Source organism: Lepisma saccharinum, chromosome 7 (genome assembly GCF_977018435.1).
Source record: "Lepisma saccharinum chromosome 7, izLepSacc3.1, whole genome shotgun sequence".
NCBI classification, from domain to species: domain Eukaryota; kingdom Metazoa; phylum Arthropoda; class Insecta; order Zygentoma; family Lepismatidae; genus Lepisma; species Lepisma saccharinum.
The window spans coordinates 8,842,680-8,914,768 of NC_139235.1; the positions used below are offsets into that span (position 1 = coordinate 8,842,680).

A 72,089-nucleotide genomic window follows, 5' to 3' on the forward strand; every position below is an offset into this window, starting at 1 on the left:
GTTTGCATAGGATGGGGCCATTCTGGTACCCATGGCTGTACCTCGGATCTGTAGGAAATTTTGGTTTTCAAAGGTGAAGTTGTTACAAGTGAGGACAAGGTGGGCTAGGTGGGTCAGGAAGTTGGTGCTGGGGTTGTGAGGTTTGGGTCTGCTATTGAGATAGAATTCTATGGAGCGGAGGCCATGGGAGTGAGGTATGTTGGTGTAGAGGGAAGTGACATCAATGGTGGCAAGGATGGTATTTGGGGGCAATGGTGGGAAGGTGCTGATTTTCTGGAGGAAGTGGTTGGTGTCACGGAGGTAGGAGGGCAGAGCTTTCACAAGAGGCTGGAGATGGGAGTCAACAAAGGCTGAGATTCGTTCTGTAGGTGAGTTGTAGCTGGACACAATGGGTCTACCAGGGTTGCCAGGTTTGTGGATTTTGGGCAATAGATAGAAGGTGGGGGTGCGGGGATTGTCGGGTATTAACATGGCGGTGGTACGAGCTGTTAGGCCTTCAGGGGGGCCGCGGGTGTGGATGAAGTCACGGATTTTGGTGAGGTGTTCGGCGGATAGGTCAACTGTGGTGGGTTTGTAGGTGGAGGGGTCAGCCAGCTGGCGGTTGGCTTCCGCCAGGTAGTCTTGAGAGTTCAAGACCACCGTGGTGGACCCCTTGTCAGCTGGGAGGATTTTGATGTTGTGGTTGTTGCGGAGGTCTCTGAGAGCTTTCTGTTGGGGAGGGTTGAGGTTAGGTTGGTTGTGAAAGTTATTTAAGAATGAGCTGTCAGAGGTGGTGGAAATGACGGCAGTGATGTATCTTTCCAAGGGGTGGTTGGTGGGCAGGGGACGTGGATCTTGGGAGGAGGGGGGGCTAAATTGAAGGAGGCTCGGATGGGTTTCACTGGTGGTAGTTTGGAGTGAGGGATTTTTGGCCCAGAAATGTTGCCATCGGAGGTTGCAAGCAAATGTGTGTATGTCAAAAAGTAGACGGAATTGGTTGGGGGGAGTTGTGGGGGAGAAGGTGAGGCCTTTGGATAAAACAGCTATTTCATCCGTGCTCAGTTTATGGCTGGATAAATTGAGTACAGTCTGGTTGTTTTTGAGTGGATTAGGGTCATTGGTGGTCATGGATCTGGTAGGGGTGGGTTTGTCCGTGGACTGGTTGTTTCCCAAGGTGCGATGTGTGGGAGTGCAGTTTTGGTTTTCAGGGGGGGTCTGTGGTGGTGTGGGAGGGGTGGGCAATGGTAGAGGGGGCTCGGGTAATAGCGGGCATGTTGGTGTGGGACTGAAATTGGGCGGCAGTGGAAGGGGAAGGGTGCAGCCAGTCTGAAAAGCTTGACGGCAGAGATTGGAGAGTTTTTGGAGGTGTTTAGTGTTAAGGTCACTGGCAATGGAATGGGCGGTGTACCAGAAGGAGTCTATTTTGTGATGGTGGTTGACGAAACAGTGTTTTTTTCGTTCTACGCACCGCTTCTTCTTCGATGGGAATCTGGCAACTCTGCAGGGCCCCAACTTCCGGTTCCGTCTATTTCTCCTCACACCGATGATGCTATGAAATTAGCGAAAATTTTGAATTTTTCTACTGTCCGGTGAGTGTTTCCTTTTACCTTCTTTGATTTTTACTATGATATGTAATTATTAATATTAATATTATACTGTGAACGTTACAGTTACCCTTTTTACTATGATCCATTGCGATCACTACACACGCACGAATATGACACTTCAGAAATCACTTAAAAAAGTAAAAATCACTGAGAGCTCACACAACTGAAAACACTTTTTCGAGAGAGGGAAAAAGTCTAAACAGACCAAAGCAGATCTCTCACTCAAGTAAGGGGAACCTGGCACATGGGTTAGATTCAAGTTGCAACCCAAACAAACAAATGAGTTATGGCCCACGTGAACTGATAAGACGTGAATGACTCAAGCAAGGTATGTCATATTTCTATCTTGAAGCCCCATATTTTGTCACGTGTTGGAAAGCCTTTCAAAGGTTAATATGGTGTCTATGAATTTATGTGTAGGTTGGAAACTGAAAGGTGATCTTCATTTCAGTATTAATGTCGACAGTAATGTAAACAAAAACAATGTGTATTTGCGACAGTACTAATGTTGCTCACAACAGCAGCATTGGAAACAATTGTCAATTATTTAAGTACAGTAGAGCGTCGATTATCCGAACGTCGGTCAACCGAACGACCGCTTAACCGAACTGTGTACTCGCTCGCACCTGTTACTCTCCCACCCTACCGTCCATCATCCCCCTCACTCCCAAACCAAGTTTCCCACAGTAGTCGCCGCACTGAGCCACCGCTGGCGGAACATTGCTTCTAATGGGGCCTTCATAAGGCACTGCTGACCGGCCAAGCCGCCAGTCGCTGTGTTTCAACAATCAGCACACTTCTGTCGGTGTATGTATTGTTCATGCAAAATGAGTATGTAATATGTACATATTTTTGTTTAATACACTGTACCACATACTATATATTCCTACTAAAGTTGCCTTTGTACGTTACTTTGTAATACTTAAAGAGATGCCTGTTTTTATGAATAAATTTACTGTACAGTACTTCTTTTTGGCAAATAAACATGTACAGTTCGATTATCCGAACAAACCAGTTTTCCGAACACCCATGTCCCCCAATTACTTCGGATAATCGACGCTCTACTGTAATTTCAATTCTATTATAACAAACTGCATGAAGTTCATATTTTTACTGAATGGAAATAAAATAACAACTCGAAAACTTGGTTGTGATAGCCGGAATGCTGCGGTGAGTCAGCTCAAGATGGCCAGACAACGTCTCCTTACTTCGCGCGCGGTTCGGGTTAAAAAGGAACTCCAAATGCATGGAAGTAATATTTCTGGGAACCTTTGAGTGGTTATAAAAAATAATTTCATTATTTTCTCCACAACTTTGTCGCTGGAAGTTTTTACTTGGAATTACAGAACAAAAAATGGCCAGCGACGACATTTTCTACTGCACGAATATAAAAAATCTCCACATACTTTATTTGAATATTTTTTAATGCAAATATGCTTTAAAGTATTGATAAATTCTGAGTACCACCGTCACCTATGACAATTAAAAAACAGTGTCAATTTTTTTAATAATGAATGCTTCAATTTTACGGCATGTTTCAATGTTAGGAATGCAAACAATGTAAAAATTGTGTTTTTACAGAAAATTTGCGTTTTTAATTTATCTAAAATTATGTAAGCAAGTTACCAGTTTTTTGTGTTCACCATCGTATTCTCTACAAAATTTCCTGCAAAATTGCAGGTACCGATTTTACGTAAGCTGAATTTGTAAATCGAGAAATTTCACAACAGCGCGCTCGTATTTCCCATAAGAAAAGCATTGCCCATAAGAGCCCATTGTGTCTTCTGAACGTGAAAACGACTTTAGTAGTAGTACCATAACAAGGGCTGATCCAATACCACTTGATGCTTTTCTGGAGTCCAGGTGTAGTGTGGTGTCAGCAAAAATGCCATGCAATGTTTTTGTGGAGTCTTAATTAGGAATTTTTTTTTTTTTTTTTTCATTTATCTTGCACCATTATAGAATGAAGAATGGATTTCGTGATTAAATGACAACCTTGATATTTCAAAGCAAAACTCTATATAATTGCAATGGAAGGCTTATACATTAGTATTAATCAACACAGTGAAAAAGTTATAATGGAAAAGCATCCCTACACATAACACTAAGACTAAGTAGCTGAAGTCCAGTTTAGGCATGTACTTGTTTTTCAGTTACTCAAGCTTTCCCCACATCATGTGGCTTTGTCAGGGGTTAAGATAAAAATAGTCAAAGTTTAAAACACGTGAAAGTTAGTGTGTTAAATAAAGGTTAAACATATAAAGTAAAAGACAATACAGAGTGTCCTGTCACTGCTTCCTACTCCTGGAGAACGCACATGATGTGGAGAACACTTGAGTAACTGAAAAGTAAGTAGTGGAACCTCGATTTTACATTTCAGGGTCCCAAGCTAAAAAAATATTGCGGGAAAATGTATAATTGAGGAAAATTTTATAGCATTTTGCTATGTTGGAACCATAAGATTGAATGTATAATGTGGAAAAATGTAAAATCGAGGTTCCACTGTACATGCCTAAACTGGACGTCAGCTACTTACTGAAATGATGGCCTGTGGACATCTATCTATAAAAACATATATAAAACATGTGAAGTTGCCAGTAAATATAAGTATTTCACTTTATCACAAGCTCTGTGCTATTAGGTAGTAGTTCTCATTTTCATTGATTGTACAAGGTACTAACCACAAAGGGGTGAAAAGTAAATGACAACTCTTTCATTTTTAATACTGTATTTGAATACATACATATTTCTGGTTCAGTTTACTGGGGAGGTAGAGGAGAGCTATATTTGCTTGTCAGAAGCATCTTATAACTACTTCCATGTACAATGCGGCACTTACACTATATGCAGAGCAGACCTACAGCTGGAATTTCTCACATTATTGCTGCTGTAAGTTAACATTATTACACTTGACCATAAGAATAACGTTAATGTGAGCAGATAATTTTTCCTATTAAATGTTTAACCAACATCGATAACATGACAAAATATTCAGTGCATTAGATTTCTGTTTTTTCCATTTCAATTCATATTGATTTCATTCGATTAGGGATGGAGCAACATTAAATTTTTTCTGTGCCAACAAAAAATTGCAAATATTTTATGAAGAACTTATCCAACGGGGGGAAAAGTGCATACTGGAAATTACCAGATTGCATGTGCCTAATATTCATTAGAATTATAACAAAATGGCAGAATTGTGCATTCAGTTTTAGAAATACTGGATGAGTAATTTATAAATTTACTGGACAACAAATGTTGACAAAAATTATACCTCTAAGATAAACATAGTCGTTCCATACAAATTCCACGGTACAGAATACAAATATGGAAATAAAAATGCCAAATTGGGTCTAGTTTCTTATAAATCTACAATAGTTTCTTCCCGACAAACGTAAGAAAAGTTATCTGCACTATCAACACAAGTAGGAGGCATATGATGATAGGGCTCGTACTTAGTATGGTTTCATGGAGGCATATAGTAGTTTGAATCCACATTAAACTGGGTTATAAACATTGTTACCGATAAACCAATAGGTAGGGACCTTAGATTTTCCAAAAATGCAATAACATTGAAAAAACTTAATTGTTGAGAAGAAGACAAAAGTGTTTCCGTATGTGCAGTGAAATATTCTGAACATATTTTTCATGCACTCGAAATTTGACATAAAATGCATAATTGTGGTCTTTCGTGACAAGAAAATATAACATTCTTGTGATTTAGGCTTACAAAAAAGTACCATACTTACATAAGTATGTGCATTTTTTCAAAATGTTATGAAAAAAAAACCATCATGGTGCCTGTTCTACCTGTAATACTTCCGACAGCTACAGTGGAACCTTCATTTTATGTTTTTTTCAGGGGACCAAGCTGAAAAAGCTTAAGATGCAGGAAAATGTAAAATGGAGGAAAATCTTATAACATATTGCTATGTTGGAATGGAAGTTTGTAAAAAAATTTCACCTTCTATCAGAACATTTTACATGACTGAGCAATGTGGCACATCACATCCGTATTTGTCATGTGAGAAATAATGGAAAAAAATACTTCCTCAAAAATAGTTTCCAACATATGAAACTATTACGAACAGGTGTCGACAACTTAAAAGCAGAATGAAGACATAATTGTAGGTGTATATGGCAGAAGAGTGTGCTAAAATAAAAATGCAAATTTTGGGGAACAAACGATCAAAATAAAAATATGACACCAATTTTTTTTTTAAAAATAAATAAATCAAAGTACCTACCAATAGGCTTCCCCCCAGCCTCCCTGCTCAGTATCACGACTGTCTAAATTAATCTGTTCCATCCCTAATTTCTATTAAAATGCAATCCAATTAACACAATTAACGTCTCGGTATGATTTTTCTATTAAAAATGCTTTTTGCATTACATATTTTCCGTGAAAGGCTAGGTAATAGTGAAGCCTTACCACAACGCGACAAAGAGAACATCTTACAAAAAAGGGGATACAAAAGCACAACCAAAGTCCTCTTCCCTGGACAGGGGTTCTAAACACCGTGCTCTGCCATACAGTACTTTGTTCCACAACATTGACCATTACAGAAACCGATGCTCCTCGGAGCTTGATCAGCTGACATCGTACACGGAGGCAGCCACCAGCTGGCGGGAGAGCCAGTCCAGTCCGTCGTGAAGGCCCATCCCACTCTGAGCATCACATGCTTGGATGTGCCAGCTTCTTCCGCAACAGAGCTTGTACAGCGCAAACTGCTCTGTTAGGTTCTCAATGGTCATACAACCTGGAATATCCTAAGTGAAAAAAACATCATTTAAGTTCCATGAAAAATTTCCATTTCTATTAGCACTACTTACCAGACCTAAATCAAATGTCTAATTTAAAACTTGCTCTGAATTCAAGGCCAATGCTGATTCCTGGCTACACAACATACAATAACAGCAATGCAAATTTTCAGCAGTTAGGAAGTAGATCAAAATTCATGGTCATAAATCTGACTCACCTTGTCGCCAGAAGATTAGAAAACACAGCACGAAACAAATTAAAAATTTGGTTCCAAGCTTTTGACCCTTTCACAGGGTTTTGGAACTTGGAACTGAGTTTTTAATTTGTTTCCTGCAAAGTCTTTTAAACTATTTTAATCTGGCTACAAGGTAAGTCAGAGTTTACCATTATTGTGCCAGCAAGTGACATACGAAGTTTTTTTTTTTTTTCTTACAATGTAAATTCATGTCCGAGCAAAAAAACAAGGTTAGATATAAAGTTCTATATTTCCTTTGGGAAAAATATTTTCACACTTTCATTTCAATGTTAAGAGATCACTGTCATTAAAATAAATACAAAAGGTTTTTCTTTCAGGATAAGACAGATTAATTAGTGCTCTATTGGTATCGGCCAGTATCTGTTTATCATTAAATTACTGATAACTTTACCAATGTGATATAACTATCAATAGCCTCTAACTTTCTGCAAAACTCTTGCCATTTTGTTATTATTTTTATTAATATAAATGTATAATTTGTATTCCTGGTTTTGTAGAGTAAAAGTCTTTCTCATGGGCAAAAAACAGTCCACTCATCTAATTATAACCATTAATCAAGAAGGTTAAAACTTGCAACTTTGTATACAATTGGTAGAACACTGTTTGCTGGTATCAGTAAATTTTGTATCGGTGCTTTATTGATATCAGCAAAAATTTCACAGGGATGACAAAGATGCCAATGAAAGATCATGTAGTGGAGAGGGTGAGAAGAGAGGATTGGAACACAGGGGTGGTGAGCAACCATAAGAAGATGGGGAGGCTAGAGTTCTATGCCATGAAGGATTAAGTATTTTTTCTTTATGCGTAACTAAATACCATTAATATGATCTTTTGATGAGACACCAAACTTTTAACTTATTAATCTGGCATATTTGTTTATCACTGAAAAGTCAATAATTTTACCACTTTGATATACAATGCTTCCCTTTTTAAAATGAATACAGTACAAATGTGTAATCTCTTTACATGTGTAGAAGATAAGCTTTACTTGCAGCAAATATCAGTTCTGTGGCTTGAAAAAATAACACGTTTGATTATAATGTTGCCAAGATTTAAGAAATGTAGTATTTCTTTGCATAACATATGCATACACACACAACGAGAACAGAAATTGCAATTAGACTACAAGCTATCTATGGCACATGCTTGGAAACGTTGGATCAAATGTTTGGACCAACTTAAACAAGGAAGGAATGAATAATTATTGCTACCTTATGACAGTGGGAAAGGGAGAAGAAAATGTGCTCCCTATTTTTCCAGCATGGACTTTCCCCCAGAGAAACAAGAAAAGACAATAGTCACCCACACTGAACACAGGTTAGTACTCATTATCCAATATAAATGCAATTGTTTGCATACTAAAGATATGTGCGTAAAAATAAGCAGGACGTTACGTTCAAAAATTCCGGCATCTGCACCATGCTTTGCCGTCTGCAGCCACAAGCTATCTCGGCCCCAAGCCAAACTGAATGCCATGTACATGACATAGGGATGCATGTTCCCATTAATGGCAGGATGCAGGGTGGAATTATTTAAAATCTGTTTAAATAACAGATTTTGTTCCCATCCTGATCTTGAGAGAGGGCCACGGGTGACTCCAAAAGATGAAGCAACACACAAAAAACTATATTGTGACTGTCGAAATTTCAAAAAATAGTGTAACAATGCAGACATGAAGCATGTGCATGGGCATGGGCATGGGCAAGTGCATTAAGTGGTCGACTTTCGATCTTGATGCCAAAGTGACCACGGTTCGAATCCCTGCCTGGGCATAGGTGTTCTTTGCAAAATGCAAAAATAAATACGACACTAAATAAAGCATGTTATACTTTTATTATTATTCCTTACCTGCTTATTAGCAAAAATCAGTAATGAAGCATCCTTGAGCTCCTTCTCAGAAATTAGCTTTGTCAACTCACTATGGGCCTCGGGGAGTCTTTCTCTATTGCTTGAGTCTATCACAAATATTACAGCCTGTTGAAGAGAACACATGCTATAATATGGGAAAACTTAAGACTTAAGATACTATTTTTAACTTAACACTTAAGTTACTATTTTTACATCAAATAAGTAGGGATGGGGCAGATTAATATATTGGTATTGGCCAACATAAACATATTGATGTATCAGTTTATCAGTACAATTACCGAAAGTTTCACTAATCTGTATATCTAGTTTGTTAGTACCTTCATTACATATAAAAGTATAATTCATACAACCTACTTGTCTTAAATACACAGCTCCAGTTTCTAAGCCTAAATCCATTGCAGTCACATAGTCAACTAAGAAGGTGAATGAATCATTCGGGTTCTGCACTGAAATTCTGTAATTTCATTTTAGACTGGTAGAATATCAGCTCAAAATATCACTACAAAGAACTATCAGCTGAACAAATGTTCACAATTACATCAAACAAATAACTTTACGTAAAGTTTCAAAGAATAAAAATTATAGTGAGATTAATTTTGGTGGCCACTATCTACCTCAGAACCTGCTGCTTCAGTGCTCTGGATCACATTGTTTAGCCAAAGTTGGCACGTGTGCTGCTGAAGGTAGTTCATCTGGCAAACTGTCCTTAACTGTAGAAACACATATTTAACATACGAACCAGCTACCACAAGAAATGGATCCCAATTCCTTACCACCCCCACCATATCCAAACATCTTGCCGAAGCTCTTTGAGAAGTCAATATTAACATAACCAGCAAGCCTACAACTGAAATGGCCTATACACTCAAGCAAACACAGTGATACTTCCTCTTTCCTGGATATCCTAGACCTATGGTGTTAAATGGGAGTAAGGTAAAAGGTAAAGTTCCCCATGCATATAGCAGCACTGTGCCATAAAGACACATTTAGATGATGTGGGGGTAGGGCTCCAGTCATTTTCGATCTCTGTCATTTTGGAGGTGATGTGATCAGCACCATGCCCAGGCTGGCTTTACCAAGACTACTAGAAGGAAAGGCTGGGGTCAGACACGCCTCTTTTCGCGACTGCTGCGGGTGTGACGTCATGGGCGGACAAAACCCAGCTGAGTCTTTACCCCATACGGAAAGAAACGTGGAAAGGCTGATCTGTTTTGTTCTTTTCGCTCCATTTTTCTTGTATTTCTCGATTGTTGGGTTCAGGGTGCAAAATCCTGGAGGGGACGAGGGGGATTTCCCCCCACCAACAATCTTGGCCACAAAAAAAAAAAAACACCAAAAATTTCCCGGGGGAAAGAGTTTTTGTTATAACAATGAAAAGATAAGCAATTACTTTAAATTTCAAATATACTTTACTAAGAATAATATTGAAAACACACACAAATTAGTGTAGTTGTGAGTGTTGAATGCTTTCTGTCTCAAGAGATCATTAACAAATCTACATCAATATGTATGAAAGTAACAAATTAATTTCTAATTAATAATCACAATAATTATTTTAACCCTTAGTTCGCCGCCGTAACACATATGTTACAAAAAAAGTATGTCCCTTGTAGCCGCTGTAACACATATGTTACAAACAGCTTTAGATACAATTATCGAGGGTTTGCCACACTTATATTTGTATATTGAGGTTGAAACACTGACAGTTCGTTCGGGAACTTGTTTTGCAATCTTGTTTCGAAAATTTCAAATTCTCCCCCCTCCTTTCTCGGAATATGTCACGTGTTTGGGCTCACCCAAACACGTGTTCGCTCTTCAGTTGACAGACACAAAGAGCCGAGTCAACAGGGAAGAAAGATTCACAGTAGCTACACAAGATGCAAGTACGAACGAAAAAAAGCAAAAGTTCGGGTTTTCTCCCCAAAGTAGCTGGAGAAGAGGGGGCAAAGTCCACATTTTTATGATTTTTTCATTGAAATTCGGGGGATGCAGCCCCCGCCCGTAACCCCCCCCCCCCCCCCCATGGTTGGGGCATCCAAATTTTACATGGTTGCATGCACTGATCTTCTGCCTGCAAAACAAAAGTTATCCGACGTAGATTGGTCCCATGGTGTCAGTTATAACAATTTTATGAATAATATGCAAATTGGCTAAAATTCGATCGAGTTTTAAGTTTTGCCTTTATTATTCAAATTGTATTGCACCCACGAACATGAATCAAGTTTCATTCTGTTGCGGAAGGTCTATTCTTTGAAAAAAAAAAAGCAAAAGTTCCGGTTTTCTCCCCAAAGTAGCTGGAGAAGAGGGGGCAAACTCCACATTTTTATGTTTTTTCATTGAAATTCGGGGGATGCAGCCCCCGCCCGTAACCCCCCTATGGTTGGGGCATCCAAATTTTACATGGTTGCATGCACCGATGTATTGCCTGCAAAACAAAAGTTATCCGAAGTAGATTGGTCCCATAGTGCCAGAGTTATTACGATTTTTCTCCATTATGTATACGAATTCAAATTTCCCGCTCAAAGCCTCGGCGACACTGGGCTTACTTTCGTCAGACCGCGCGGCGTACTAAGGGTTAATTGAGTAATTTATTTTTACTTTTAATAACATTACAAATAAGCACATCGTATAATTCACACATATGTTTCTGGGGAGGGGGGTTGAAGGTTACGAACTTTCTCCCCCTCACCAGTTTTCAATGATTTCGCACCCTGGTGGCTTGTGAGGTGTTGCAGTTCACAATGCCTTCAGTGAGGTGTTGCGACGTGTCGTGATCTCCGATGAAAAAAATAAAAACAGCGGGCGACAATATATAACTGAACACATCGCATCTAACGAGACTTGTTAGTGGATTGCAATACCAGTAGTCTCATTACACAACATCAGGCTACCATACACTTCAAAATACACAACTTGCTATTTATATACGAGTGATGCTTAAATGACAACGTAGTTCAACTTCCGTCCTCCATTGTTCTATTATTTATTCAGTCAAATTTTCATCACAATCCCCCCCAAAGTTAAGTGGACTCAACCAGCTTTCACATACCCGCCTGTAGGCACACCTGTTCGACATTCCACTGATTATATATACGTATAAGTATATAAAGTGACCCTCGACTTTCTTCAGTTCTATGTCTCAAGTTTTCGTTCAGTGAAAAGTTTTTTAAAGTGTGTGTTACATAATACACACGGAACTTCCTCACATTCCTCCCTGTGTAGTTCAAAGATTCATAAGACTCAGAATTGTAATCTGAATAAGGAAATTTAATTAAGAAATAAATACCAATAGTCGAAGCAAAGTTACCAAATTTGAAGAAGTTAAGTGAAAACAGCTCCTCTCTCACTCCTAAAAGAGAGCAATAGACGAGATTGTTTTCTTTTACATATTCAACTTATCCATAATTTTGGCTTTCTGCCTTTCTTTATTTAACAAAATTATTTTACGCATTCAACATATATATTTTTCTTTCTGTCCTAACAAAATGCATTACTAGGTGTATTAACCGCAATTTTACATGAAACTAATGTTTCACAGAGGAATGTGACGACTTATAAACTACCGATAAAATGTGTGCGTAAATGGCTGTGTAATCCAACTGTAATGACATACGTTATGTCGGATCCTAAGTAAGTCTGTGTATTCACTCCCAATTAGCTTCTGGGCATAATTACGGCTCTTTTTTGTTCATAATTACTGCTTTGATTCGGCTGCGAAACCGGAGCGTAGAGCGATCTGTCCGCGCGTGACGTCACGCCTGACGTCAAGGACCACGTGATCAGGTATGGCCCCAGCCTTCTACTCTAGTAGTCTTGTGGCTTTACCCCCCAGATACCAATTGATTGTAGGCTAGGTGAGCGTCATAGCCAGCAGTGACAAGGATGGAAAAAATTCACCTTAGATCACCCACCCCGCGAATCAAACCCAGGTCTCCTTCATGGCAGTCAGATGCCCCACTGACTAGACCCCCGCAGCTCTGAATCAGAGTGCAAACTGTATTACTTTAGCTGATTCATACCCAGTAGAATCAAACTTCAACAAGGTAATATTAAGAAAACCCATTCCACCATCTGTATGGATAATTCCAAACATGACAAAATTTAAAACTTGTAGCATGTAACCAACACCCTGAATAATATTAAAAGTAAAAAAATTAAGGTAAAATACACTCTGTTATTGTGTAGGGAAAGTTCAATGTTTCCATGTTGCTTCTCTTCACAATACTTTCACCAAGTTTACCACATCACACCACGAATGCTCAAATAAGTTTAGCTAAGTTTGTTATGAGCCCACTTGCCTGCATGTGCAAAAGCACATTAATATACATATTACTAAAACTTACATTACAAATTTAAAAATTAGCCAGTCTGATTCAAAGTAATTATATAAACAATTATGTCCTGCACCGTGACTGTGCAGTCTAAGGGATCATCCTTTGGGCTCAGACTATGGGACGCAAATAAGTTCCAGTCTCCTGGAGGGTAGTGTAAAACCTCTTTTCCCGAGATTTCAGCCTGCGTATGGGACCGGGGGCCACGCACCATCGTGAGGAAAATGGGGAGATACTAATGAGTAGCATAACCTGGTCACGGAAACCTACGACGACGACTGTGGGTTTGTTGTGCTGACCTGTAACTGGTTGAATATCTCCCACGTCGGCAAGTGGGAGTGAGGCCGGTAGTCGGTATGTGTGCCCTGGTTCTCACAGGTTATTATCACGTAAATAATTACATTAAAATACATAAAAAGAATCAAGTAATAATCTTATATCATTACAAAGGGCAGTTGCAGCATGAACATTAGTTTAGCTTAAAATAAATGCTGAGTTAAGACTTCTATCAAAATAAATACAATAAAAACCTTGTTGTGACTTTCCCACCTGTGTATTTAAATAGTAGTGCTTCCACAAAGGACGCAGCTTGCTCTGGCCACCGACATCCCAGATGGTGAACTTCAGATTCTTGTACTCCACACTCTCCACGTTGAACCCTATGGTGGGGATCATCTGCATGAACTCGTTCTGCTTCAGCTTAAACAGGATGCTGGTCTTTCCTGCTCCGTCTAAGCCCAGAGTCACAACTCTCATCTCAATTTTTGGTCCAATGTGCACTCTGTTGTCCTGTTCGGCAAGAGAAAATAATGCAGATAGTTTACAACATGAAAAATGTGCTGCTACTACTACAATGGGAGTGAATCTATAAACTTTGAACTGACATCTTTGTTACAATATGCCTGGAGAGATCCTACACATGAGTCACGAGAGCCACCGTAAATATTTTAAAGACAATTACAAATTAACAAGAAAAGAACAAGTGACATCCATTGAACCAGCACAAAATCAGGAGCAAGAATTTTGGGCAAAATTGTTCATATACAGGATGGTCACAAAGTGGGTGTACTCCCTTTATTTTCGACACTACAATAGTTATGGTTGAATGATTGATATGGACACATACCTGATACTTTAAGAGTCTGGAACGTCAGTATGGAGACTGTCATTTTAGTAGCACAGTTGAATTCTGAAACATGTTCTCGTACACTTCACATTGCAAGTGTGTCATCACCTAAATAAGACCTTTCCTGGGCAAGAGGTTCTGAAGATTACCCAGCTCCCATAATCGAACTTCCAAGAAGTCCTGACCTCGTCTCTGGAGGTTCATCAACGATAGAGACTGAAATAACTGGTATCACACACCACAAGAGTTACGAGCAGCTGTGAAAGATGCCTTCACGTACATGAACCTGCATTAACCTCCACAAAACATCTGCCAGAACATGGCACAGAATTTATCTGTGCTACGAAAATGACTGTCTTCATACCGATGTTCCAGACTCTTAAACCACCAGGTATGTGTCCATATCAAGCATTCAACCAAAATCATTATAGTGTCAAAAATTAAGGGTGAAAGGGGCATGCCCACTTTGTGGCCACTCTGTACATTGTTATATTTGATCGATTATAAGAGACATAATGTCATTCAACAGCCTTTTGTGAATGGTGACAGTGTAATTGAAATAGAAAAGTTACACAGAATTATTATTTATTTGTGTTAGAAGTAAATTTTAACCACATTTATGTTATAAATTTAAATACTAATTAGTTTAGCACAGTGGAACAGTGCAGAAAAATGTACAACTCTGAGAACATTTTCATAACATTTTGTATGTAATCATAAAATCTTGGAATAGAAAAGTGATATTCCACGTTATCTTCTTGAACTACTACGAACCACTGAAAAGTGTCAATACACGTACTGCTCAGAAAGAAAACAACATCCTCACATATTCTCAAAATAGAATACCTTACCAAACAAAATTAAACCAAAACCTACAATTCGCTATTTGTAGGTATTTTTATCCAAATAGTATTAATGAGCATGTATGGATCAACACCAGCAAAACTCTAGCACCATGAGTGAAATAAAAATCAGTCATTAAGAAATCAATCATTCCTTGTTAAATAAGTGTAAGAGCAGTACATAAAAATTCATTGTTTTAAATTTAAAATGTTCAGCATGGCATTATTAGACTGCAGAGAAAAGAACCAGTACTACATAACCTAAAACAAACCAATCTAAAACACTTGTTAACACCTTAACACTTCACAAATACATGCAAACTGGACACCGGCTATCTGGATGCTGAAGCACTGTTGCATCCAGTGCCAAGGCCGGCGTACAGCTGTGGGTTTAAATTCCAGCAGATGCGCTCACATTTCCCGAAGCACTAGCGGCCGCTCCTCAAACAACTCGACCGAGAAAAACACTGTATAGAGTGAAAAAGAAATTCTAGACTTTATCTGCAAGTGAACTGTTCACAAAAACTTACAGCCAGTGACAATATATAACAGGAATATAAATAAAAGATGCAGTAAGTGGTTCCTCCTCTTTCTCCCCTACACACAAATGAAAAAGAAGGAAAATGCCACGAGAGTAGATAATATCAATATATTACAAGCAAATTAGTACTTGTTTTGAAAAATACCTTTGTGAAAGTGATTGGGATACTAGGGTCTGGTTGTAGTTGTTCGGGGCTCATTTCAGAAAACTGCTGCTGTTGTTTCTCCACAGAGCTAAGAGTTTCCTTTATCTCCTGAGCAGCCATCAGAACTCTCACATCGTCTTGTTGAACCATCTGTTCACACTGCACACACACTGCTGCCATCTGTGGGAAAAACAAGGGAAATATTGTTGAAGGTCATATACATGGTACTCCTGCACAACAAATGAAGGTGAGGTAGATGTGAATCATTGGCCTCTGTTTGCAATGATGACATCAAGGATTCATTTCCTTTTTATCCAGGTACACATATCACCATTAATATACAAGGTTATTAGAAATGATTGATGTGGTTTCGATATTTTCTTCTGGGCAATTCATGAAACATACAGTATTTAGAACCATGCCAATTGATGAAGACACTCTTGAAGATTTATTTTGTTACAGACAGTACCCAGTATACATATATTTGGCCGCTACGAGGCAAGACTTTACAAGATGGCAAGCCATGGCTCTGAGAAACTTTTCTTGTGCCCAAATGTCATCAAAGTCGGTCATTTACCAATGTCCAATATACTTCTTAGAAAGTATTTCTTCAATTGCTATCATCGAGTGTTTAAGGATCAAAGCAGCATAAGGCTTCATTACAGTACGGACGCGATAAGAAGCGGCGTGCAATTAGAACGCGGAACGGCAGAACGTGACCAAATTCTGTCTCCTCATTGGCTGCCATGTGGCGGGGGGGGGGGGGGGGGTTCTACGTTGCCACGTTCGCACAAACACACGGACAGGCTAGTCAGCTGTTGGCAAGCTTGGGAAAAAAGTCACGCGAAATTAAGCACGTACATATCAGTATGCTAATATATGTTATTTCTGTAAAGTGATAAATTAACGAATCTAGAAGTTTGAATCTGAAGTTTCTTGTAGGTTGACGTTAACTTCACGTGTGAATTTTACATTCTGGCAAGCATGAAACATTTTATCTTCCTGCTCTACACAGCAACCGAAAACCTTCACTGAAAGAACCTTTGTTGTGTTTTTATTATGGTACATTGAAAGTATCAGCTACCGGCATCTTTTTACTTATGTCGTATCGTTTGGTTTGATTTGGTGTTTTAAGTCCACTTTATGCGCAGTAAGGCTAATCGGGACTGGACCTACAGTTTAAAGTGGAATCCGAACCACTTGTGCCTCCACCGGGTATCGAACCCGGGACCCCTTGATTACAAGGCAATGACGCTACCACTGCGCCATGGGGGAGGTCCTTATGTCGTATCGAATCACAATTACCAACAAAAGAAAATGTGTCTTGTGTTATGAACAACACAGTGGCAAATCGTTCTACTTTGATTTCATGCCGCCTCTCTTTGCCTTCTTTGTCACGCCGCGATTGTTGAAGCTTCAGAACGTACAAATGAAATGTATTCCTTGAAAATTAGGGCAAATTACGTATAAACAAATTACGTACAACTTAGTTTCGTTAACACGTTTCTAAATTATATTTTGAGGAACCTACAAAAATTCACCTCTAAAACAGAATTTTACAGAACTGAGTTACTGTATTACGGAGAAGAATTTATCAAGAACAAATCAATTGTGTGAATTGATTGATTGAGTTGGTGTTTTAAAGTCCGCTTTATGCACACTACGGCTAATCTGGAATGGACCTACAGTTGGAAGTGGGATTCAAACCACTATGTGCCTCGACAGGGTATCAAACCCAGGACTACTTGATTACAAGGCGACAACACTTACCCTACCACTGTGCCATCGGGGAGGCACATGTGGGTGTGTGAAGTGAGATAATTTGGGAGCTATATGAGAATACAGACTCTGTCAATACAGAGTTTAATAAATTACAACGAAACGCTTGGCAATTGCTCGATTTCCTTAACATTAATGATACATTGGGTACATGAGTTATTAATGCTTTGAGCTACCTGTATGTAAAAACATAAAAAATGAATGAAAGAACAGAAGTAGTAGTTAAAGAATCAGTTCTTTTTGCTTACCGCCTACCATTGCAGTGGCACTATCCCAAGATCATCTTCATTGTTGGTTGGTAAAGGAACATCTTCATCTGAGCTACTACTGTCACTGTTGTCTTCCCGCCCAAGTGAAATTACAAAATCCTCCATTTGCTGCTCTTGAACTCCCTCCTTTTCCCATGCTTCGGAAATAATCTTCCTTGTGTGTTCTATAGCCAAACGCCACCTATCTGCTGTCACATCCCCGATAGCCTGTTCTGTCAATTGCAAAATTTTAGACGGGGTAAAAGGTGGCAAAGTGTTCCTCTGTGCTACCAGCCCTTTGACCTGTGCCCAAATAAGTTCGATTGCATTGTACATACAATGAAAAGGAGGGAGAAGGTCCACCGTATGTCCCGCTTCTTCTGCAAGCTTGTCTATTCGATATATGGGGAACTGGGGTTTGTGTAACATAAGGAGCTGCAGTAGTTCAGCCTTCCTCATGTTTCTGTGGGCTCGCGAAAATCCTGAAGTCCATGCCGCTTGCTAGCGCGTCCCGACTTTAGTCACTTCCACAAAATATGCCACACTGTAGGTTACGGCATGCAGAATTCCTCTGATTTTGTAGGACTCCATTGTAAAGCGTCTCTAACCTTGTCCCCTTGTGCTTCTGGTTTTTCCTTTTATGCAGGCACCCTGTTTTCTAAAGCTGTGCATGCCACCAATGAAGGGAATTTGTCAATGAACAATGGTAACTGAGTATGATGAAATTCGAGCAGAAAAACACGTTCTCACTGCCATGACCTGTCATCTTTCAAAACCTACCTGCTGGTGGCCAAATACAGGAACCTGGCTATTGTGAAAGGCAACTTTGAGAGTGTCTTTATCAACTGATCTGGTTATAAATGCCAAATGTTTCATGATCTGCCCAGAAGAAAAAAACATTGAAACCCAGAAAATCATTTTGAATAACCCTGTAGAATGAATATGACAGCACAAAAACTGACCTGGGAGAGAGAAGTGGTCATGTCTTCTTGGAGTTGCCTGAGAGAGCACAGCCTCTCCCGGATGTGGGTGTCGACTGCAGTGAGGGCTGCAGCCTCCTGCAGCTGCAGGGTCTCCCGCAGCTGTTGGAAGTAGTTCTGAACCCTTAGTCGTGCTACTTCCGCTGTTCCCTCAGAATTTGCACTTCCATCCATGTGCTGTATAACATTTTCTATAAAAAGAAAATACCAGTATTTAGTTTCTGGATTTAAAAAAAAACACCATGAAAGTTCAATACTCTCAGTGTTGAATCAATGCCATTAGTGTTGCATAAGTACACACATGTATGTATGGAAACCCAAAATGTGAAATAATACATTGTAGTGTTCATTTTTCATGTTTCTGAAAGGTGTGAAGCAAGTTTTCCTACCATGTTTTGTCACAAAATCATGCAAAATGAATTAGAAAACATGAAATAAACTCAAACACAAATGTTATAGAGATTATTTACTGACACGTCACTTTCTGAAATCTGAATATTCTGAGAATTATGTAAATTCACCCAAAATACACGGTGTCCGGCTTAAACATCCAACAAAAGAAAAATTCATAACTTGAGATGTATTTGAGATATTTCTACAGATTTAAGTTCTACAAATAGAGTAACTCAAAGTGCTTTTTTACATACAAAAATGCTTTTTTACATACCTAGTATGTTTCAACATGTGCACCATTTGTGGCACGAAAGACGTCTAATCTGTATTCCATCTCTCTCTCCACGTGTTGTTCAGCATTGCAGGCGTAACATTGTTCATAGATGCACAAATGTGCTGGCGCAGATCACGAACTGGTGTTTGATACACTTCATTTTTTACAAATCCCCCCAAAAAATTAAGATGCGTAATGTCTTGGCTTCTACGGGGTCACGAAATTGGATGGCAACCCCTACTAATCCAACGCCCAGGAAATTCATGGTCCAAAAAATCTCTGACAATTCCTGCATAATGACACGGCATGCCATCTTGCTGGAATATCACGTCGTGAGGAAGTTGTGGTACAACGTACAACTCCGACATATCCAGGTAATTTGCTCCATTAACAGTATGCTCCACGAAGAAGTATGATCCTATAACTCTGTTCTTCAACGATGCACACTAGACATTCACACCCGGAAGTGTGAAACGTACATTCATCTGAAAAACAAACTGGCTCGTTTCTTCCGCGAATGCTTTCCACAGTGGCTTGTCCTGAGGTTCGAGTTTCTGACAAAGCTGCAATTTGTATGCCCGTAGGCGTAACCGTTAGGTATGTGTAATTCCCTACTTGCTCGTCGGACGGACTTCCTAGGGCTTCGATGAAAGGATGTGTGGATTTCTTCAACACTAGCCTCTGAAACTGCACACTTTGTGTGGTGGCCCAACATTGACTGCACACTGCTGGTTTCCCGAAGGCATTTGTCCCATTTCTTGATGGCTTTAAACTTGTAACATTGTCAGTTGGTCGTAATTGATACTAACGCCGAAAACAATGTTGTACAAGTGTTACAGACTTCAGTTCGGCGAAAGCAAGCACACAGAAAACATTCTGTTATGGAATCCACATTGCTACTGGCATGTTTGTTGCCAGCTGCAAACAATGCATTGGCATGATTTCGTAAACAATGCAGTTATGCACATGCATATGTGCGGAGCAACCACACAGAGTTTGGTTTGAGTTCGTGTTTTACGTCCACTTTATGCACAGTAAGGCTAATCAGGACTGGACCTACAGTTTAAAGTGGAATCCGAACCACTTGTGCCTCCACCGGGTATCGAACCCGGGACCCCTTGATTGCAAGGCAATGACGCTACCACTGCACCATAGGGGAGGCCCAGCAACCACACAGAAAAAAACATTTTCAGTTACTCTTTTTGTAGAACTAAATTCTATAGAAATACATAAAAAAATTGTATTGGAAAGGAAATGTTTATTTTTGTGCAATAAGAATAGTTTCAAATCAAATTTAGAATTGTATTTACCATTTTAACACTGAAATGCCATTTTATATGCCACTGTCCATCCTGGAATGTGTCCAGGTTTATATACTGAAATCTTGATATTATATTCACCATAATGTTTCCCCCTTCCTTTGTCTTTTAATTATTTTATTACCGGGATGTAAGTAGGAAAAGGTACTAGTGAGAGGTTTTGTAACAAGGCTCAGACTATTCTATGTTCGGAGTGATGCCTCCGTTGTGACGTTTTTCTACGCAGATCAGTAATAAAAGTATTACGTTAATTTATCGCGTAGAAAAGCCTCACATTCTTCCTCATATCTCGGTTCGCCTTGACCAAATTGCAAGTCGAAATATTAAGAGGGATTGTAAAAAGGGGGAACGCAAGCAAAAAAGGATTTTACTGATTTCCTTCGCAATTTCACGATAACGTCGGGATTTGCACCCAGATCAACGTGGTGTGACGTTCGGTTCATTTCTTGTATATGCAAGGCGGGCACTAATCGGCGTTAATTGGGCACAAGAAAAAGGGAATACATTTACGTAATTCCGGGTTGGCACTGTTGTGGATAAATAAGTACATTGCGTACCTTGGCAAAACATGTAAGAGCACCAAAAAATAGGTTTCTTTCTCAAAAATGTCATGTGTATACCATTGTCAATGATTGACGTTTCTAACTTTTAACGGTAACCTTTGTACAGAATTGCATATAATGTAATTTGTCAAATTGGGATTGGTTAAAAGGGAAAAATGCATTGGAGTTGTTTTATATTGGTCATATATGTTAACAGTTTATCTAGTTTATTGTAATACCTCCGGGGAATGTTAAACCTTTGAACAGATGCTGGTTTCGTCAAAAAGAAATGTTATATATATCGATGTATTTGTAACTCACATGAAAATATTAACCATCTCTTCGTTGCATGGGTTAATATAATAAATTTGACCATGTGTCGCAAATTACATATTGTAGTACATATTTATCTTTAAAAAAAAACAAAAAAAACTGTACCTTAAATTAAAAATTGGGCAAACGAGGTTGTAATTATTCGGACACGGAACCGTGGCAGAATTCACGTTCTAGTTTAAGGATTATCTTGTCGTGTAAAAAGGAACATCTTTTGACTTTAGCGCGAACGGTATCTCCTTGTTAAATAGATCACATTATCCCGATTAGTTGGTTCTCTCACGAGACTGAGGTGACGGTACAAAATACATGTCATTAACCTCAACAACGACTTTTGTAACTGTTAGGTTTGGGTACGTGTAACTTGATTCCACGGCCTCTTTACGCGTCTTCCCTATTTTGCTTATTAATTAAGTACCCACCTAATCAGTTACACCGTACTCCAGGTACATACCTGCGCTCTATCTTCCTCGGTGTTCACTCGCACAAACCATATCCAATACTGATCACGAAATTTCCTTCCGATCTTCTCAGATCGGTTCGGTTGCTTCGCTATACAAATTCCAATACCTGTCGATTCATATCCGTCTGTCAGGCTGGTACCTTTCCATGGACGGGGCAAGTAATGGAATTTGTAAGGTCTGCATTCCAAACCGACGAGAACATCCTGTCTCCGTAATGTTTTGTTTCAAGTACACCTTCTAATTTTTACCTACAAGTCAACAATAAATGTGTAACTCTATATATAATTCATAATTGGGAAAGGAGACGCAGTAGTATATAAATACGGAGAAACTAGTACTCACCTTATCAGCGAAACTGTTATTCTTCTTTGTTCTATCAATTTCAGTTGCTACTGCCACCATCCTCGTTGGAACTTGCAGTACAGCAAGTACTAGTTTATCCGTATTCTATCTATATCTATAAGATACTTATTTCAAACCAATACAGTGATATCCCAAACACAATCTTACAAATATAGGATTCTTCAAGTAACAGACTGATTAATACTGAGGTATCCTTTTGTAAGAATACAGCGGGAACTCAATTTAACATTTGTCAGAAGATTGAGGTGAGGTGCATTGTGTTTTAATTCAAAATCCTGTTAGTACAATATTTATTGAGTGTTATCATCACCTTGATGCAGGTACTTTACTATTAAGTTCTCTAGATAACATCTAAGTATTAGTTAGTAGTTATTTAGTACTATTAGTAGTTGCTAAGCTTAGAAAAAAAGGATATACCTAATTTATGTACAGTCTCACTCAGTTCCTCCATGAACTTTCTCATGTGTTGAACAGCACTGATTAGAGATGACCGAACACTTTCAGCTTCTGCTTCTAGTAATGCATGCTGAAAAAGAGAACAACATTCAAACCAATTCAAAACAACAGAGGCAGGAAATGGCGAATGATGATGATGACTAACAAAATCTATGAAAAATGAACTAAAAGTAGAAAAAATGTACAAACATAAAATTTATTGACATGTGTGGTGTAACTTGTTATTCCAGATAGCACAAAAGCTTGTGACAAGCTTGATATAAGCATGCAGCTTTCTGTGACAAGCTTGTCATGTCAAACTTGCTGCCAGTGGCGTATTCTGAAAATCTGATCTGGTTTACCACAACAATTCTCATTTATTGTATATATTTATTATTAATTAGATATTAATAGAAATAATGCAAGTAATACAAAAACAGAAGTCCCACATCTTCAATTTTGCGGCAATTTCTAAATAGGATGAAAAAATTTGGTTTACGGTAAACCAGATAACATGGGAGAATATACCACTGCTTGCTGCAATTTTGGCATGTGATAACTACAGTATGGCCGGAAAAGAAGTAAACCGAAAGTTGCAACATTGTACACAGTCGGTAACTTTCGGTATACAGTAAAACCTCATTAATCCTGACTAATGGGGGGATAAGTTGACCGGTTTAACGAAAGTCCGGATTAACTTAAATAAACTAAAAGAACAGTAGAAAGTGCATTAAAAACTCCATTTATAACAATAAAACTTGTTTATAATGGTGTATTTAAAGGACATAGGCCTAAATACACTATACAGTACAGTAGAAAGTCTGCGGGAAACAGAATTTAATGAGTGGTTGACTGCCTTTTCTTTGGGAAATTCTCTTGTTGACTTCTAGCTACATTTAAAACCTTGATTCTGCTTTTTGGCCTTTGCCTGTCCGGATTAAGCAAAGTCCGGCTTATAAGGGTCCGGATTAACAAGGTTTCACTGTACTTGCAGTAAGCTTACAATGCTATCTGGGATATAAAATTGTAAACATATCCATGGTGACTACTCAAGTAAGTAGCTGAAGTTCAGTTTAGGAATGTACTTACTTCTTTAGCTACTCAAACGTTTGGCAATCATGCGACTTCTTCACCAGCCTCCGTTGCAGAATGCATGCTACGACGCCAGAGTTCCTGGTTTCGAATCCCAGTCAGGACATGGGTTTTGTTTGCAAGTGTCCCTTCATCAATTTCATCATATCATCACCCATCCTCATGTTTGCGATTAGCCAAAAGTGGCAGGAAAGCAAAGTAAAATACACCAAATCAATAAATCATGTGACTTCTTCAGGAGTGAAGGCAAGAACAATCAAAGTTAAAACTTTAAAAAGGTAAGTTGGGTTAAAAGAGAAGGTTGGACAATGCAGTGTGCCTGTCACTGCTTCCTACCCTCTCAGGCTGGCAAATGGATAAGTCTCAAAAACATGCTAAAATACATTAACTACCCTCCTGAACAAGAAGGTGCTTTACCTTATGATTTTTATGATGGCCATAGTCTTTGCAAATGAAGCACATCAGTGGCGACTGCTGGCATTCTTCCTCCAAGCAGGCGAACTCCACGATGTGCGAGGGGTGGCTCAAGCATTTTGGTTTCTCCTTCGGCTTCTCTGACAGAGGGACTCTCCTGTGTTTCCTCAATGTCCGAGTGCCGTGCGTCGACTCTGAGCATTCCTCGCACAAATGCGATGCGCACACAACACAATACAAAACTGCAGTGTGGCGCTCATTCTCATCGCACGGGATGGCCAGCTGAAACAGAACAGATATTAGATACATAATTGTGATAAATAAAAAATCAAGATTTTGATACAACATACTAGAGTGAAATGTTATTTATTTTTATGGGGGTGTGGATAAAGAACTTATAATGTGGAAAAAAAATGTAATGTAATGGAAAAATTGTGTAATGTTTTGCCTCGTTGTAGCTAATGAATTGGGGAATGTATAACTAAAGGTTCACTGTATATTTCTTGCTCAAATATGATTTGGCTTCTTATCAAAATTGTAATGGGTGAATTACACGGAAACTATTTGCTCCTTTAAAAGCAAGGATGAAAGTCCACATTCAAAATCTTGGCCATCTGTGGAGATGATGTGATCAGCACTATGCTTTGGCTGCCTTAAGACTTCCAGGTACCTATTTGAGGTTTGGTGAACTGCAGAGCTGTTCCATACAAGGACATTGATGGAAAAATTACTGACACCACCTACCCTTAGAATTGAACCTGGGTCTGGCATACTGGCTGGACGACCACTGCTCTAAATGGACTACGCAAATTAAAATAGCACATTTCTTGATTAGGAGACGAACTCATCAAAAACAATATACAGGGTGGCCACAATTAAAGTTGCCTACTCAGAGACCTCCAGAGCTCGTTCAAAGCATTGGATCGTGCTGAAACTGGGTATAGAAGCTATGGAGACCATGGGAAAGCCAATGCTGATGAAAAAAAGTTCGAACCAGGTTGAAAAAGTAATTTGCTTACATGTATTTATTATACAGTGCCTTTCACAGTTGAGTCTTCCGCGGAGTGGCCGCAGCTTCACGGAAGACTCGATAGTGAAAGGCACTGTACAAATGCATCTTTTATTCACTAAACATGAAGGTTTTAAGTGTTAAACTGCACATTCCATTTAAGAGAATGAAGTCTATTCAACACTGTTTAAAATAAACAAACAAGACTACACTATAAAAACATTTGTATACAGAAAATTTTCCATCCAGAATCTTGTTCAAGAAAAAAGTGGGACAATATTTTCATTTCCAAATCCCAGCAAATTTAAATTACTTGATTCTCACTCATTTTTCGACATTTTTGGATGTATTTTTAAAATTTCCAGAATTTGTCAGGCCCAGATTGATTTCCAGGATCTTAATATCCCTGAAGAAGCCAAGTAATCTTGGTGAAATATTGAATTACAATCTTACGAGGTACCTGCTTTAACACACAATTATCTTCTATTTTTTTTATTATTATTATTATTGAAAATAATTACAATTACCTGTTTCTCTTTCTCCAAAATTTCAATGTTGAATATTGCAGGTCTTTCATGTGAATACTGCAGTTTCTCTAACAACTCTAGCAGAGCAAAATTCTTTTTTAGGCCCCAAACACCAGAATTACCTGAAAGAATGGTAATAACATGTTAACATATGACAGAATGTATGAAGGCTGGTATATTGAAGTTTACAAAATTTAATTACAATTAAAAAATCATAGGTACTTATGTTCAAGATGGACATGCTATACCGTCATGTTAATATTTGACTAATTGAAAAAAGTAGGAAAGTATGAAAAAGCTATTCTTTTTTTAAAGAAAATTTACATTGCCTTCATACAGCACAGACAATGGACTTGGACCTAGAAATATCCCTGCTGAAATTCTTCATGATTGTTCATGCTGGCACACCAAGCACTAAATTTTAATTAAAATTAATTAAAATTCTATTAATATAAAATGTTACTACAATCTTTACTGCCTTTTATTTGGATGTTAATTAATATTAGCTGCCAACATCAGGGTAACAAGTAATGACATTTCCACAATGTACATAGTAAACATTCTCTACTATTAAAATACATGAAAAACAAATCAGCAATAATCATTTAGCCTACTTTTATTACATTACATATCCCGAAGCATAGGTGTGAGCAGACCCTCTGATTAGGGGGGGCATGCCTTGATGAAAGTTCAGTCGGGAAAGAAAAAAACCCATTTCTTCTCACTAGTAACTATATACATTATATATATGGTATAATGTAGCAACTTAGAGGCACCATAATGAACAAATAAATTGTCTCTGAAATGTTTTGCGCTCCTTTTCCTCCAAACAATTGTGTTCAATTCTTCTTTGTAGCTGATCAGTGGTGATTCATTCATTCTTAGTTTTGAACTTTTAACCACTGCGTTATTTTTAAAATTACCAATGTTTCAGAGACTGATTCTGCCTCAGTCTTCAGGAGGCAGATTCAGCCTCCGAAACGTTGGTAATTTTAAAAATAACACAGTGGTTAAAAGTCTAAAACTAAGAATGAATTATGTTCATGCATTTAAGACAAAACTGTTTAGCAGCAAGAGCCTGAAGTACTTGGTAGTTATAACTTCTCTCTCTCTGGTAATTTACAATGCATTACAGAAAACAACAAAAATTGTGAGCGAAACGAGCACGAAAATTTTTACATCCACATTTTTGCAAACTGAAAACAATATAGATTTAATATGACACAAAAAATTTCATGGGCCGCCATGTCATTCTTTTACAATTTTTTCATTCGGCACCAGGACCAACTCCCGCAGCCCCTAACTACGGCTCTGAAGACTGTAAGAAAAGCAGATATTGCAAGTGAAGCGACCAAGAAAATTTTACGAAATGTATTTTTATTTGTACAAAATTTGATATCAATGGGGGGGGGGGGCAATTGTCCCTATGTGTCGCCTGCAGGTGCTCTTGGCTGTCTGAAAGAAATAATGCAAGAAAGACGTGAAAACAAATTCCATCTTGAGTATATTTTTGTCCTGCTACTCTTAGATTCTACTAGTCTTGCTTTCTTTTACTTCAATGTTTGCCCCCCATGCCCCCCTAGAATTGATTTCCATCCAAGGTTGGAGAGGGGCAATAAGTATAATATTGTTTAATGACGCCAAAAGATCCTACTAAATTTCTAGGTGCAAGTATAATAATGTAGGGACATAGATGTCTGGAAAGGGGGGAGGGGGGCAAGAATGGCCACAACTCCTCCTTAGAAATTGAATATCAACCTAAAAGTATATATTTCACATGTATAATTTGATTTCAGTCATAGTAATTTACATTAATGCGATAATTTCAAATTCAAGTGGTGTTTTTTGAGGGGGCAACACTATTATCGGGGTAATATACCCTATGGAAAAATACCTTGCATGTCCCTCTGTGGAAAAAATATGTGGACGTCCATGATTAGGGGAGGGAATTGCCCCCTTTTGCCCCCCCCCATGTGCACGCCTATGGGTTGAAGAATACTTCATAAAATTTTAGAGTATAACCAAATTTCTTTGTGAAGAGAGGAAAAGGAGGTAGGGGTCTCAAAATAGCTTTCAGATTAACTGCATGAATGGTTGGTCCACACTATCTAAACAAAACTAATTTATTCCATATGCAAAATGATATTGAATTGGTTGTTTTTTGGACTAGAAAATCCTGATAATTTTGAAAAATTCTGTTCAACTTAATCAGATGTAATGCAGTAAAGCTTCACTGTTCTGAGGACTTTAGCTGAATTCCACTATATTTTAATACTCAATGGTAAAGTAATATGAGTATTTTACTGGTTCTCAAAAACAATAGCTAATTAAATATTTTATTGTCAGTTTTATACTCCGTACCTTGATTTACTTAAAATTTTGCTTACAAATCTTACACAACTAAAACAAGGTCACAAATTATTGTCGTTGTTGGAACAGACTTACCTACTGGTGTGAGCTGCCTGTCAAAAGGACACTGAACTGTGCTGTCCCTCAACGGAAGCCGTAGCAAGCATGCGTGACACACTGTGTGGCCACAATACAGTAAACGAGGAACTTTATCACCCTGAAGACCAAATACATCTTCACAAACTCTGCATTCCAACACCTGGAATAAGATTTTAGGTATTCATTATCTTCTCTCTCCTACATAGAATTATTGCTTTCTAGATTATTTAAAACCATAAGGTATGATATTCTTTTGAATAATAATAACAACAATGTTAATATTTATATACACTACACAAACATATTTTTCAAGAGCTATAAAGGCAAGTTTATTTATTGTTCATGAGATGACTACTGAATTAACAAGTAGACCATATGACACGATTTTCTATTTACAGTTTAAACGCAAATCCTCATAGACTACTTGACAGTGTCATTGGAAGTTTGCATAATATGAAATTTATTACTAGACACAAAAAAAAACTGTGAAATAAATTCTTCATTTCATGTTTAACCTTATCATTAGTTCTTTCCTTAGCAGAAATCAGAACAACTCACAGAATTCACCCCAGTTGACAAATTGTGGTGTAGGAGATGGCCTAAAATTTTCCAACCATGGTAAGATTGATGCAGAAAGATATGAAACACACACTAAGTAATCGAACCATGTAAAAAATGCCTGTGTACTGTAATTAGTTCGGAATTAAACAATGGGCTGAAATTTGTAAGCACGTAATCAGAGGGACCAATATTTGGTAACAGTATGGTATAGTGAAAACACATTTCTTCAAATTTACAGGAGAAACTACTTATGGAAATGAGTTTCTGTAGACTTTTGGAAGCTCGTGGGAGTGTTTTCTCCCTTCGTTCAACTTATTCGGCCGGTAAATCATCTATTTTTCGACATTAATGTATCTCTGATGCACGATAGCTTTTGCCACCATTACCGTCGACTAGGTGAATCAAATGTTACGTGCGTTCGATTATGTAACCTCCTGTTAGTATATTGCAACCACGCAGTAGTTTTACAAGATGACATGTGAAGGTTGCATTGTGAAAATGTTCCCAGATATTGAAAACCCACGAGATTTTTTAATTGAACATGGAATCGTCAAGGAAGAAATGGAATGTCCTAAATGTTCTAGTATATGTAAGCTACACATTGGACCAGATGGGAAGTGGATGTATATCTGTACGAAGAGAATCCAGGGGCGTGGTAAATTACTGTACAAAAGATTTCCGCATGGATTTAGAATTTCTGCAGGAAAGGGTACATTTATAGGACAAAGTAAAGCCAGTGTACAAAAGATCGTGAAATTTTGTAAGCTTTGGTTGTTGTTGCCCTACCCAAGACAAGAATTCATAGAATTCGAACTGAACATCTGTCGAGCAACAATTGTGGACTGGTCAAACCACTGGAGACAAGTGTGCGAGGAATGGGTAATTGCGAATTCCAGACCAATAGGAGGTCAGGGAGTGGTTGTAGAAGTGGATGAAGCAAAGTTCGGAAAGACAAAGATATGTTTAAATAGAAGGGCACGTCCAGTTGGGGGGCAGTGGGTGTTCGGAGGAATTGAAAGGGAAAACAGTGAATGTTTCTTCATGGTTCCTGTAAAAAACTGCAACGAACAAACTCTGCTGCAAGTAATACGACAATTCATCCTTCCTGGAACAACTATAATATCTGATTGCTGGAAAGCATATATCAACTTGCAGGGAGAAGGCTACACACACCTCAGAGTTAACCACAGTGTGGAGTTCGACACACCTGCAAGTGGACATATCCATCAGGAAAACTTGCAAAGAATAAGAGGCGACGATTTATGAATTCATTCTCAAAACATAGAGAGAGCTTGGCGTAATGTCCGGCATTCAATTCCAATATTTGGTCGCAAGAAATATCACTTCACGGGCTACTTATCGGAGTACCTCTTCAAGAGAAATTTTCCAATGGAGAGAAGAGTGCATGAATTTTTTAAGCAAGCCGTTACCCTGCAGTACATTTAAGTGTAGTGAAAGTGAAACTGCAGGTTTTTTTTTTCAATTTAATTTTCTGTTTGCCTAACCTAACTGAACCTAACCTAACCTTCCATGAATGGTTTGTGAATCAATTTTCGCTTAAAAACTTTCTGTGAATAGTTTGTGTGGCATTTTTCAGTTCATAAGTTTGGAAACACTGCATATCAGCTGACGATAGACAACATGGGTCAAGATTTGCCCGCCGCCATATTGTGTATAACGAAAGTGAATTAGCAACGAACAATAAATACTTGTAATGTTAAAAATTACGCTTTTTCAGTGAAAAAGCATAATCCCACGTTAAAAAATGTTCCGCTATGCATAAGACGTTAAGTACAAATGTAAATAAGGAAATAAACGAGTAAAATGTGTTTTTACTATACCATACTGTTACCCAATATTTTTCTTACGGCGACAGTGGCTAATTCATATGGTGTAAAATATGTGGATGTATTACGAAGAGATTGGTATCCAGAAATCGAACGTTAAACTTCACTGGCACTGGAGTAATTTATTTTGCAAAAATGCGACATGTCAATTTCAGGACCTTAGTTATTTGGGAGCGATTTTACAATACAGGGAATTTCTCCATTTTGTTTGAAATTCGGCATACTCACTAATTTTGGCCCCCTAATCACGAATCTGCAGTCAAAATTTGGCGCTCACACGTGGAAATAGCAAAATAATCGAAATTAAGTTCTTATTTCCACACCCTCGATTTCCGAATTTCCCGCCGGTTCCGGGCTCCGCCCCTGGGGTAATCGACCTACCGCCCCCAACCGCTATCGCGGCCCCGCCTATATCTATAGACTCCCTGTTAAGGGCATGTTAGAAAGTGGCCGATTCACCTGCCCCCAAATAAGCGCCAAATTTATACGTGAGCGCCAAATTTTAAGTGCAGATTCGTGATTAGGAGACCCAAATTAGTAAGTAACCGAAAATTCAAACAAATTGGAGAAATTCCCTGTATTGTTAAATTATACCAAAAAAAAAGGAGTAAATTCGATTATAATCACCTGACGGAAGTACTAACACACCATACTGGTATTATACAAACCGCACGAACGTTCTTCTGTTTCACAGCTATAACCCAAATTAACTCCAAAATCTTCCTCAATTCAAAAAATTTCCACGATTGCAAAACTGTTAAACTAAAAAAACAAACGATCTACAGAAATATAACTGTGTCAGTATTACACATCCTAGACTAGAGTAAAGTATAAGGTATTTTTAGGTTTTTATTCTACACATACGTACGTTGGGTTTTGAGTTTAACTTTCCAGTTCTACTGAGAACTTGAGAGTAAAAACGCTCCAAATTCCCCGACATCTTTTGGTACATAATAAATACTACACTGCGACTTTAGAGCTGCGCCATGTTTGACGTATCGAGTATCGACAAAAAAATTCCGAGTTCATCTGTATAATGAATCGATACACCAACGATTTTCTATCAATGGCGGAGCATCGAACAGGTGAAGCCACAGGGAGCAGCTGCTACCCCCTCCCCCTTTGCCTACTCATAATAATAATTAATAATAATAATTCCTTTATTTAGCAGGCGAGGTTCAGCCGTAGGCTGCTCTACCACCTAACCCTTGTCATGAGCTACATAAGAAATATAAGTATATATAATATAATATGATAATATATGAGTACAGATGGAAAGCTTGATTACGCTAAAGAGAAATAAAAAAATCACATTACCTACAATTACGAATATTCTCATTTCAGTAATATTAGTCATAGGATTATATAAATGTGAAAGAACAAGAAAATATTAAAAAAGAAAAAAAATACAAATGTGAAAAGAAAAAAATATAAATGTAAATGTTAACATAAGGTTGCATTTAAGTAAATAATAATAATTTGAAGATATTAATAAAATTCCAATAGTTACAGTTATAGAATATGAGTTTTTTGTCGTTTGTTGAGTGCCAGTTCATTTCTAGTATGTGCTACTGTTCTGCTGCTGTTCCTGTAGAAGCATTTCTTTCAATTTAATTTTGAAACTCTTATTGAGTTTTATGGATTTAACATTTGTTGGTAGTGCATTCCATGCTTTCGGGGCAGATATAGAAAAGGATGAGGTATATGGCGTAGTCGAATGGTGAGGAATGTCAAGTTCGTTGTGACGACGTGTCCCGTGTCTGTGAATTGTGTTGCGATTACATAATTTTTCAAATAAGTACGCGGGTTTACGTTCAGTTTGCAGATCATGAATGAGAGATAGATAGTGTTGTAGCCTCCTGTTGGCCATTGTTAAAATATTATTATGTCTGTTTAAGATGGGAAGGATGTGATCTTAAACAGACATAATATTTTAACAATGGCCAACAGGAGGCTACAACACTATCTATCTTTCATTCATGATCTGCAAACTGAACGTAAACCCGCGTACTTATTTGAAAATACCAAACTGAAATAAAAATGTTAGTAGTTATGCACCCGCGTTGAGTCCGATAAATCAATTGATTGGAAAAGATCGATCAAAGATCAATTGATGACCAAGCAGTGTGGGCAAGCAAGGGTGGGGGTTTTGAGCGTTTTGATTGGCTGTTGGGAAAAAGTGGGCGGGGCTTAATGATATGGACTTCCTGTTGTTAATGAGGAGCTTGATAAGTGTTTCCGGTCTGGAGTTGAGGAGGGCGTTTTCGGTTTGGGGGCTTTGATAAGTTTGAGATTGCGGGAAGTGTTTCCTGTTGTTAATGAGGACTTGATAAGGGTTTCCGGTGTTGATGAGATAGGTGGCTATTTTTGGGGGGCGTTTCCCGTTTGAGACCGTTGATGAGTCTGAGATTCCTGGAAATGGGTGTAACGGTTTTCTGTCTGAATAGAACATGTCCGAACATGTTTTGGGCGTAGGTTTGGATGAATTTGCAATTTCTGGGTGATGTAACGGTTTTCTGTGTGAACATGCCCAAACATGTTTTGGGCGTAGCCTTGTAGTTTGAAGTCTGTTTAACGGAAATGGTGACGTAGGAGGGAAAAGGGTATAAATAGAAAGGATAGAGGATAATAGTATCATGTGAGGATGGATGTAAGCGGTACACGTTTGTCTGATAATGGTGTGAATTTCTACGAGATCAGCTACGAAGAGTTCTGGGAACTTGTTCGGTCTTGCGGCGATCTGGACAGCGATCGAACGACCCTGGATAGGTTGCTGAGTTATTTCCCGTTTATGTATCTAGCGATACCTGAATCTCCCTGGTGTGGATGTCACGTGGTCAACGGCTCAGGAAAAAGAATTCACTGTCGCTGCGAGACTTTGAAGGAGATAGAAGAGAGGAAAAGAAGAGGTGACGAGAGAACAGGATTTCCGAGTCACGAGTGTATCTGCGAACTACGTCGCAGGAAGAGAGATTTGGGCGAAGCTTTGAAGAAGAGAGTGAAAGAGTGGCTTTCTTTGTTGGCAGACAGAAATTCCGTGTGGTGTTCTGGCTGTGATCGTCCATTGTTAAGTAACTTAGAAGGTCATCCTTGTTTCCCTGTGGTTCCTCCCGAAGGTTTCGATTTTCGCAGACGGCTGTTCCCCGACGATCCTGAGGATATTCTGGCTGAACCTTTATCGCCGATAACGAGGACGCCGTCACCTACAGTATCTGATTTTGAGAATATTCTGGCTGAACCTTCATACCCGATGCCAAGGACCCTGTCACCTACGGAACCCGATTTAATTCGTTTTTACCTCGTATGAGAGTGTTTACTCACCACGATTGCTGGACTCGCACCGAGCCGTATGTTATCGATTACCTATCAGTGAATTCGAGATACAGAACATACAGAAAGTGGCCTATAGGATTATGCCAGACTCCGGAAGAATTAGTGACTGCAGGATTTTACTATTCAGGCTTTAGCGACAGGGTATTATGTTTTCATTGTTCGTACGGACTTTGCGATTGGACATCCAAAGATTGTCCTATTCTAGGACATTACATGTTGATACCCCAGTGTCCTTTCATACAGAGTATTGCGGCGTTACATCGTAACTCCAAGAGCTGCAAGTATTGTGACAGTATAGAGACTGTTGAGAAAACATCCGATAAACCTAGTGTGGATTCCGTGACAGTGTGCAAAATATGTTTTGAGAATCCATGCAGTGTTGTAATTCTTCCGTGTCGACATTTTGTTTCCTGCGGATTCTGTGCTTCCCAATTGGACAAGTGTGCCGTATGCCGGGGCAGCATTGAAGATACCTTAACTGTTTTCACCTGTTGAACAAAATGGAAGCTTGTTTTTTGGACGTTCAAGGTCTTCGCGGAGCAGGAGGAGAATTTGTGTGGAAAGAAGTGGGGATTTTAAAATTTCCTTTCGACAGCGCATTTGACTGTTTAGTGAAATCTCCAATTGGTTTTCATTTGTTGTGTGAAAAGTATCGCCGGGTGAATTACTGGCTCCGTACCAACAAACACGGTCTAAACTGGGGAGATGGGTGGCTACCGTATGAGAAATTAGGAGACGTTTTATATTTTATGCTTGTGAATCAGGAAGTGTACGTCAAAGGTATGGAGAAAATAAAATGGTTGGAAAAATTACTTGGAGAAAAACGTATGGGTAAAATATCTGTGCGCAACATCGAAGAACTTGAATGTCCAAAGTTGGATAGTGTGAAAAAGACTACAGGAAAATGCAGAAAACATAGTAAATGTGAGAACGTGAAAAAAATTGTGCAGTTGAAAATGTCTGGAAGATGTACAGTTTCTATTGTAATAAGTATGAGAAATAAAAGATTTTTTAAACATTTACAAATTTTTTATTTATAATTGTAGATATAGATTAACAATATAATTCGATCACAATGTGAAATATATTTACATATGGACATCGATAATGGTAATTTTACACAATACATAAAAGAAACAATGGTTTATTTACAATATGAAATACAATGGATAGTTTAAAACAGCAAATATATAACAGATTTTATTTACAATACCAATGTGCGTCCAAGATTGTTCTCAAGATATATTTCAATCATCAGTTCGTTGTACCAAAGTACATAAAAATAGTTCAGTACGTCGGGTACTTCTTTTTTTTCTGAAACCATATTCTTTTTTATACAATATACAAAAACCTCCATTTCGGGTTGTAATTTATGATAACGTTCGTTCATTAATTTTTGCAGAGGTCTGAAAAGATTACACAAAAATAAATGTAGTTCAGAGGGTGTGAAAATAAAAGCATCCGGTGAATGATGTTGATACATCGAGATGCAACGTTTCCCGAAAAAATTTACACCGCTAACGGTGATATTTCCAGTAACCAAATAATTGAATCGTCGACCAGTGTCGACGTAATTTAGTAAGTCAGATTTTAAAGCACACAGTTCTCTAATCTGTTTAGAATCGATGCGTACGGGTGATCTCCCCTGTTGCAAAAACTCCCACACTAAATTGAAAGGGGATTCCTTTTCGAATCCTATGGCTACGTACTTGTTTTTTTCCTTGTTCAGAAAATATGTGTTTGCGCATCTACGTCATGTAGTTTAGGACACTCGATTTTGTCTGTGGAAAAACCAATTTCCCTACGTCTCTTTATGAAATCACAGTCCGTAGTCACATCCATTCCTTCGTCAGCCGCCTCGTTCTTGATAGCAACGGTTTCTAATTTAATGGGTTGCACACGTTTTCGAGGTTTACGTTTGGAAACATCATCCTGATGGGTCATGCGTGTCACAAGTTTGTCGTGTTTTTCCATTATAGAAACAGCAGGAGGTTCCATGATGTGTTCACTAGAACTGTCTCGATGGCACTGAGAGAAAGATACGCAGCACACATTTTAAATAGATTTTTTCATGACACGAGCCCGGATCGTGTGGATAGAACAACACGTTTGTTCCCCTCTGGGACACTTGGAATGGGGTAAACATTTGAAGATCTGACGAAAACGGTGCAGGATATATCCATCTTTACTGATACCTGGTGGAAATGTCTGGATGAAATCCTTGGTTGTAACGTGACGTGCTTTGTAATAAGCATACACGCAACAGTAATGACCGCATGTTGTGGCCAATATCCCCTGTAAGGGAATGTTGTTGTAAGTTCAGACCGAGGAATGACTGTTCAGGAAAATTACGAATTCTTGATAGAAAGGATGAAATCCGTATGAATCGAAATACTCGGCCACATTGTTTTTGTCGAAATAGAAGGCCACCCAGTGTGTACCCCGGGACTCGGACTTGTCAGTGTTTGCGATGATCAAGGCCGGGGTAGGAAACGTCCGAGGTAAAAGATCTCTCGGGTAAACACCGTAGAAAATGTTTCTGGTGGAACAGTTACGAGATAGAATCTGTCTCATCTGCGATGTGTTCATGCTGCTTATGTTTTCAATAATGTATAATAATGTGTCTGTCTTTGGCCATTTCTATGCTTCCAGGGCTGCTGTCAAGTAGTTCGGGAAACAATTGTATGTTCACAGGTTTTGAAGTTGTCACTTTCGAAGAAACACTACTATGCTTAATAGTACGAGTTATCACTTTGGTGGGTTTTTCCATCACAAGCAGTATAATGTTTACATAAGAGCTATTTCGGTAACACTGTGAGTCAGAAACACAGGCACACATATTTATGGAAAATTCTGTCTCACTGATGGAGGATGACACTTCTATCTTTAGGTATATCTACTGCAGATTCAAATTCAGCATACAAAAGGCATGTTATATTTTCCGTCAGCTGAGGAGAAAACTGCATCTCAGCTCCGATGACGCCTTGTTCCTGGAGACTGGTGTGCGTGTCGTTTCCTGAAGAGTCTGGCGTTATGTCGTAAATCAGAAAAAAGAATCCGTTCTCGAACATTTTCCGTGTGATCTGGTGTCCGTAATTTGAGTGGTGAATGCCTGTACCGGAAAATAGAGTTTGATAGGCACGTGTTATCAATCCGCTGTTTCCTCCTGTGGTGATTCGTAAAGGTTCGGAAGGTACGAGTTCTCCATTTTTCACAAGATGGAAAGAAGATAGGTTAAAACTTCTAAAGTCGAACGGATTTTTCTTACTGTCTCCGAGAAAGCTGGCGGTGGATACCATAGCAAAAAGAACAACATTCGGAAAAGGACCTTGAAAAGCATTATCGATCGAAATCTGCTGCGTTCCGGCGACGTAAGAATAAGCTTTGATGACGCTTCTGGTGAACGGATAATGAGCAGGAGCGTAAGTGAGTGCTCTGTCTATGGCCAAACTGGTTGTAGGAGTAGAAATGATGTGATTTATGTCGAGAACAGCCTTTAAAATTTTTATTCTGACTGTAGGTGATGTCTGGTCTCCCCAGATGTAAAATGCGTCACGTGATCTAGCTAGATCTATGCGTACTTCAACACCGTTGAGCAGGTATTTAGACTGGTGGAAGAAATCTATGTGAAGTTTTCCCATAAGGTCGACCACGGCTGTCACTTCCGTAGGATTTCCGGTCGTCGGAACATACTGGAAAATTTTTTTTCTTGTGGTGAAACCTGTGTTGTCGGCAGTGATTTCATCTTGATGTTCAGGTGTGTCCAAATACCATAGGGCATTCGTGAGATGCGTGTTTGCGGCATCGCTTCCGTAATTGATAGCTGCTTCGAAGATCGCTTTATATGCGTAATTGTTATCGGCGGTTGTTACAGCAATGCCGTTGAGAGTCACTGTACATTGGGAAAAGAGTGAATGGAGAAGATAATTCACGACTCCGCAGTTTTTTGTGAGGGCATTTTCGGTTTCGGAAGCACTCATGGGACTTCAATCCTGTTTAACCATTTGCGTTTGCAGACGAAGATAGGCAGATGAAAGATCGAGAAAATCAGTTCCTGCCCCCGGTATGACAAACTGAATTATATTCTGATTATCGATGGAAGCGATAGGTTTGTAGGTGGCTGTGTACGTTTTTTCCACATTTTGCTGAATAGGTTTTTTCCGGAAGAGGTCGAACTGCGAGATCATGCACATGTTATCCTCCATCATTATCCCAAAATATCTTTCCCTGAGACCTTCTGTTTGATTTTTCTTTTACGTGTTCTAGATTTTGCGGATGTTTTCCTTCGTTTTTTGGATGCTCGTTTTTTACGGATCGTAGATGTTCTAATACGGGTGGCTGAACGTTTTAACATCAACTGAGCAATTCTTGTTGCAGGTTTTCTTCTTATACCGGAACCTATCAGAGAGTCGATTTTCCGTTGTGCTTTACTTTGAAGATTTTGACCTGCTTCACGTACCCGTTGACGAACAATAGTTTTCGGAGTTTGTTGGGTTGTTGCAATGTCGGTGATAATGTTAGCTCCTGTTTTTAAAGCTTCTCTTCCGATCGTCTTTGCACCGCTCCAGAGTAGAGGTTTCACCATTCTAAACAGTCCTGCGAAAAGTGACCCCAATCCTCTCCCTTTTTGATTTCTAGTTGAAGGGGAGATGGGCCCAATTCCTCCACGGATTTGGTTACTATAATATTCGGTCTGCGAATTCATGGTGATTCATTCGTTTTTCGACAAAGACTGAGAGAAATAGCTGTCTACTGTTTTTTAAAAGGACTTTGCTTTTCTACGAAAATGTAAAACAGCGATTGTGGGTACGGACCCAGTTCTCAAAGGTAAGAAATTTCCTTTTCTATCGTACAAAGCAATTTCTATTTTTTCGAAAGAGGCTTTATCCAGAGGAACGTAATGAATCGGGTCGAATGTTTGATGGGCTACGGGTACTGTGCAAGACGTATTTGTGTCCGAACACTGTTTTCGGGTAAGACGCAAGAGACGTACCATTTCTCCCCCGACCAATTGTTGTTTCACCACATCAGAGTAAATAAATATATATGGGTTTTATCCACAACACTATTGGACATTGCGTGCGTAGAATAAATAGATTTCAATATGTCATATCGAAATTTAGCATAGTCATCAGTTTCGTTTATGGGTGTAACGGTATTTGTTCGAGCATCGTCAGGTTCAGGCTTCGGAACCCCTATCACGGATAGATGTTTGTACACGGCCTGTTTGAAGAAAAACCTGAGATGAGTAGGAACAGCTACATTAGCAGGGTCTGTTTTCAGGAAATAAATCAGATCCTCTATCGTATATGTAGTTGCAGGAAAATAAAATGGTTGTTCGTTAATATAGAGTGTGTTATCCGTACAGGTAGTAGATCCAAATGTTCCCCATTGCGGTTCCGTCAAAAAATGCCAGAATTTCTCGAGAACGGATCTCCTTATTTCCAGGTCGTCGGGGAGAGATTCGATGATGGTAGAGACTAGGTCCTCAGCACTTGCATATGTCCGAACAGGAAGAGTTAACATTCCAGAATCAGTTTCCAAAACATTGTCGTATAGAGTTGAATAATGTAGTTCTGCCAATCCGACTTCCCACAATTCTGGAGACAGATCGATCCGTTTAGCAAGTTTTACGGTGAAATGGGTGAGTGTGTTGTCTGGAAAATATTCCTCCGATGCAGATGATAGGAGGTAAACGTAGAAATTATCATCCATTCTCGCCGAACACAGAAGACTCACTGGATCGCAGTACCGTTATATTTTGATATAAATATGTTTCCCGATAACTGTTTTACGGAAGATGCCTTGATCCATGAATCGAAACTAGGCGGATATCCGAGCCAACGAACCAGGAATTCCAAATTTTTTCCTTTTCCCCGGGTGTTCAAAATTTTATCAATTTTATACTCTTCGTCAGGATCCGAATAAACTTTCTGCAGTTCATGTTTGTAAAATGTACCTTTTACAGGTTCTTCATTTAAGTCGTCTAATATGTATACAGGTACAGGTGTTCGCTGAACAAGGGAATGGATTTTGAAAAGTTCTCGTGACCACGTTTGTTCGTATCCTTTCTCAAAATGTCCTTTGACGACAGAAATTCGTACAATATCACCTACATTAAGATCTGAAGACGGTTGTGAAACATGTTTGTCAGGTTTGTTAAGACGTTTCCACACAATGTAAACGTTTGTTTCGTTGACATCTCGAGGGGCCATTCCTATGGAACTGTGGATTGCTGTATTGTAACCTTCGAGAAGTTGCGGTAAAATATCTACATAACGTCTTGTCTGTTTTGAGGTGAAATATTTCCACATACGTTCTTTTAATGTTCTGTTGAAACGTTCCACTACACTCGCTTTCACAGGATAATTTGTTGCTGTCGAGAACTGTACATGTTCATTTTTTTAAAATTTCTGGAATGTAGAATTTGTAAATTCCGTTCCTTGGTCGGTCTGTAGTCTAACAGGTTTCCGTCTGTTTTCTTCGAAAATAGTTTTGAAAGCTTCGGTTACCGAATTGCTTGTTTTATTTTTTAGCGGTAATGCAAAGGCATATTTTGAAAATACGTCGATCACTGTCAGAAGATATTTGTATCCCTCGTTATGTTTTTGTATCGATGTCATGTCGTTGAGATCAGCTTCCCAAAGCAATGTTCCATACATTGTAATGATTTCGAGGAAACCTTTTTCTCGCAGGTTTGTGGAGAGTGTAGGTTTCCTGATGCATCAACCATTTTTTCACCGTATCGCGGGATATATTTTTATCCCGTACCGCTTTCCACAGACGATCTACAGATGAGAATGAAGCATGGTGTCGGGGATCGTAATATATTTTGGTGAGAATTTTATTGTGTTTCAACTTAGAGACTCCCTTGACCGATCTCTCTGTCTACGGCTTTTTCTCAGAGGAACCAGTTTGTAAGCGTCAGGTGTTCTCAGAAAAGGTGTAGTTTTCCTGGAAACACGGACGGTCACTTTCTTCTTCTTCTTCTTCTGTCGATGAGACGGTGCAGGGCTTTCCGTTGGCGACGATAAGAAGTTCAATGTTTTCGGATCCGGAAGTGTTTTTTCCTGACGTTCGTCTATCAAATGTTGTGCCGTGGATTGGTACTCATCGATGATATTCTGTAACTGATGACGTGTATTACGGGGTAATGTCTCTGCCAGATTCTGAGGAAAATACGTCGATTCTGGTGAAATAGTAGAAGGAAGAACCGTCGTTTCTTGAACAATAGGAATCTGTAATGGTTCTTTGGATTTTCGACTCAGCCATAAATACTCGTCCAGTTCCTTTCTGTAAAGACGCCATTTTTGATCGTCTGATATATTTTTCATTTTTAGAATATCATTCATCTTCTTATCTAGAACGGATAATTTTTGAGTCACGGACAATTCGGAACCACGAATACGTGCTAACTGTTCCGGTGAAAGGACGATCATTTTTTTTTGTAAGAAGATGTCATTTCTCAATGAGGAATGAGAGTACCGAGAAGACCTGATAACAAGGAGCCTAGAAGTAAAGGTAGAAATCCTCCTTTCTGAACAAGAAGCTTTCTGCGTTTCTCGATGTTCACTTTCGGTTTCACTAGATTGCGTATGACCGACTTGTAAGGTGTCAGACGACGTTTTGCGGACGGTTTAATTTTCACGTTTCCTTTTAAAACGTTCAGGCAGCATTCGCTGATGAAACGTATCGTTTTTTTCGGAGCACTTTTCAATAATGATTTACGGATTTTGGGCGGCGAATTTTTCAACACGTGCAAGAAAGGTGAATGTTTCTTGAAAGAAGTGGAATGTCTATTCCTGTTAGAACGTGAGTTGGTACGTGTCTTCCTCGTTTTCCTCATCTCGATGTTTTAAACATTCCTGAGGAAGATATACAGTTGAGTAATTCTGGTTGAAAACGTCTGTTTGATAACGTAAAGGATCCGGTGTTGACTGTGAGAGATCGATATACAAATAACTGTAAGGTTGCGTGGTAGCATCTATATATACTTTTTCGAGTTTTTTCATGCGATGAGGATGAAGTTGTCGTGCAAAAACAGTGAATTGGTTCATATCTCGAGGATTTTTAAAAATAACAAAGTGCTTCACGTTCAACGAAATGTCCCTGCAATTTTTTCCTTGGTGGAAAAGATTCTGTGTTATGAACACCACCGAAATGTTTTTGTGATGGCTGCCTTTTGTGAAAAGGTCGGCGACTTTTTCCCCTTGTGCAACCATCATAAGATCATCCAGGATTATGAGTGTAGGAGTTTTTCCGTTCCATGACTGCCAATCGACGATACCTTTATGATATTGCACATCTCGAATACTTTGTGGAATACTGTTCTCCTGATCGTAACACCATATGATTTTCTTGACGGATCCTTCTACAAGATGAACAATGGAATCGACCATATTTGTCACAAAAGTAGTTTTTCCGCTTCCTGATGCTCCGCAAACCATCATGGTGAAAGGATGAGAAAGTTTAGGAATCATGCTGAAGAAACGTCTTACATATTCTGAAGAAAAATGAAGGTCTGTCAGTCTGCAAACACGTTTTATATCAGCCCCGAAGGGTTCGAACTCTGGACCGTTACAGACATATTTTAGTCTGCACAGTATCCGAAAGGAAACGATAAATGTTCATGGTCGAATTGTCGTTTCAACAATACTGGCTGAAACAGCTTTTTTTCATTTGTACTGATGATTTGGAACTGTTTTGTTCTTCTGATTCTGAAAATATTTTCGACCATAACTTCAGGTTTCTCATTGTTTATCATGTCGCACATGGTATCAAAATTAATCAATTCTGATGTGGAGGTATTCAATGTAATCCCTTTCACTTTACAGATATACTGTGCTTCGGAGAACGGTTTTGTTATTTTCATGCTGTAACTTTTCGGTCCCGTTGAAACAAACTGTTCACAAACCGCATCGGTGCCGAAATCTGCCAATTCATCGGTGAGTTCTCCTAGTGCGTCACCTGTCTGGGGATGGTATTCCATTTCAGGACTATCTATGTAAATTACTGAATCTGTATCACAATAACATACCCTGTCACCCAATTTTTCTAGAAGTTCATAAAGTTTCAGACGAGCATGACATGTTGTGAAGGCAGCGATAGGAACGTTTACTTTCCTGTTCTGACTGACTGCCTCTTCAACATATTTCCAGTTCACTAAAACGGTGTCCTGATTGATGAATACGACTCCTCCGATTATGATATTTGGGTCAGTCATTTCATCGAGGAAATCCTTCGATTCCTTGATGATGGTTGTCTGGGAAAGATTGTCCCGTTGGCAGAACTTGCCCCATAAAGAATTAAGGCAGAGTTTAGCCAGAGTACGTTTCCCGGGATTGACTTCGATACTGTTTTCTTCCAACAGAATACCCTCCTTATCGAAATATTCCTGTATGTATTTTTGCTTATCTTCGTCGTTCTGACACCATGAAGGCCACCCTCTCGCTTCCTGTTTTATTTTCAAGAAGGTGTTGACATAACCAGAAAAAAGTCCTCCAGTCTTTGTGACAGGGTCGTACATCGATGTTTCATACTTCCACACTTCCGACACTGACAGTACTTTGTAGCCTAAACTGCAAGCTTTACGCACCTCGGCTATGACCCAAGTTCCTGAAAGTACACGTTGATCATCGGAATGGCTGCATGTACCTTCACATTTTAATCTAAAAGCACATTCCTTGCACAATACAGACATCAGTTTTCCGTGCATTTTTGTAGGTAAAACAGGATGTAAAAGGATTTTCGGTGGCAGAATAGTACATTTGATGAGTCCCCCCATGTTCAAAACCTCATTTACCGGAGGAATAGAATTTCCTAGAAATATTGTAGGATGTCCGACAGGATAGGCACAGTATTTGTTCACATAAGGGTACAAACTTGTAAAATCGTTGTACTGCAATTTCTCGTTTTCCTTGATCTTGTAATAAGTCCTGACTGTTTCAACTCTTCCTCCATATAAGGCGTCTCGTGGATTTAAAGGAATGCAGCAGACAATAGGATGTGTCGATAGATATCTATTCAATTCAGGATCTGCTTTCAATATTTTGTTGAAATCGCATTCCCACATAGAGACGACATGGTATCCTTCAGAACGTAAAGCCGCAAGTTTACGACATGTTGTCTCGTATCTGAAGGCTGCAGTGTTCAACATGTCACTGTGTTTCTGACTGTTACTATCCTGATCGGTTTCATCGTCATCTTTCGGGTACATATCTCTGTTAACGGATATGCAACGTTGACAACCATGCCAGTAACAGCCCAGGGCCTCATACACTGTCCTCGTCTCCTCGTGATAACCGTCCACTCTGTAACGTCCTCCTATGACATATTTTTCACGAGTACGTCCGCCGTGAAGAAGTATTACATCATTCTGTTCTTCAACGTAGGTTAGCCATTTCAATGCAAACTTCGACATCTGATCTGCATGATGGTAACCTCCTTTAGGAATTATTCCTATAGTGTTAGCAGGCATAAATTTCTGTCTGTAAATTAGTGAACAGGCAGATGCTATTGTGAGGCAATCCTTGAAAATGTCTATTTTGCATATGTCTAGGAAATTCTGTCTCAGCTTCAGACATCCTTGTCTCAACAGGGTAACATCCTTGATGCAGTATTGGAGAAGTTGGTTTCTGTTGTTGAAAGGTATGTTTCGCATGCATTCGGCGTCATACCAAAACATGAAACGGTGTTGATCTTCAACTGTTTTCATGTATTCATAACCGTATGGAGAAGAAGGAGGCATCGGTCCAATGTAATTTCTGTTCTTGTAGGTGTTCCACAAATGCGGATAATATCCTTTCTGAACAGGCAAACCGAAAAGTTTCGAAAAGCCTGCAAGATTTGTATGAACGTAGTTGAGGCTGTCCACAAAATGAAGATTTTGGTATGTCATGCTGATGATTTTGGTACCATCTAAGATGACACGAGGTTTCATTTCTCTCTCCAACATTCTCCGTAATAGAAATGTACAATCGTAACCTCGTGCATTATGTTCACAGATGGTTATGTCGGAAAACTTATGCTGCAATTCCAGATAGGACAGACATGTGTCTACAGGATCATCCCAGAATATAAACTCTCTTGTTCCACAAACAGAACACGGAACCGTTAAATCCTCTTTTTTGTAACATGCGTGACAGGCCGTCTGCACCACAATAAGATTCGGAACGTGAAGAAAAGTTTTTTCTTTCTCAAGATAAGGAATGTCAGTGTAGCATTCAAAATCGTAAAACACAAATAGAAATTTTGAGTTCTGTTTAGGTTTCGGTATAGACATGTAACAGAAATGATTTACAGGTTTCACACAATTACATACCGTACAATATTTCATGTTGCACCTATGTACTTTCTCATATCTATTGTTCGTGAGAATAATTCTGAAACATCTGGGACACTGTTGGATTTCGCTGCAGACAGTACCGTTTCGGAACGGTGTTGAAACATGATTCGTGAAGCAGTTCTCATTTTTGAAAATTCTGTTACATGTTTGACATATTCTACGAACACCCTGTTCAGGCACACACGGTGGAGTTGAACGGCACATAGAACATAATTGTTTACACAGATGGTTATGAGCTTTCTGAAATATGAGTTCGTTACACCCGCGCCATTCTTGTTTTGCCGCAAATGCTCCAACACGGTTCACTATCACATCATAATGCTGTCTGAGGTTATCGTAGAGAAGGTATATACATTTGGAAGCGTTTTCAACCAGTCCTTCAAACAGAACATCTTTAACATCACGAAGATTGTTGTATCCAATAATCTTATATTCTGGGAGAACTTGCTGAAATTTTCTCAGTTCGGGAATTCCACTTCCGGCACATGTATTATCTGTCAGATCTACATCTGCTTTTCGCATAATTTCGAAAACAGGTTTGAGAAGATTTCTGTGGTTTATGTATTGAGTATAGGAAGGATCGTTATCAGCATAGGCAATCCCTATGACCAGCGCTTCAGCTAAACAGAGTGTTTTTTTCTATTTGGCACACCGACGATACTTCTTTTCTGTGTACTTAACATATAATTAGGTAAACAATATGTTCGAGTACCCCCACCACCTCTGACAGGTATATTGACATGGTCTGCTCGTAAAATTAAGTGGTCAGTATCAGTGAAGGTTTTCGCACTTTGCAATATTTTGTACATAATGTTCCACACCATATCACTATGCAACTGATCACATCTATGCCACCCGATATAAATATCTTTCACAGTTGGGTCGGATATGTTAGACAAAGTTAAACCTATTTTGTCTTCATCCTTGGTGTCTTTTTTAACGTATGTGAGAAGATTTTCAACACCTTCGCGAATCCAAGTGTGAGGATCGACATTTTCTGGAGGGTGTGAGAAACTGAATTCAACACGTCGTCCCTTGGAACAGAATTTAGGATATTCACGTTCTTGAATGTTATGTAATGTTATATTCCCTTTCTTTTCACGAGACACTGAAACACGTTTCCTTTTCTTACCTTTCCCAATTGATACAGAAGCATTCTTTGATGGCTGCTCTGCTGGTGGCAAGGGGTCTGGTCTCCATGACGGTCCTGGCAAAGGCTCCGGGTGTGATCTGGATGCAGCGTTAGTTCCTGTGTCGGATGCTTGCTTCTCCTTGGTGACTCGGGATACAGGATCGGGTGTCGACGGGGGGTCTGGGGACTCTTCGGCAATACCTGTCCATCCTTCTCCAGAAAATCGGGTGCGGATGTTGTCACTGTCCGTAGTAAGTGGTCATACTCCTCGACCAATGAGATATTTTCTCCCGCGATGATTTTCTGAGCAATGTTCGCCAACACTTCCCGTAATTGTGCAGGTGTTGTGTAATATCCGTCACGATATAGCACTAACAGATCGTCAGCGGATAACTGTACGTCCATGATCGTACAATAATTATTTCACGAAGACTGTCTTGTGGAGAGAACGCCGTTCTTTATATACGCAAGCATGACGCAATAGTTATCTCCGATCCTAACGGTTCTACTGACCCTATGTGATTATCCCGGAAATGATTAACAGTCTTCACCACATGTTTCCCTCGTTGATATCGCTATGTAACGGTTTTCGTGTTTATCTGTAAACAGAGGAAACAGGATGTAGATAAATTCTTAACGAAGGAACGTGTGAAATGTTTATCTATCGACAAAGGAAGAAGGACGTAGATAAGGAAATAGCTCGGCTCCTAATTGAGCTGGACCGGAAGTAATTACATATTCGGAATCTGCACGGCAAGACCTGTCATTTGAATGTAACATCAAAGCTCTCGAACCGGAAATAAAGAAAGTAGGAAACCGCTGGACCTAGGGGGATGAAAGAGCATGATGAAAGTTCATCTGAAAGAGCATGTTTTTCTGAGAAAATGACGTTTGAACCATCCTCCTATCTCAAATAGGAGCCGAGATACAGTGATTTTAAGTTTTCGCAAAAAAACAAAACAAAAAAAAAACAACGAAATTTTCAAATGGCTGTAGCTCCTCACCTAATCGTCGTAGAGCGAATCTGATTATATATTCGTAATCTGCACGTCGAGACCTTTCAGTAGAGTGGTCGGAAGGGGGGGTCCTACGATTGAAAATAAAGAAAGTAGGAAACCGCCGGTCCTAGAACAATGAAACCTGGTTCACCGGAAAGAGGACTTCACTCCGAGTCCAACAAGCTATCAATCATCCTAGCTCAATTATAAGCCGAGATATTCGATGGTCAAGCATAAAGGTCAAAGGTCAAGGTCAAAGGTCAAAGGTCAAGGTCAAAGGTCAAAGGTCAAGTTATATATATGTATGTTATACTTATATATATTCTCTATGAAAGCTTATAGAAGTTCGGATCCCCTTTAAAACTATAGGTCCGATCCCGATTAGTCTTACTGTGCATAAAGTGGACTTATAACAGTAAATCAATAACCCCATTATAAAACGTATATATCCGATATTATAAAATACATCTTCATTATGGGAGACATCTGCCTCAACTAATAACATCCATATTTGTAGACTTTTCCTACCGATATTACAACACTGGTTCATAACATTACATTCGGAAACAGAAAGAAGGAACTTTAAAACTGTAGGTCCGATCCCAATTAGCCTTACTGTGCATTTCCCTGTGAAAGCTTATAGAAGTTCGGATCCCACTTTAAAACTAGGTTCGATCCCGTTTAGCCTTACTGTTCATAAAGTGGACTTATAACACCAAATCAATAACCCATTATAAAACATATATAACCAATATTATAAAATACATCTTTATTATGTGAGACACCTGCCTCAGTTAATAACATCCATATTTGTAGACTTTTCCTGCCGATCGGTTCATAACATTACATTGGGAAACAGAAAGAAGGAACTTTATATTAGAACAGTTTATCTCAACACTTCTCGACCGACATGTCAGAGAGCTGTATATTTAATTAGACCCTTATTATTTTTCTATCAGAGTCTGCCAAGCAATCAACCACATGCAGCTATTAGATATCTCGCAACTGTTGACACCAACTTGATATGATACTGCGATCCAAATTTACCGGATATGCCGATTAGCCAGCAGTGAGTTCATCTCGCAAGTGTTGACACCAATTTGATATGATACTGCAATCAAAGTTTACCAGATATACCAATTAGCCAGATTCAGCAATTAACTTACTATCTTGAAAGGCGATATGATACTGGAATCTGTGTTTGCGGCAGCTGCATATGTTTCTCTACGATCATTTCACACTTGGAAATTGTTAGCGAAGGATCAGAATGGAGAACGGGGACGATGTAAGTACCTTATTTTAATTTCATTTTGTCAAATAATAAGTTCATATTTATACATCGCAACCTTTATTGGTGTCGATCATCAGTTTACAAAATATATACACAGAAATTCTTACACGTAATGAAACTCTACAGGTGAGTAATTATATAATATCAGTGTTGCAACAAATCAATAGTGCCGATCATCAGTTTACAAAATATATACAGAGAAATTCTTACACATAATGAAACTCTACAGGTGAATAATTGTATTGCAACAAATCAATAAACTTCCCATCTATCTCTTCGAATGCAACCGCAGAAAATTGAACAGTGTATTAGTGTATTAGTAATGTTAGTTCTAGCTGTTCAATTTTCTCTTTTTCAAAAGCTCCACCATTCTCTTCTCCATTCCTTTCTCCTCGTCCCCCATTTTCTCCTCTTCTTTCTGCTGTCTGACACCTTTAAATAACTCCATCAATTCAAAGCACACTCGAAGAGATAGATGGGAAGGTACATACTGCCCACGTTTTATATTTTCGACGAAATCCCCGAATACCGCAGATTTTTCTTTTTCCCGATTATAACAGTTGGGCTGAAAAGTTCGTAGGCTAACATAGTAAAAAATATTTTTTTGACAAAATTCGATTTTATTAATCAATATAGTTGCCTTCGAGGGCGATACAACGATTATAGCCGTCATACAATTTTTCGATGCCATTTTTATAGTACGATTTCTCTTTAGCCTCAAAATATACCTCAGTTTCGGCGATTACCTCTTCATCAGTGCTAAATTTCTTTCCAGCGAGCATTCTTTTAAGGTCTGCAAACAGGAAAAGTCACTGGGGGCCAGATCTGGAGAATATGGTGGATGGGGAAGCAATTCGTAGTCTAATTCATATAATTTTGCCATCGTTTTCATTGATTTGTGACACGGTGCATTGTCTTGATGAAACAGCACTTTTTTCTTCTTCAAATAGGGCCGTTTTTTCGTGATTTCATCCTTTAAACGCTCCAACAACGCTATGTAATAATCGCTGTTGATGGTCTGGCCCTTTTTGAGGTAATCGATGAATATAATACCATGCGCATCCCAGAATACTGATGCCATAACCTTGCCAGCCGACTGTTGCGTCTTTCCACGCTTTGGATTCGGTTCATCACGTGCAGTCCACTCGGCTGACTGTCGATTGGACTCTGGAGTGTAGTTATGGAGCCATGTTTCATCCATTTTAATATATCGACGGAAAAATTCGTGTTTATTACGGTTGAATATCGCTAAACATTGCTCCGAATCATCAAAACGTTGTTGCTTTTGATCGATTGTGAGCACGCGCGGCACCCATTTTGCACACAGCTTTCGCATGTTCAAATATTTATGCACAATATGTCCAACACGTTCCTTTGATATTTTTAAAGTCTCAGCTATCTCGATCAACTTCACTTTACGATAATTTAAAATTATTTTGTGGACTTTTTTTATGTTTTCGTCGGTAACAGCCTCTTTGGGGCGTCCACTGCGTGCATCGTCTTCGATGCTCATTTCGCCTCGTTTAAATTTAGCAAACCACTTCTCAACGGTTGATTTTCCTGGTGCAGAGTCCGAATAATGTTTATCAAGCCAAGCCTTGGCTTCAACAGTATTTTTTTCGCCAAAAAGCAATGCTTTATTAACACACGAAATTCTTTTTTATCCATTTTTTCACAATAACAAAAGCTGCTTCACTCACAATGCTATATCTCACGAAATAATTATCCGGCAGCTGTGAATTTCATACACGTATCTTTTGAAGGTTAGTACTAAGTAAAAATCACATGGATTTAATTCTAGTAACACCATCTATGAGTCAGCCTACAAACTTTTCAGCCCAACTGTTACATGAAAACATTTTTATCAGATTGTCGATTCTTACTTCCATATCTTTGCACACTTCTTCCAGATTTATTAACATATCTTCCGCTAAGTTGTTTTCTTCGCAAAAGTCGACGTAACACGCAATATGTTTCTCCGCATGCTTAGCCTGGTTCTTATTCCATAGGCTTCGTCTTTCTCCCTTCTGATTCTCGTTCTTAAGGTCAGCATACAAAAGGTCGAAATCAAAAGGTAACAATGCCATCTAAAAATAAAAGAGAAACTGTTATTTATGCACACGTCAGTATTATACAATTTACATCGAAACATCTTTATTTTCAGCAACAATGGATGAATTTCATAAGAAATTATCTGAGACATGTCACCAGAACCGAAATGGAACAGGCCGTCGCAGACATACGTGCCACCATCCTGCGACACCTCGAAAACCAGGAGGCAATTAGCAGGCGTCAGCACGAGTTTGCTACTCAGCAGAGCAACAGAATAGTCGCTGCTGCTGAAGCTCTCCCGGACCTTTTTCGCGAACTCTTTCAGCAGGGCGAGCTATTCCGTGCGGAGATGCTCCAGGATAGGAGAAGAACTGCCGAGCAGATCGACGAGCATTGGAACAGGTATCTATTTTCATATTTTTCCATTTCATAATTTTTTAACAGACTATTTTTTCCAGACTTCGTCGTTCAAGAAACATCTCAATACATAATATTTCATTTTTCTAATCGCTGTTATTATTATTTTTCAGAGTTCACCAAGCAACTCTTGATGCCGGTGCTCGTTTAATCGGCGACCTGCCCCGGCAACTTTTTCAGCACGAAATCATCGTAGCTGCTGGGGCAGGCGTTCCTATCCCTGGAGCCGCTCCGCACGACGACGTTGCTGACCCTGCGCCTCCTGGCGAAGAGGTAGTGCCTGTTCCGTCTCCTCCACAAATCCCTCAGCAGGAGAAGGAGGAGGAGGAGGATTCACCGCCTTCTTCTCCATCTGTGGTGGATTTGGTGGAGGATGACGACGACGAAGATTTCTGACACCCTCGTTCTCCTGAATAAAGCAAATAACATGTACAGAATACAGGTAATATTTTTTCTTCTTACCTTAGACCACTCTAGTTTTCTTCAGCTTCGGAAGTATCCGTCTCCTCTATAATGGTCGGAAATCGACGTGTCGGAGGACTCAAACTTCGACTGAATTGATCTTCAACCTTGAAGATGCTAGAAAGAAAATCATATTTTTTGCTTAGGTCACTCCTTCTTACAGGATTAACACTGTACTCTGATAGCTCCTCAGGGTCCAGAACACGACCTTTCACCCCCATCACTACGCCTGTCGGGTCTTCCAAACCTATGCCACTCTTGAACCATTTAAAAATTTCGTTCAACGTCAACACAGACTCTTGATAATGTTTTCGAAACATCTGCATCAACGTCGAAACATCGCAGTAATCTACCATCATGTACAGGCTGTGCATCCTACCCGATAGAAACGCGGAATTTCGTCATTTAACAATTCTTCCAAATTCTCATATCGAACCAATTCGATTCCTGAAACAACACGATTCAGTCTCTCATCCGCCATCATCAGATATTTTTTTATCTCACATTTTGGAGGAACATGTAGATAATCTATATTTACATGTTCCGAATTTAATTCCGATTCGTTCTCTTGGCATATACAGTCAAATGACGAAATTCCTGACAATACGGCGAAAGGTCCTGCATTGTACCCGTGAGCAGCTATCTCATCTACCACACGGTTTGACCACACATCGTATGGTAGGTGGCAATATACCGGCGCTCTTTCATAAATAAAATGTGTCTCGCATAATCCATGTCTACGGTTCTTGCAAAAATACATGTTGATCGGAAAACCGTCACTTTCCATTTCCATATATGTTTCCGATGGTAAATCTTTATTATAAAAAGTAACCAATAGAGCCTCCCTGTACCTCACAGGAGCATCGAAAATTAATAATTTTGAACCGTTATTTACAGCCTTCTCTGGTTTAACAGACTTCACTTTTCCTCGACCAGAAACCGTAACAGGATATGCCAGACACATCGTCTCACCTGGAGGACGTTCCGTATATCCATATAAGGGATTGCACGTTAGATTCTTGAACACAGACTGCTTCCTTTTTCTCAAAGGTTCACCAGCACCGTCGATACAGTTTCGCTTACGCTGTTTTTTTACTTTCTCGTATGTATGATGTGCCGCATTCCTTTCTTCCCACGATTTACGAAATTCTTCTTCACTGATCCAGTTCGGCACATCCGTATTCTCTTCCGTACTCACACAAGGACGTATCGGCGGCTCTGGTGAACATTGAGAAGTAGGTAGCGGACTACCATCAGTCACCGGTTCAGGTGGGGATGACTTTCCAATCATCCTACCCACAAATGACAGCATCCAGGATACGAAACCCATAGTACTCACCACCGAATACTGATTTTATACCTAGCTCGTCCAGAAACAAGTGTCAGCAAGGGCGTCCAGGAACAAGTGTCAGCAAAATCGCAGATGATTACTACCTGATAGCTTACAGTCTGCCGAACTGTGTAAGTGAAACACGGCAAAACTTCTTATATACCTACCTACCCCTCCTCAAATTCCCTGATTTTCTCTGCGCATTCTCTCGCGCAATGCATCCAACGCCCACGTGCCTCGTCGGTTCTCATCTTTTCCCGGTATACTATGAAACTCCACCTCCTCCGAGAACACTACTTTTTTTATTCTATTCACATGCTGCCTCTCGGAAACTTTTTTTCCTTTTTGCCCGCTCTCATTCCGCCGCCTACTAACGTATCCTGCACACAGTCATACCTTATCAACGTTCCCACGAACTTCTACACGCCCATTCCAAGAAACACCCGACATGTCCCAACACGTGTTCCACAATCTCTCCATATCGCTTCAACATCCCAACACATTTCCTTTCCAACTCCTTTATCTTCTCAACCGTCGACGCTTATCAACTTCAACAGTCATTTACGCCCCTTTATTCCAACCGAAACGGAAACCCATATCATCATTCCCAGAAAACCAACCGTAGTCACTTCCTCATTAACAACAGAAAACCCCAACCCTTATCAACATTCCCAGAAAACCGTCACCTCATCATTAACAACAGGAAACCGTCTTATCAATTCCCCAACCGCCACCGACTTTTCCTCCTCCCCCCCAACAACCAATCAAAACACTCCTCACAAAATAAACACAACCCATTTTATGACGTCACACCAATCAAATCCAACCTCACAAAATAAACAACACCCATTTCATGACGTCATCACTCAAAAACCTCACCCTTGCTTGCCCACACTGCTTGGTCATCAATTGATCTTTGATCGATCTTTTCCAATCAATTGATTTATCGGACTCAACGCGGGTGCATAACTACTATGTTCTGTCCTTCTTCGCACATAAACATTCAACGTAATACCAATAAATCTGTTCTGTTATGTACGTACAGTGGGAAGCATAAGTACGCTCTTACCATAGAGTGTATACACAATGCACACAGGCCAAGCGGGACTAGACCTACTTTTAAGTATCATCCGAACAACTGTGAAATTTGCCTCCAACGGCACCGGGTATCGAATCCGGGACCCCTTGATTAGAAGTTGACGACATCGGGGAGGAGCACCGAGCGGGTCCCATAGAATAAGATTGGATGCCTGAATTTATATATACGTATATATATATATATATATATATATATATATATATATATATATATATATATATATATATATATATATATTTGGTTGTAGCTTTCCAGCTATGCACCAGTTACATTTGTTTTACATTTCATAATTTTATAATACAATATTTTTTCTCACAATATGTAGTTGGTAAGTACATATATTATTTTCTTAGTTGGGTTCCTCAAAAGTGTTGACAAGGCGTATGCGCCATTATATCCTGCTTCTTAGATCTTTAAGAAATAATCACGTGTAGTTACATTAAGACGACATTCAAATATAATATGATCAGGTGTTCCTTCAGTTGCACCACACTGACAGATTGGGGATTGCACAATCTTCCTAGTGTACAAGTCTTTAGAGGCTAGGGTGTAATTTAGCCGACATCAAGGCTTGTTAAAGAGTTTCTTGAAAGGTTAATGTCTTGATACCAAGGTTCTTTAGGTATAAGTGGCTGAATTGATTAATATTTTTTCCTATTAGTCTTCCCTATAATTGACCATTGTTTCTGCCAACTTTTCAACAATTCTGTTTTAGCATGCGACTCTAGCGCTTTCGCAGAAAATTTAATCCGAAGCGATCGGTGACTTGATTCTTCAGCTGCGTACTTGGCTAATGTGTCTGCTATGTGGTTCCCTTCTATGGATGTATGCCCAGGAGTCCAGACAAAATAAATATTATAACATGAGTTGGTTAGTTTGTGATACAAAATTTTTATGTTAACAATGTACCAGTCTACATATAATCAGCTGTTATCGAAACCAGGGAGTGTAAGACTGACGCTGAATCAGTGGCGATCACTACCCTCTTGAGGTTTTTCTCCTGTATATACAAAAATGCTTGACGAATAGCAAACGCTTCCGCCGTGAATATTGAAAATTCTGCTGGTAATGGGTAGATTTGGTATTCCATTAGATTATTGCAATATATTGCAGCTCCAGTGTTTCCAGCTGCGGACTTTGATGCGTCTGTGTGTGTATATATAAATCTTCATGAACTACAGAGTGTACATATTCTTTGAATATGTTATTCACCATACTTGGCATTGACTTTCGTGTATCTTTATCTGGATATGGAGGAAAGTGAACGGGAAGTATTGTTGCTAATATAAAATAGTCTATCGTAAAGCACGGAGACGTTGAAAATCTAATAACTTTAGGTATGAAATCCTTAATCGACTTGTATGCTGTGAATAAATAAGATTGCAAGATTTAATTTATATTTAGCTATACGGTTTGATGCCTGAATCTTCAAAGCTCGATTTTAATATATTTCATACCAGCATCATCGGGAAATGGCTGAACTACAGATTATTTACGTCCCATAGATTAAGATTGAATAAAACCATGTTCAAAGCGTAATTTTAATATAGTTGATTCCAGCGCCATCGTTGGGAAATGGCTGAACTACAGATTATTTAGAAGAAAATTTAAAAACTCCATGTTTAAAGGGTATTTTTATATATTTCATTCCAGCGACATCGTCGGAAAATGGCTGAACTACAGATTATTTACGTCCCCTACAATAAAATTAGAAACCTACATGATTAAAGGGTAATTTTAATATAGTTGATTCCAGCGCCATCATCGGGAAAGGGCTGAACTACATATTAGATTATTTACGTCCCATAGAATAAGATTTGAATCATCATGTAAATAGGGTAATTTTTAAATAGTTGATTTCAGCTCCGTCATCGGGAAGTAGAAGAACTACAAATCACTCACCTCTCTTTGGAGGTATTTATCCTTTCCCAAAGGGAGAAATGTGTAGTTCAACAATTTCCCGATGATGGCGCAAGAATCAAAAATATTAAAATTACGCTTTAAATATATAAGTTTCCAATTTTATTCTATGGAATGTAAATAATCTGTAGTTCAGCCATTTCCCGATGATACCGCTGGAATCAACTATATTAAAATTACCCATTAAAAATGTAGGTTTGCAATCTTATTCTATGGAACGTAAATAATCTGTAGTTCAGCCATTTCCCGATGATGGGGCTGGTATCAACAATATTAAAATTACAACTTAAACATTTAGCATTATAATCTTATTCTATGAGACGTAAATAATCTTTACTTCAGCCATTCCCCGATGATGGCGCTAGATTCAATTATATTAAAATTACGCTTTTAATATCGAGCTTTCCAATCTCTCTCATTCTATGGGACGCAAATTATGTGTAGTTCAGACATTTCCCGATGATGGCGCTGGAATAAACTATATTAAAATTACCCTCAAAACATGCAAGTCTCCAATTTTATTCTATGGAACGTAAATAACACCATGTAACAAAAATTTGTTTAAGTATTTTTTTTTCTGTTTCCGATGCAGTTTACTACAAAACACAAGCTTACATGTGGGAAATTGTTTTTAATGACATGACAACGATTTTCTGATTTTTTAGTAAATACATGTATTTGGGACAATGAGAGCTGGTTTACATTGATAAATAACTTTGAACACATGTCAAAATGGAGTGAGGAAATATAAAGAAAGGGCTACAGTACATGAAGACCTGTACATTCCATGTAAAGATAATAAGGTTTCTAAAAATGTGTTGTTTTCCTACTGTCTCTGGTACCTTCTTTCAAACAATTGTAAGTCCCGATGAAACCTTTCGCCCTATTCTTCTGAGTATGCACCCATATGGGATTTGAAGACATCTAGATGTGAGTGGAGTACATGCACCTTTAGAGACATTCTGCATCCCATTGCTTTGTAGTTATTCAGAATACCCTGTACTAAAGGGTGCGGCAGAAATAGTTAGATGATGTTTTTTTGCAAAATTATTACTTTAATGAACTTTTATTTAAAAAACATTTATATGCCAAGAATTTACATACAAAAGCATTACATATGGTAATTACTTCTTGAAAATTATTTCACTGAGGTGTGCACCATGGGTAGTCAAACAGATCTCTGCACGTCGCCTCAGCGCACTCACAGCTCGTTGCACCATGTTGAGCGGGGTTTGTTGGATTGCAAGTTGAATTGAGTCACGCAAATCCTGTAATGTTGCAGGTTTATTTGCATACACTACTTGCACATGTCGATAGATCCGGCGAGCGTGCAGGCCAAGGAACATTGCCGCGACGAGAGATAACTCTTCCAGGAAACATCCTCCCAAGAATGTTGATTGAAGCATTTGCTGTGTGTGACGTGGCTCCGTCTTGTTGAAACCACACCCGTGTAAGGCGACGCCATCTCAGTTCTGGGAGAACGATGTTTTCGAGCATGGCCACATATCGAGCGCACGTGACAGTTACAGTGTCACCATTCTCGTTCTCGAAAAAGTATGGTCCAATAACTCCATCAAAAGAGACACCACACCATACTGTTACTTTAGGGTTATGAAGGGGCACTTCATGCAGCAAGCTTGGATTTTTGTTTGCCCAGTAACGGCAATTATGCTTATTCACACAACCATTAATGTGGAAATGAGCCTCGTCTGACATGATTAACCTGTGCAGAAAGTTAGGGTTCTCATTAGTCATTTGTAACACCCAATTACAGAAGTGAACGCGTTCATTGAAATCTTGAGGGAGTAACTTGTGAATCATCTGAATTTTGAATGGGTGGAAGTGTAGGTCCTGGTGTAATATTCGCCGCACACTCCTATCTGAAATGCCAAGTGACACAGCATGCCTACGAGCTGAACGCCTTGGACTTTGTTCCAATGCCTCTCGAACCATCTCTATGTTTCCTGGTGTCCTCACTGTACGATGACGACCTGGGGATTTCTTTGATGTTGCAGACGCCGAAGCTCGGAAATTCTTCACCCAATTAAGAATAGTTTGTCGTGTCGGTACGTGTCTATTTCTACCAATGTTAAAATGACGCCTGAACTTACGCTGCGTAATTGTTGCAGAGTCTTTGTTCTTCAAAAAACACTCCACAGCGAAAGCGCGATGTTCGTTTGGCCAACGCTCCATGTCTACTGACGGAAGGATTACGTAATACTTAAAATACGGCGCATGCGCAATGAACATTCGACCAAAACTACATGCATACAAAATGCTTTGAACCACTTTACAAAACAAAACCAACAATGAACACTTTATTTATCGGGATACGTTTCTATGTTCATTTTACATCGTCTAACTATTTCTGCCGCACCCTACATCTCTGTAATTTTCCACCCTGTCATTACCAAGGAAACTATTCACTATGTCCCTGAAGCTATTCCAGGAATTTCTTTCAACAGGTCGAAGCTTTCTGATGAAGTCGTCAGCTTTAAGAAGTTTCTTCACTTGAGGGCTCACAAAAATTCCACCCTTTATCTTAGCCTCGAATAGTTTAGGGAAAACAGTCTGGAGGTACTTGAAAGCTTCCACATTTGTATGTAATAATCTTTTCACAAATTGCTTGATGATACCAAGCTTAATATGCAGGGGAGGCATTAGGATCTTTTCCTGCTAGAGAAGGCGTTCCCAAGTAAAATAATACTTACATAAGAATAATGCTAAGTTCTCTCCCCTCCTACAACCAGTGAAGTGTCCAAGGGGGTTTATAACCCTCCTTTTGGCCCAGTATTCTTAAAAAAAAAATAATGTCGAAGGTAGGCGAAGATGGCAAAATGAGAGCTACCAGAAAAAGTGTACATAACCTCTCCCTTTCAAAAATCCTGCATTACACTGTGCATGAAGATTTGAAGATGAAAGACTTTCTGCCAGTGGTTGCCCAAACTCTTGACAGCTGATCACAAGCAGAAAAGATGGAACAGTGCTAAGGCACTGTTGAACCATTTTTCACGTAGTGCAGCCAATGTTATTGAACGAATAGTGACAGTGGATGGAACTCCATTGCATGTGTATGATTCTGAGACAAAATATCAATCCATGCAGCAGTGCCAAAGGGGATCACCACGGCCTAAAAGATGTCGCAGACAGAAATCTGCAGGAAAAGTAATGGGTAATTGAGATTGTGAGGGGATAATACTCAGCTAATGTCTGGAAAACGACACCATCTTGAATGCTGAACGTTATGTGGTCCTGTTGAATAAATTGCATTCAGCTTTGAAGGAAAAGAGGCAGGGGAAACTGTCAAAAGGCATCCTCTTCCTCCAAGACTATGCTCCTTGCCACAAGGCAGGCATCGTGATTTAAAGCATGAACTCAACCATCCTCTTTATTACCCAGATCTGGCCCCCTCAGACTATTATCCAGGCCTGTAGTCAGGAATACTTTGTAGGGGGCGGGGGCGAAGTCAAACCTAGAGGGGGCAATTTCTTAATATATTGTGTCGCATTGGCAGATATAGCAGGGTACACAGAGGCACTTGCCCCATCCCCCAAAAGAGATAAGTAACAGAAAAGGGATGATATCTTGAAACTGCAACGAACAATAAAAACTTCGAGCAACATCAAATAGCAATATTTCGATAATGATCTTTCCAGATTGCCAAAGAATCAGTGGCGTGCCCAAAGGGGGGTACTGTTTGGGGTTATACCCCCCTCTTGGTCCAATATTTAAAAAAAAAGAACGTCAAAGGCAGGAAAATATGGCAAAATGAGGACTGACTACTTAAAAATGTAGACATAACCACTCCCTTTTGAAAATCCTGGGCACATCACTGCATTTAAGTTTAACATAAATAAGCAAATATGGACTGTAGTATCTCCTTGATATTTACAGGTCCATAATGTTAATAGATGATTAATATGTGCCAACAGCTTTAGGCCTCTCTGAAAAACTGATTAAGGGAGCCTTTATAAATCATGCTTCATAATTAGGGTGACCAGACGTCCTCTTTTATCCGGACATGTCCTCCTTTTTAGGTGTCTGTCCGGCGTCCGGGTAGATTTTTTAAAAATCGGTAAATGTCCTCCTTTTTTGGAAAGAGTATAGCATTGACCATAGCAAATGTGCTGCATACAGAATGCTTCATTTGTGCACGTTAATTCGAGCAGCTCACGTAGCATCTGGGAGCTCAATACGATCACTTTCCCGACTGTCATTAGTAGGGTGCGTATTTAAGGCACTAAAAACCTCTGAAATAGGCAGTCAAATAGGCACCAAAATGATGAAAATAGGCACTTAAAAAGCACCATAAACTAAGAAAAGGCACGAAAATAGGCACTTAAAAGGCACCCTAAAATTAAAAAAATACATTAAAATAGGCAATGGATGTGAACTTATTTAAATTTTCTTCTTACAATGCACAGTTATATTGTATTAGCACTTCAGTTTATACATATAAGTGCGCTAGCGATTAACATACTATAATCCTCTGAAAAACTCAATATGCTGACCAAGGCAGAAATTTATACTTTATGCCTTAGTCAGCATATTGAGTTTTTCATATCATGAAAACAAGGCTTAATGGTGTTATATAATACTCTTTTGATCGAAATTCACATTTGCGGGGAATCGTCTGTTAAAATAATTCTCACAAAAAGAGCTTGTGCTAACGACTGTGTGGATTTGAACAAATGATGAATAAACAATTTGCACTATTGTAACAAAAAATATTAAAAATAATGTTCCAATTGAGACCATCAAATTTGGCGAATTCCAGATTTCAGTCAGTACATCATCAACAAAGCCTTACATCTTTCAATATAGGGAAAGCCAAATGCACGTAAGAAAAAGCTGAAGTATGCAAAGATTGCAGAATATCTATTTTTTGGCACGATTAAGCAAAATAGGCACTAACCATCAAAATAGGAATTTATAGGCACTATAAAAATGTGTTTTCGGAATGCAAACTCCATGAAACGAACTTTAAAGTGTAAACATGAAAGTCTACGGTTTACTACAAAGGAATAAAAAAAAGGCAAATTTCCTAACCCAGTCATTAGTATTAAGTGCTGAGACTGCTGGAACGCATGTAGCCTGTGCAGTTTCTTTTCGGTTGATTGATTTGGTTTATTTTACTTCACTTTTCTGCCACTTTTGGCTAATAGCGAAGATGAGTATGAGCGATGATATGATGATTTTGATGAAGGACACACATGCCCAGGCCGGGATTCGAAACCGAGGCCTCTGGCGTTGAGGCACGGTGTGCCAACCACTCCAACACAGAGGTCGGCCAGTTCCTTTTCGAGTTATACATATGCGATACAGAAATGGGTAATGAGAATTTTGATTATTAAGTAATATTTACTTTCATGAAATAACGAAGCAAAAGAAAATATCCAGTTTTAAAGGATGGAAGAAACGAATATGGGGTAAAGTGTAAGGAGGTTGCCACTTTCCCCTGCTGTTAAAAGAGTGCTAGAAATGTTCGTGGCATTGAAATCCTATTTCTCTACCCAATCCAAACTATCTAAAATTTTAATTTGGCTTTTCGAAATAAGTTAAGTGAATCTTACGTGTTACATTTGCATTCACTTGTGGAGATATTTCAGTCTAATATCCAAAAATTAGAAAAGGAGTAAAATTCTGTGCTTCAAATTATAGATATTCTTTGTTTGTTAAATAACAGATTAGGAGATTGCTTTCTTTGCTTAAAGGTAAGATGAAGTTATTGAAAGAGATCTTCTGAAAAGCATCTGTGAGCAAAATGTTGATAAGATTTTTGTATATTGATTAAATTATGAGTAATGGCAAATGTATAGCCATTTTTTGCGGTGTCCTCTTTTTTATGACTTTGTCCTCCTTTTTTGCCGTGCTCTGTCCTCTTTTTTTAATGTATGTGTCTGGTCACCCTATTCATAATGATTTCCTCTAGTTTCCAGTATGCAAGATTTTTACTCACAAAAGAATCTAACGTGAATCCAACAACACCTTTGTGTTGTGTTATGAAAGAAAAATCGAATTAATTAAATAATAATGGTTACATATTACATACACTTTGATAAGTTGTGTAAAAATTTGTAATACATTTATTTGTACTTGCTAAAACATTAAAACATGGGTCCCTTAGTCCACCACGAACTCTATTTCCTTCAAAGGGGGGACTCTTGCATCACTACAGACAATGTTTGCCTACTGGTTACCTTAACCATTTTGCAAAATATTGTGTGAATTGTATTATATTATAGTTGAAATACATGTTTTCACACCTGACAAACATATAGGAATCCCTTGATTGATCAATGACTTCTTGGATTACAGTGTCATCAATAATATTCCTTATTAAGTTTCATAGAAATAAATTGTTTTAATAGGGTGCAAATAACTTTACGGGGCGCTATGGCATTCTCTTTAACATTTTTTTTTTTTTACTATAGATTGTTTGGTTCCGAGGGCAGACTCCGCCGCCCCATAGCTATGCTATGAACTTGGACTACCAGGCTGTCCCAGAAGTCCTGTACTATACAATGGGGAAAATGAAACACAGAATATTAGAAACAAAGGCAGACTTTATTCAGCAAAGTACATGCCTCCATGTTCGATTACCTTCACCCACCTCCGCGACAACAGTTCAATCACAATCTGATGGCGATACCAGGTGGCAGGTTTAGAATTGAAAAACTCACGACAGGCAGAATTTACCTCATCATATGAATTGAACTGCCAACCACACAGGAAATGTGAGAGAGAGCGAAACAAACCGTAATTCGATGGAGCAACTTCCAGACTATAGGCGGGATGAGGTAACAACTCAAATCCGTCAAGCTCAGCTATTGTGTTGGTCACTCTTCGAGACCGCTGACTGGGAGCATTGTCACTTTGCAGCAGTAACCTCTTCCTCCTCGTTAATGCCGGGTATTTCCCATTCAGAATGGCATACACTCGGCGTAATTGTTCAGAATACAGTTCACCTGTTATAGCATGACCTTCTGGAACAAACTCATAATGGACAATCTTGTCAATATTCAACCACACTCTCAGCATGAGCTTTTCCCAAATCTGTGCTGTTTCACATGGGCGATGGCCTTCTATCCTCTTTTCACCCACTGTTTACGTGTATCAGGGTTTTTCAGAAACAGCCACTTCTCGTCTCCTGTCACAATTCTCCACCAGAAACGAAGATCACGTGGGTTTTGTAACAATGTCTGGCAAATTGCAACTCTGCGCTGGGCCTGCACCTTCGTCAGCTCGTGCAGACTTTGTCGGGGCTGTTTATTGGTGTAATCCATGTCATGCAAGCGACGGTTACTGTCGATTTGGATGCCCCAACCAGTCTTGCTAACACACATTTGCTGGATTGTGGTGAAACATTCACAGCATCCTGCAGAGACTCGTCAATGTCTATCGGAGGTCGTCCCGTGCGGGGCTTGTCCGTGAGGGGTAGATCACTTGAAGTGAATTTTTTAAACCAACGGGAAGCTGTCGATCGATTCACCACTTCTTCGTTCTCCATACGACAAATTTCCTCCCCTGCCACTTTTGCTGTTAGTCGTTTTTAACATAAAAACCGTAGCACTGCACAAAGTGCAATTTGGTCCTCACTCATCGTGCCCACTTTAACGTCACGGGAACACTCGCTACACATGCTATGCGTGCCTTCACTTAATCCCACGAACCTGTCCTCTATGCCTGCCAACAGCCTTTCACCGGTGGCGCCACCTATCCTCGCAAACTTCACCTGGTGGAGCTCAGTGTGCTGATGGTGCAGGACTTCTGGGACAGATTGGTATAAGAACAGCAGACATTGTGAGCGAAGCGAACAAGAAAATTTTACGAAATGTATTTTTATTTGTATAAAATTTTGAATGGAGGGGGGCAATTGCCCCTCTGTGCCCCTTGCAAGTGCCCTTGGCTGTCTGGAAGAAAAATGCAAGGAACACGTAAAAACTAATTCCATCATCCTGCTATTCTTAGATTCTCCTAGTCTTGTTTTTTTACTTCAATGTTTGCTTCCCCTAGAATGGACTTCCATCCAAGGTTGGGGGAAGGGGGGTGGCAATGCCTCCTGCAGTTGCGGCACTGTTTATGAGTGTCTCTTCATCAATTTCACGTCATTCTTCATTGTTGCGATTAGCTAGAAGTGGCAGAAAAGCAACGATAAGTAACAAAAATCAAATATCCACATGAAACAAAAATTTCAGCAACATCCAAGAAAAACATCCGACACCTTTATGCACATTTAATACAAGACTACTCAAAATGTCACAACTGTTCTAGATACTGAAAATTGCATAATCATTTTCCGAAGTCTGAATCTGGAAGGGAATCCCCCCCCCCCCCAATCATGATACGACATTATACGGAATTCCATACACCCTAATAAATCACAAACTCAATAAGTGTCTTTTGTTATGTTGCTAGAGTAACACATGATATAACTGTAAAGATTATTGAGAATTTCAGGTAGGAATGTGTTCTGTATTTTTAACAGGGGGGCATTTGCCCCCCTCTATCTACGGGCCTGCTATTATCTTTTCCCCAAACTCAAAATGCACCTCAAAGGCACTGAATTTAGGGACACCAGTGACGTCATTTCATCAGTAGAGGCATGGTTTGCAGACCAAGATATAGCCTTCTATTACCATGGGTTAAAATTGATACAGGAATGTTGTGCCAAATGTTTCCAGAAGTCAACCTGAAGGGGAACTATGTTGAATAAAATGACATTCATTTGCCACTGGTGCCATTATTTCTTTCTGAGGCCACAAACTTATCAAAACCCCCTCGTATACAATTTTAATGTAAGTAAAATTTCTTGACAATTGAAAGGAAATTACAGATGAAGTGCATGTTAGTCGTCCCACCAAAAATGTCAACAAATCTGTCGTGCTGTGATCTGTTAGACAAGTGTGTGACTGGAAAACACATTAGAGAAATAAATTAAACAGGGTGTGACAGAGTTGAAATAAAATAAAGCTTAAAAATTGCAGTTCATGTATCTATAAAGTGTCTTAATTTCATTCAATTCACCTCTAACGGAAGATCCCTTTTCTACATAGCATATCAATTCTATTCTGCTTTAATGGAAGCAGCCTTTCTACTCTCTCCCAAGTTCAACAAAAACAGTCTAAAACATCTACAGAGTGATCCTTTCACTACAAGACCCTGGAAAATGCAAATATCTCAAAGGCTACGCATTTTATTTTAACATATATGAATAGATAGCTTGATTCATGATAAACATATCATATTACAGAAAGTGTTGTATGTAAATGCTCAACACCACTGTGCAGGCAGAGTCAAACCCGACAGTGCATATTTACAATGAACACATGTTCCACTATTGGATAACCCATTCCTCTGCATTAACCTCAAGTGGTACGCAAAAATGGACAGAAATGTGTATGTATATTTGTACATTTTCAATAAGCTATTTGCATTTTCCAGTGTCTTGCAGTGAAAAAATCACCCTGCATTTCCCATGAACATCACCAGGGGTTGGCCATGTGTAATTAGGGCATGAGAGAGTGACTTTGCTTTCACATCACGACTTAGCAGGTGTACAAAGAGAGGTATCAGAACATGTATTTTCCCTTCTTTAACCTTCGTTAATATTTAGGTTTCTTGCTGAATTTTGGGTAGTACCCATTTGATAATATAAAAAGAATGAAAGAAGTCAGTTGGAAAAGTACATACCGTGTAGTATTTTTCCTACTCAGGCATTGAGGCACTTATTGCTCCAGGAAGTCGCATCATACACTTCTGCCAGTTACCATTTGGTGGAGCTCTTTGTTGTCATCAAAGCATTTTCTAGCATGCAAAAGCTGAATGACAGCTCTCACTTCTCACTTGGAAGGATTTTCAACTTTCTGGTTCATCTTGACTGCCCACACCAGAACATACCCAACTACCACAATGTAACTTGCATGAAAGCTCACACACAACTGACTCATACCTTGTAACCTGCATAACCTTTCAACTGACACAGTAGACTTCTGCCAATGAACTGGTGTATGATGAGTGTACACAAAAAATGCAAAATGTCTTCTGGTGTGATAAGTGCCTCAACGCCATGGGTGCTTATGTAGATATGTACATTCAGAGTAAAAAGTTGGTACAACAAACTCCTTTTTCATTACCAAATGAGTACTGCTCTGAACATATCTTTGTTGAAGCATTGCGTTGATGCTATAAACCCTTGAAAAACTGCAATTGTTATCCTATAATAAATATATGTATTACAAACTATTCTTGATGACAAGGGCTTATCCAGGTCCAGGGGATCGGGACCCCCCCCAATTTTGAAAATAGTATGGTTGATTCATAATACTTCCTGATGAGATACATGAGGTAGCAGGTATAGAACAATTCTCTCGGTGTGCATGGTTTGTGGATTCTGAATATAATATCCACTACAAGTTTTTAAGCTTCATTGGTTTTGCATAAATCCTGTCTTTAATAAACTTCCATCCAGCAAGTTCGTGATCGGATAATGCATGCAGTGCAGGGCATTACAGTGGACATGTTACACAGTGTCTGGAACGAGTTTGATTACCACATTGATATGTGTCGTGTGATCAGGGGAGCCCACATTCAAGGATTGTAATTTTGACTCACATATCAAAAACTGGGACAGTTTCCACCTCTAACAGTGTTTGATGCAACCACGTAAGTTGAAAAATAAAATTTTTATTGACATTCATAACCACACCATTCATTTGTGTATACCCTGTATTTAATAGGATCGTAGTACACACACTGTTGTAAATAAATACTTTCTGGGGCTTATGACATGATCTTGGGGGGAGGGGGGGGGCATGCCATTGGCATTGGGGAATGGGCTCCCCTCACTGGACCTGGCCTAAATTTTATTTTTGGATGTGCCTCTGGTTGATGATAATGCATTTGGAAATACAGTGGAAACCTGGTTTTACATTTTTCCACATTATACACTCAAACTTTGTGGTCCACACAAAACATGTTATAAAGCTTTCCAAATTATACATTTTCCTGCATTTAAAGCTTTTTTTTTCTGCTGACATCAGAACACAGCAAAATTAATGAAAGCAAAATATGAAGGACGACACAATCAAACCATTTCACAAATATATATCTCTGTCGACTCGTTGTCAGTAACATATATAACTCCCAACACTGTTGTTATAATAATATTGATGCCTTGCTAGCAAAGCATGTTCAGTTACCGACCTGCGATCTTACTATCAAAGATTTGAGGTTCGAGCTCTGGCCTGGTTTATCTTTGTGTACATCCATTCATAAGTTTCATCTAATCCTCATTTAACTCATTGAGATACTCTAATTGAAAAACAAGGTGCTGTAAAGAAAACAAAAGGGCAGATTCTTTGTAAAAAGTAACTGGCAACAGTGATCAGATAGGGCCAATGCAGCATCATCAACAGGTCTATTAGCGAACCAGCAATTATATTTTCGCTAGTCAGCTGTTGGTTATCCTGTGGGTTAGAACGTGTTAAAATGGTTGCAGTGTTGCTACACTTCTTTTATATACGTGGTGTAACGCTCTGGGGATACAAACGTTACTTAAAAGGAATCTTACTCGCTAGAACATAACACAACAGAGGTAGATTAAATATGGTTTATTGTATACTGCATTAAACATTGGTCATGTTGCGTCGTACAACAATCTAAGGCCTGACTCTAGCTAAATAAATGACCAGTTATATTAGAGAAAGAAAGGAACGTCGTCTTACCCACTTAAGGTAGAGAGGAGCGAGGTAGACTGGCAGCGTCTCGGTATCGATGTAGGTGAACTCCCCCTCGGCTGACTGGATTATCAGGACTGCACTCTCGACTCTCTGGACTCTCAGAATCAACTGACCCCTTCCATTCTATATCCTGCCCTTTTTATATTTGTGTATGTCCTTTGTCTCACCCTTAGTTCTCCCTTAGGGACACTTGCACTGAGTGGCTTGTGTACTTAGTTAGTCCTTTCTAGGAATTAAGGATGTGCAGGTGCCTCTGCACCTACGAAGGAAGTGATGGGTACTTTCGTACCCATCTGGTGCATCCTTCCCAGAACAGATGCACCTATGACATCCTGTTGTTTTCAAAGTTCATTCCCAGAATCGCCAGGGCCATATAGCACTCCTGGGATCGCAAAAGCCACAATGATATCCTGTTTGGTGGTTTTCCTAGTTCACTTGCACCGACCATAGGAAGTAGTAGATCCTTGACCAAGTTCCAAGAACTGAGGATGAGATAAGTGTACGTATGTGTGTGTGCATGTGTGTGTCTTTTTCTTGTCTTTCCTTAGTTCGAGACAATGCCAGTATTATGTAACTACCAGGTTTCTGTACGTTACATTACGCCCCACCCTAGCTTAGATGGTCCCCATCTAATCATATTAAGTATTGGAGTATCCTTGCGTAAGGATATATTGACTGTGCTATATTGCAGTTCATTATTCTTATCTTACTCTGGTCACTTATTTATCCGGAATCTAGTATACTAGAAGTATTATGCTTGAATACAATTATATATATATATATGGTGAGTTACATTGCTCTATCGGAATAGTCTTTATGTATTTGAGCGTCTATTATTTTCCATTATTTTGCACTTGAACTTCCACTTCCTTGTTCATCTTGACCTGGAGTCCACTTCCTCTTCCTGATGTCCATTGAAATGGTGCTGCGGCTGGTTTACTTCCGGATCCCCGGAGAGGCTGGCTTCGATTTTTATAGTTGTCCCAGGCTCTGAAACTAACATATCTTCAGCAATTGATACATATGTTATTCTAAAATACTTTCGTAGATTGGGCATCGTGGGGCTTCATAATTAGGTGCCTGATCTAATTTAGTTCTTATGGCCACAGGAACAGAAGTGGTTCTTTGATCCTATAAGAGATCCATGCCGTGAGAAAGATATACAGGCATGTCACTAGACTAAGCCATACATGAATATGTACCAAGGACGTCACATTTTGTATAGACGTTTCGGTAGGTTGATTCACTACTTTGCATATAGGCTTTTCAATAATATTGGCAGTACATTCGTATTCGGTATCATTGGTGTTGTTCTGATCTATCCAATGTATGGGCAAAAACTGCGAGATCTGAGCTTTTGTAGGATTTGGTAAAATACATGGAAATTGTGCTCGATAGCATTGCGAAGCAATACACATAACACACTGGCATCCTAGTTGTACTACTAAGGTGCCATGAGGGGAATTACGTTTAAAACTAAAGAGTATACTTTCACATTTTACTGTGATCTCAACATCTGAAGATGGTAATACTAAATAAGTTGAAACATTTAATAATACAGGTAAGTTTAATATCGGTTCATCATGACATTGTAGTGGGCAGTGTTGCACAACTGATTGAACTTCTTGTTTAACTATAGAGTCAATACATCGATATTCCGATGTAAAAATGTTTCTGACAGGCGTGATAAAGCATAAAATATCAGTTGATATGGAACAAAAGTGTTCGTAATAAGTATGCTCGTGTTCGTCGAATAATATTACGTCTGTTGTCAATTGTATTTGACAAACACGCTGGTCAAATTGATAAGGTAAAGGTCTCAAGTTATATGCTTGTATAGTAGAGTGTTTCCTGATAAGAGGTATTTTTAGTGCGAGTAAGGTGTAGTTGGGTCCAATAGTACATTCTAAAATCGGTATGTTATAATACTGTCCTAAGTTATTGGACGATATAGCCAGAGTGTAATTATACTTGGTTACCTTACTTTCCAGCGTCTGAATATGTTGTGCTAGCGTGTAGAAGGATATTATCGCTGGATGTATCTTTCGTTTTTGACAAGCAGTAATTAGGATATGCATTACGTGGGGTGCATTAGCAAGATCAAGACGTTGGATATTAATCCAGTCTGTTGCTGGGAATTGTAGGATTCGATATCGAATTTTAGTGATATCTTGTTCTTTTAAAAATAGAGTTCGGATATGGGTTTTCGTAATAAGGAAATAGCTCCATCCTTGAAGTGAAGGGTCGGTGGTAATAGGAGTGTTTCCTATAGATGAAGGTAGATTTTCCCAGTCTATAATTTCAGAGGATGCCTCACTATAATGAAGTTGGTATAGTAGAGGTACTGAAGTTTCATACAAGATAGGGGGTTCAATTTCGGTCATATATATTCCAGATGTAACGAATGTTCTCATGGTTAAGCTTTCAACGTTTACAATAGACGACTGAAAGATAGGAATCAACACGACTAGTCATGCTGTCATTGAGAGGTGCACAGGTTTATGTGCCGTATTGAGTTTACGTGGTAGAGGTTTAGGTCTTGTTTTGATTCCAGGGTTCATCTGTACATTAGAGGAAGTGTCGTTCTGAAATAACACTTGGGTAGACGGAACAGTCTGTCTTGATCTTATTAGGGTTATATGTCTGCAACACTGTCTCACATATTTCTTAAATATCCAATACATAATAATAATTACCAAGAGTATCATTAACGTAATAGTTGAGTAACTTATGATATCCTGAATTAATTCTGGTGATGTTTCCAATGCATCTGCGGGTTGTACTTGCTTAAGTGCCATTAATTGAGCTGTTATCATACGATATTTATAAACTATCCATACTACAGTGAGAGTAAGGATAACATTCCACACGAGACCAAAAGATATTTTAATTAAATTTCCGTCTGAGATATCGGTATCGATATCCTGTAAGCTGTCAGTATAATCCTCATTATCTTTAACTGATTCGGTTTGTGTTGTTATCTTTAGAAATGGTATTTTCTTAGGCCAATCAGCGTCTAAACAATCGTTAAAGTGATTAAATTCTGCCGCTTTACTCCCTGCGAATAATACGTCTATCTTCATTGTTGGTATTTTACCCCAGGAGGCGGGTAGAATATGATAGCTGTGTAGATTATCGCTAGTCTGACTAGCACAAGGGAATGTTCTTGGAATAGCCGTAGTATCGGTTATTGTTAGTGAACAACTGCATGGAAGAGTGATTTCCAGAGCTCCTGGCTCTGTATCGTAAGTTTCTAAAGTGACTGCCTTATCGCTACATTCGCCGTGAATCAGAGGTGGTGGATTTGTGACGACATAATGGTCTTGAGCAACTTCCGTAATGATAACATCATTTCCTTCATAACATTGAAACATGCAATGTCCTGCTAGTTCCTTTATCGTAGCGCCTAATCGTATCTTCTGGGCGCAAGAACTGCCAAGTGTAGCGTCGTGACCAAAACGAGGTAAATAACACATTGGTGAATTGTGTGGGTCACAAGTGGCGAGAAATGTACCTGATAAAAGTCGAACGGAATTTGTACTAGTGGCTGAAAATAACGGTGGGTGAATTATGTTGCAAGTGTTATTTTGCCAGCGGAAAGGTACAGTGAGAAATTCTTCAAGAATAGGATTATCTCCCATTTTCGTGATTGGGATTTTTAACGTAACAACTATTTGCTTAGGAGAAAACAAGCAGTGAGCCAATGGTACAGTATAATATTTCATTAAATTAGAAGTTGGTATGGCCAACTGATATCCATTTTTTGCTAGTGTAAATTTTAATTGTTTAAGGTCTCGTCTCAGTGTTTGAGGCGTAATTAAATACAATGGAATCTTGTTTGCGAAACATGCGGTTCGTAATTCTCTCATTTCGGAATTAATTGTAGAACTCATTAATAATTGATGCAAAACAACTGATTTTAAAGCCATTAAATTTACCTTGTGATTTGTGTTATTTGCTTTCGCAGTTAGCGTCTTAAGATGTTCTCCGAAGTTTGCTTTTAAAATATTAACTTGTGTTTCAATAGTATATAAAGAACTATTTGTTTGCTGAATTAAATCGCGTATTTGTGACTTTAATAAATGCACTTCCTGATGTTCATTTTTCAAGCTAGAAGTGACCTTGTGTATTTCTGAATTCAGTGTACGTTCGTTCACGAGGATATCATGGAATTGGTTTTCACTTAATATCCCACAGCACCAATTTGCAAAATTGCCAATAAAATTTAAACCTAATCCGCGCTTAGCTCTTGGAAACTCATCAGGTGGTGATGGAAATTCTATATCAGTATTATTTAAATGTAACACAAAAAGTTGCTGAAAATTACCTACCATTTGATCCAATGAGTTGAAGATTTCGTCCTCAGGATTCGTCAGTAGAATATTTACCTTTTCCTGTTTTGCCAAATCGAGAAGAGATTGATCGACCACATTCTTATGGGGAAGATTCTCCTTGTAAGTGAGCGGAACACTTCCTTCGTAGAG

General features: G+C 39.0%; 1 protein-coding gene across 1 annotated transcript; it reads right to left on the reverse strand.

Moving 5' to 3' along the window:
* Positions 1-5,483: 5,483 nt before the first annotated feature.
* Positions 5,484-31,481, reverse strand: LOC145989718 (E3 ubiquitin-protein ligase TRIM23-like). The gene is made up of 10 exons (XM_083124982.1): positions 31,355-31,481; positions 28,076-28,238; positions 25,631-25,752; positions 24,098-24,376; positions 22,571-22,679; positions 18,448-18,656; positions 15,459-15,638; positions 13,354-13,593; positions 8,453-8,578; positions 5,484-6,356 (listed from the first exon to the last, which is right to left on the reverse strand). The coding sequence occupies exons 1-10, from the start codon at positions 31,436-31,438 to the stop codon at positions 6,177-6,179; spliced, it is 1,692 nt and encodes a 563-aa protein (XP_082981108.1). The 5' UTR covers positions 31,439-31,481; the 3' UTR covers positions 5,484-6,176.
* Between the last annotated feature and the right edge of the window lie 40,608 nt (positions 31,482-72,089).

Bases quoted from the DNA above. Each gene is read 5' to 3' on its own strand.
- LOC145989718 (XM_083124982.1), bottom strand. From the start codon at position 31,438: ATGTACCAAAAGATGTCGGGGAATTTGGAGCGTTTTTACTCTCAAGTT. The intron at 22,680-24,097 runs GTAAAGCACCTT...TCTCTTTTTCAG, and splicing joins GCCATCATAAAAATCATAAG to CATGCATTACTAGAAGCAGA. The intron at 6,357-8,452 runs GTAAGGAATAAT...TTTTTCACTTAG, and splicing joins TGATTTTTGCTAATAAGCAG to GATATTCCAGGTTGTATGAC.